The sequence below is a fragment of the Oculina patagonica genome, chromosome 3 (genome assembly GCF_052425735.1).
Source record: "Oculina patagonica isolate OP01 chromosome 3, crgOcupat, whole genome shotgun sequence".
NCBI lineage: Eukaryota > Metazoa > Cnidaria > Anthozoa > Scleractinia > Oculinidae > Oculina > Oculina patagonica.
The window spans coordinates 1,997,398-2,058,590 of NC_135760.1; the positions used below are offsets into that span (position 1 = coordinate 1,997,398).

Sequence of the window (61,193 nt, forward strand, 5' to 3'; positions counted from 1 at the left end):
CCATACTGTCACAGCTTATCCCGGTTTCGATAGCATTAAGCGGCTAAGAATTTTTCTACTCCCTCCTAGATGGAACGCTAGTCCATGGCAGTCCCCCCCCCCCCCCCCCCCCAGAATTATTTCGCCGGTAACCATTTATACACCTAGGTGGGTAGAGGCGCTATGAGAGAAAATGACTTGCTAAAGAACACAGTACAGCAACCCTGACCAGGGATCGAACCGCGGACAGTTCGATCTGTAGTCCGGCCGACTGTAAGATATAGCATTTTGAATTTCGGAGTTCACTCCACACAAGACCTAAGATGGCCGCCAGAAGGCTGTCACGTTTTCTTAAAAAAAATCCTCATCTTGCCATTTTTAATACTCTGAACACTTGAGCGTTGAGTTTTTGCGGGAAGAGTTTATTTGAATGTTTACTTTTTCGTGAGGGTGATCGGATTTGTAGCAGAATTTAATGCCAGATCACATGTCTGTGCTCTTCAAATTTGCGTGAAACAATTTGACGGATAACTAGAGTACAGAATAATGTACAGATCTGAGACTTGGACAAGTAACGGTAGTTTATATAGCAGTTTTCTACAACCTGTAATATTTTTTTTTACTTAATAGTTTTGGTTTTATTTTGGCGGCGCGACAGTGAAAACCACTTATAGGATGTAGTATTCTTATCCTGCCTGCCTTTTGATGAGAGGGATGAGAGGACTTAACCTAATAAAAGCACAGCTATGTCAAGGCATGGAGCCAAGACTACTCAACGACTGTCTGTTACTCTTACGGGATGTTTAACATGGTTTAGTCAGAAGCACATTTACATTCACGAATCATATCCGTCCCCTTGTCTATAGAAGTTGCTTTTTTTCTTTTGATTTTACATGAATCTCAAAGTGGCTACAGATGGCTTTCAGCATGACCACATTGAATTTTTGAAGCGTGTTGCTGTGGTAACGTTCACAGAGGTCATACGTGTCGTTGCAGATGGGATGCGAGACGTTGATTTCTCTATTAACCTCGTCTACCAGAACTTGTCTGTCGGAATTTTCCTGGAGGCATTGGACATCTTCCTCGTCATCAGGTGACATTCCGACCACACCCTGATACTCCTGATCCTTGCGACGTTTTGCTGCTAGTCGGGATAAAAAGCGCTGGATTTGGCTCTTCGTCAGCCACTCTGTTCTTGTAAACATACGTTCATTGTCTTCATTTTTGGCATTTCGCATGTCTACTGCAACTTGGGAAGGGCATAGGCGTATGGGCAATTTTTGCCAGGGGGGGGGGGGGGGGGGGGCGGTGAGACATTTGCCCAAAAAAATTCTCGCAAGTTGCATGCCCAAATTTTTACGAAACAGTCGAGAAGAAACGAGGTTCATACGAAGCACTAACATAGGCTTTCAAATGAAGTGAAAAATTCTTATATAAGAATCTATCATATGAGCTCATACAGCACGTTAAAAGAAATAGCTGTCTCTACCATTTCGACGGCCGAAGATATCAACCATACAATCCATGTCATTGTTGACTACAGAGTTGGAACATGCCCATTAAATGCTAATAAGTGCGATGGCAAGTAATAATTTAGGCCAAGTAAAAAAAAACCAAATGTTTCTCGTCCCGATTTCTATAAAAAAAAGAGAGCGGCCGGGCGCATTTTTTTAATTATTTATTATTTTGTTGCATTCCATACCTGTGTTGTTCGAATATGTGAATATTGATGTAGAAGTAGTAAACTTGATTTAAGTGTCAATCGCTCTAGCGCTTTAAACAACTATTGGTGACACTAATGTTTTTTCCTCCATCGTCAAATTCTCCAGGCCATAAGCGAACTTCCAAAATAAATCCTGCAACGTAATTGACCTGTCCAGTACGTACCTAGTGTAACAAGGATTTAAAGTTTTGGGCCTTTGTTTGTATTAAACGCAGACAAAAGCCATGTCTTACTCCGTACAAAGTGAAAGTAAACATTGTTGGTTTTTTTTCGTTCTAACTTTTCCAAAAATAAAAAAGAGAGGCGGCCCCAAAAAATGAAGCGGGCGGGGACGAGAAACACTTGTTTTGTTTTTGTTTTTTAATTGGCCATACTGACACGTTGTCGCCCCATCACATGCTGCGGAGGTAAGTTTTCAATCTGCGCAACGCACTGAATGATCGTTCTGCAGAACACGATGTAGCAGGTATCACTCACGGATATGAAGAACGTAAGGAAACTCTGAAAACTTATCAAATAGATCATTCTCTTGCATTTCTGAAACAGACATGTAGCCTAATCCGCGCACACGACGAAAACTCGCGCACATTTTCGGCTCGGCTTCCAGAATGTCTCCGTCGATTTTATAAAATTTAGTAACGCAGAGAAGCTTTCTATATCAGGTGTTTAACTGTGACAGATATTTGCAGTACAGTGCCCAACAGTGAAAAACTTACAAATATGTCTACCTTGATTTGATAAAAGGTGGCTATCGGGCTGTTAAGGAATGTATGGGGTTTCATTTTTTTGTTTTTTTGTTTTTTTGTTTGAGGATACGGAGAATTGTTCGGCTTTCTTCCAATGAAATGTCGCCCTGTCTAATGTAGTGAATGCAATCTTACTTTTTTTTCTCCCTCCCTGTCTCCCCCCCCCCCGCCCGGTCTCCCTCCCCCTAGAATTACTTGTGGTTAGTCTAGCCCAGTCTCTAACTCCAACCCCTCTCTTTCATTTGAATTCTAGTCGCGCGCGCTAACTAGTTGAACAGTTGTGATCTATAGCTTTCCATTCTGCTGTCTAAAGGAAGTTTGCCGGAGGACATCATTAAGTTCCGTGAAGGTGAAAGTCTTACGATTTGCCAGTTGTGCGTCGGCTGTTATCGTACCTCAAACCGAGCTTTAGGCGGTTAAACACAGATAACCGGTCGGCTCGTTTTGCCAGGTACAGATAATGTTGAGCTTGCTTTAGACAGCAAAGGTCTTTAGCCACATCAATTAGGACTCGGAACTAGACTATACGGGCTGATTTGAAGGCGGTCATAACGATATTTGGCTTGAACTTTACCGTGGCTAAAGACTTAGATTTTTACTGTTGAAGTTTGGGAAGCGGGCGTTACGCGCTCGACGACATTTAAATACATCCGGGACATTGTCGGTTATTTCTAAAAGAAAATGTCGGATTGGATAGCCAAGGAATCGCTTCAAGCGCTGATGTGAGTACATAGTTTTTTTTTCCCTCAATTTTAGGCGTTCTCCGCCTAGCTAACACTCATAGTTCATAGTTCTCTGTGATTCGCTAGTGGGAGGCGATGCGATCGTGTGCATTTCCGGCCGCGACAATGGAGTTGACAATTGAGATAACACATGCCCGCTTCCTCAGATATTTCGCCTGATTTGCTTAAAGTTGAATCGAATGTCGATGTAGAATGCTTTAGTTCAGTTTATTTGAGACGTGCATGCTTTAAGAACGCTACAGTTGAGCTCTCCGCCGAGTGTTTTCTTATGTCTATCTTGGTATTAATTTTGACTCACATTTCAAGTTGTAAACACTCTTAATTAAATTGATAGAATTCTTGATTTAAACAAAATGCCGTATACTGCAGTCTTTTTGGTTAAAAAACACATAAACTAGAGTACCTTACGTTAAACTTGAGCTAAAATTAGCCCTCATTCAGCGTTCGTTACAGAAATAGGGCTTCAGAACTACGGTGTCATGTCAAATTTCGGGAGACACCTTTTATCAAATCAAGTTAGATGTATATCAACAAATGATCCCCTTAAAATAGAAAATATCTATCTCTTCGAAAAAAAAAACTTCTTTAAAAACTGGCTTTGCCCAAATTTCTCTTGCTGCCCAAAAAATCTGAGTTGCCCAAAATTTGAGGGGGCTGCAGCCCCCCCCCCTGCCCCCCCCCCCCCGGCCTGTACGCCTATGGGGAAGGGTCCGCCTTTCGCCAAGTTCTTTCTCCTAGTGTAAACCGTGCCGTAAGGTATTCTTTAACCTTCTGCAAAATTCTAAAGTTGCTCCTCGGTTTGCTTAGGGCCCATCCTGTTTATATAGGATTGATTTATTTAAAACTCGAAATTGCGCATGCTTTCCAAATTTTGATTTAAAAAAATTATAGTGACATTGCCTTGTTGGCACAAGCGATCAGCGGTCTCCCCATTTATGCGGACCTCTGCGGAAGCAGCATCACACAGTATCGATATTGTCGAGATGTACGCTGTAAATGGTGATGTTTCTTCGGAATTCAGACCTCAAATCGCGGCTATTTTCTCTGAATATCAGTCTCGGAGTGTCTTTTGACTGATTCTTGAAGAAAAACGGCTCTGAAACGGTGTTCAATGGGCTATTTAGTGCGAAATGTAGCCTTGGATTCAGGCTTTCGCTCGCCAACAAGGGACTCGATAGATGCCGTGGTGCTCAAGTTTTGAAGGCAATACCTACCAATTTGCTGTTGTTATTATGGGATTTAGCAATCTGGGGATTGTTAACCGTCTAACGTTGGACATAAACCGAGATGAGAAGCAGGTAGGCTGCATGTGTGTCAAAATCTGCTCGAGAGAGTTCGATTTCAATATGGGCGAAAAAATCGAAAATGCTGGTACATGTGCTGATAAAAACGGTCACAACTTTTGAAATATTGAAAACGTACATGGGATTTTGCACATATTTGCAGATTAATGACTACTCTAGTCGGCTGTATAGGCTAGAAGTATTAGGTTGGTCCCAAAATTTAAAAAATAGCCTCTAAATCGAAGCCAATTTACAGTCTTCGCTCGAAGGCGATTAGTAGTGGTCATATTACGCTCCATTTTGCCTTTTCAGGAGAATTGAGACGCAAATTGTGACTTTCTTGGAAAACTAGAAAGGTTTATGAGCAAGTTGATATAAAATTTGCGGCTAAATGATGCGAAAGAAATATTTTACAATGTTACGAAAAGTGCCTATTTTTCAATTTTCGAGACGTTGTGACGAGGGCTGACAAGGGAAAATATTTTATGGCTCCTAACGCGGCCAGAATATCATTTCAAATCAAACCAAATCTGTTTTAGTTCTTACCTCGGTAAAGTCTTTCAGTTGACAGAGTTTCAGGCAAAATTATTTTTACGCGAAATTGTGTGGGTGTTTCTAAGAAAGACGCCCTCTTAAATCTTGCCTTTGCGCTTCTCCGTATCTTCAGGGCGTCTTCTATCATCCTTGGATTTCGAATGTACTGCTAGTCGCAATGCACCAAGATTTCAAATACAGTACGGTATATTCAGTCATCCAGATTTAGTGACATACAGGTTGTCGGAAAAAAGCACTAAGTGCCTATACGCGACAAGACCGAAATGTGGTCTGGATATTTTGCATATTGGCCTAGAGGAACTGTTACACGTTTTTCCTGTTACACGTGAAGAATTAGTTTTTCCTCTCAGGAGACCTTTTTCTGTTGCTTTACTATTTCTATCGCATGTCTTTGAGTTTTGAAAATTGTTCTGAAATTTAGCGTGGCTAAAAATACCTTGTTTCCACAAAACTGAAGAGAAAGAAAACGAAGAAATTCACGTTTGTCATGTCGTTATTTCTTAATTAGTATTCAGCACGTGCAGTAGCTCTCTATTTCTACCCATACCACCTTTCGGTCTTGTCGCGTGCACTTTTGTGCTATTCTCCGACTTTTCTCTTTCTACAGCTGAATTCGAAATCTATGTACATAGATATCAACAGAAACATATAATCAGTCGAGAAATGTTGGAGGAGAAGACAAACCTTTGTGTCTTCTCAATTTCTGCGACTAGAAGTTCGCGTTAATGTTGCCACTAATTAGTTATTGTCACGTCATGTGATAAAATTATACGTCACGCACAATTTTGTGTTCTAGCGAAACAACAGTATCTGATCACAAGGCTCCATTGTCGAAGGCGTTTTCAAATCCAAAGCCTCCGTTTTTCCCGTTTTAATCATGGATATACAAACCTTGCTAAACAATCTTCACGAAGAAGTTTCTTGTTCTGTGTGCATGACCACAGACGTGACCATGTTTGCACAGCTTTTGTCTTCACTGCTTGGAAGAGATTTTACAAACGAGTGGCCGTCATGATATCATAACATGCCCAGAATGTAGCATAGAGAGTAGAGTCCCTAGAAGTGGAAATCTAAGCCACTTGCCGACCAACTTTCGAATCAACAGTTTGCTAGATGTGTTGGCTATCAAAGAGTGCAGTACAACTGGTGTGAAATGTGGAAATTGCGACAAGAAAAGCGTTCAGAGTTTGTACTGCTTCCAGTGTAGTTCTTTCTGGTGCGACAACTGTATCACTGCGCACAACATCATCCGAACTAACAAACAACACCGTGTTTTGGCGCTTAAAAAATTTAAAGATCAAGACTTTAAGGAGGTGTTGAAGCGACCAGCATTTTGCGGAACGCCAGGCCACGAAAGAATAGAACTGGAATTCTTCTGTAAGACTTGTAAAGTTTCCATTTGCAACGCTTGTGCCTTGACAGATCACGAAGGTCACGCTAAGATGCTTATGGAAAAAGCTGCAAATGAACAAAAGTTACAAGTGCAATCTGCGATTGAATCACAAAAGAAAAAAGCGCAACAGAAAAGAAACAAAATCACTGAGCTTGACGAAAAATGCATTCACATTGAAGCTCGAGCCGCTTCCGTGAAACGAAACGTACGGGGGTTTGTTGACTTTCTGATGGCAGTTGTTGAAGCGAAGAAGAGGGAAATATTGAACGCAGTTGACATCCAAGTAAAAGAATCTGTAGAGCGTCTGCAAACTCAACAGTGTGAGGTGGATAGCCAAGTGAAACTGATGGAGACAAAGATTAAAAAACTGAAACAATTCTCAAACGAAGCACAAGCGCTGAGATCGTACACTTAGATGAGTTGTCATTAAATGCAATCTTTCAAGAAGAAGTCAGCGATGAAGAAGAACAAGTCGACAGTGACCTTGAAAGCCTTCGTCGATTCGTTTACGAAGAAAACGAAACATTAATAGAGAAAGTCGTCACTGAAGGAATCGGCTCATTCAAAACATTCCTCAGCAAAGCTTGTGCGCAAGAATCAAGTGCCGAAGGAAAAGGAATCAGTGAAGCGACTGTTGCAATTGGACTTGAAGCAGAGTTGGTTTTGATAACAAGAAATGCTGAAGGTGAACAATGTTATGAAGAGCGTGACTCAGTAACAGTGCAAATCAGAAATCAACAAGGCCATGACTGTGCGACTGAAACGCGAGTCCAAGATTACAAGGATGGCACATACAAGATCAGCTATTTTGCCAAAGAGACCGGAGAATGCGACATATCACTGAAGGTAAATAGTGAACATGCATGTGGCAGCCCTTTCGCCGTTCAGGTGAAACCCAGACAGTTCAGACCTGTGTTTTCTTTTGGACAGAAAGGCTCGGCTTTTGGAATGCTTGACGGGCTTTGGGGAGTGGCAGTCAATGAACGAAATGACATTGCTGTGACTGAGACTGAAAACCAAAGGGTTTCAGTATTCAGTAGTGATGGGACTCATTTACGATCGTTCGGTAGTGCGGGTGATAAACCGGGCGAATTTAACGATCCTGCTGGGATAGCTTTTAATAAGAATGGAAATATTATAGTAGCGGATAGTCGGAACCACCCATCCTCGGAGACCCAGGGGCAGTTAGTGGGGCGAGGGAAACGCGAAAATGCGGGAAAAAATAGCGCAAAACTGCGAGGGAATAAATCAGCATATAAAAGTTGTATTGACTGAAAGTGCCCCTGGGGAAAGAGTCTTACCAGACCAGTTCAAAAAGCTCTCTGAATACTGCCTCCTGATTGGGCAGAAAAATCTTTTGTATTTCCTTTGTATTATTCTGCCCAATCGGCGACCAGCCTGACTACAGTCCTTTTGGTGTGTTCTCACACGAAATATGTACCCAAAGCCAGTTCGCTCGCCATGCCTGTCTTGCTTGTTCGCCAAGAATTTGCTCGGGAAGGAAAAGTTTCGGCTAGTGCCTCCTCAACTTGGATGTAAAGTGTCGGTAAAATTTTGTCTTCGGGAAATATGACAGTCATTTGAGTGCTACAATTGGTGCTGCACGCATTACACGCGCGCGTAGCTAATCGGTCGATCGACGGAAAAATTTTACAAAATGTAAGGTCTTGAAAGTTTGTTTGGAAATAGTTTTTGACTTCCTAAAATCTTTAGCTTAATGTAACTTAAAACACATTGTTATTTTAATTTATTACTATGATATTCGAAGTTATCTTTCTTATTACTATATTTTCTTTAATGTATAGATAAGGTATTACCTTTTTGTAACTTAATTTTTTTTTCCTTCTTCTTCATTTTCTTCTTACCTCCCGCCTCGAATAACTAGGCTAATTGCGGGAGGTGAAAAATATTGCAAATAATATGATTGTTTAAATAAACTTTTTGTTGTTGTTGTAGTTTCGCTTCCAGCTGCGATCGATCTTCTATTATCTCACCTATAAAAAACTTAGGAGTCGCTGCTGCACGCTTTGCACGCGTAGCTAGACGGCCGCTTGACACATCTGCCGGGCTTGTTCGTAAAAAAAAAATTACTCTTGTTTGGAAAAGTTTCGCGTTAAGCTGTCATTGATCTTCCCAGAAAAAATCTGAAAACATCCATTACAGCAGTGCAACTAGCATATCGCACACAAACTTTTAAAACTCGCAAACAGCATGCAAGTGTTAAGATACCTGCGTTCGACCACAATCTGAAGAATCCGCCGTTTCTCGTTTCAAGACAGAGATTGTTTAAATTTAATTCTAGGGGTTCCAGGGCAAGATTATATTTGCCAGTGGTAAGAAAAAAACTCGTGGGCTGAACTGTTGTAAAATCAGTTTATCAGAATTGCTTTATTATTTTTTACGGAATTCACATTAAATTTTAATTAGCAGCCATTTGTAATACATAATGGGATATGTTTTGTCACACAAGGAAAATGACGGTGGTATTAGTTGTCAACAACTGCTGTTAGTAGACTTATTACCATTGGTAATTTAGATTACTTATCTCAAAAATGCTGACTCGAATGTTAACCTTGTATTTAAACTAGGTTACTGTAAGAAATTGTACAAAGATCATTTAAATTGTGAATTTGCTGTAAATAAGCAGTTTTGTATATTGCGTGACATTAATTATTTGTGACAATTTTTTTTGAGAAAAGCTGACACACGCTTGTAAGGTTGACAAGGTAGAAATAAACGGTACAAAAACTGTAGAACGTTTTTCTCTAACTTTTTGTAATATTTAATCTTGGTCATAAGGGGAGGAGTTTAAATGATAACTGGGCCATTCTAAAATAACATTTGATTCGATAGAATTAATAACCTATTGGGGTCCTGAGAGGAGCCGGGAGTGGGGGGGGGGGGGGGAGTTATAAATCCAATTACCCAGCCCAAATTTTACTCAAATCTTATTTCCCAACCTATTGTTTTTTTTTTAATTTTCCCAAATCCTAGTCCCAGTTCCATTGTTTCTCGTTTGCGATTATCAAATCCTCGCAGGCTACCCAAATCCCAGGTCCCGTTTTACATCTTAAGGCCCCTCTCTATTGATGATCGCCATCGTTAGATTTCACGGTTTTCCCGTGAAGTGTGGCCTAAAATCTCTTACAGGGAGGAAATATTCCTTCCGAAATTTCACCATGGGACAAATAAGACTGACAAATGATCTACGCCAGTTTTTTTTTTAAATTGAGATCAGATAGGATCTCCGACATTGTTATTTAAAATCCGTATTTCCTCGGGTCACTTTTACCATAGATCGCCTCATCCTGAACTCTTACTATCACCTGTACAGCGGCAAAGTCAGATTCTTCTGTGATGTTATGCTTGCGGGCTCTCAAACCGTCTTAAATCTGATCCTCTGGGGGAGGGTATAAGGAGGCTTTTCGATGCTGACCGTATTAGAAAAGAAAAAATCCAACCTTATCTTGATTTTACCATGTCGTGGTACTTCACAACTTATAATACCAATCATCTTTCGCATGTTTACGGGACAAAAGTTCTATTGTCCCGCGGGTGCTCCATGTTTCCTCGGGTCTGACTTGGCGTATATCCCCTTCCCGGGATCTCGATATACTGCCTGCACCACGGCAAAAAATTTACTGCCGGTCACGACGTGGCCCAGTTTTTCCAAGCCGTCAACTATTTTGTCTGAAATGCGATATTTCTTCTCCGTTTCATAGGTTACATCCTGATCGGGCACCAGTTGGGTATGCAGACGAGGCTCGTTTACTGCGTCAGACAAGGACTGACCAAACCACAGCTTGTTCATTAACACCTGCGCATGTAAACAAAACTGTTATCCGCTGAATATGATCTCTCACTCAGGCCCCCTTAACCAGCGGCACGAAAAAGAAATTTGGGTACACTTAATGACGCCATACATGGCGTATCTACCAAGTAGATTCGTGGTGCTAACCAAGTAGATGCTCTGCTGAAATGTTTTGAATCTCAATTTTTGGTATTCTTATAAAGTCTTTTTTTATCTGTTTTCTCATTGGCAAAGAGCCTACAGCTAATTCTGGGAATCAGCGCAACCTACAGATTACTCACTTATCTGCTAGCAGATTAGTGAATAATCTGTAGGTTGCGCGCGCAATGCATGATTACCAGAGCTGGTGAGTGACATCTTGCACACAGCGAAGGAAAAAACCATGCCTTATCGATTCGCTTTTTCAACCGAAAAAGAAACTAAAAATTTGCTGGATGTTCAAGACTCAGAAAACACAAAAAGATCGTCAAAAGTTGCGAACGAATTGTTCCACGAACACTGAGCAGAAAAAAACATTCAGGAGAGGGACGGCAAAAAGGATTAGCACAAGTGTTAAATAATTTTTCGTTAATTTCTTTAAATCAATGAATAATACAACAATTATTAGACTCGGTTTTTGTGATATCAGAAATAATCAAGGTCTCGGTAAATGTTTTGTCAATTTTTAAACTTGTAGAAGCACCAAAAACGCCATTTTTAAATTCAAAAATTTATAGAAAATTCATAAAGCAAGAAAAGAAATGCCCCACTGTAAGCACCCCCTTTTCCTCGTCCAGGCTGAAAAAAACCTTAGGACCATAATTTAGCCAAGCTCATTACCTAGTAGCCTGCGAATACAGCCGGCTCTCTTCACTCCCGGCCGGTTGGGCTAATAACCTAGGCAAAATAATCATATTTGTGCCAAAAGGAATTTGCATCAGGGCCATTCCGGGATCCATTTTATATCCACCTCCCCCCCCCCCCCCCTCAACCAGTTTTTCTGAATGGGTTTTGAAAGTCATTTTTGAGGGGGTAGCTCCGTCAGCATTCTTTGATCTTTCAAATATTCAGGGGATAGGGGAAAAGTTGGCTTTTTATGATGGAGTTAAGAAAAATCTGTTTTTTCTGAGTGGGGCATCATGTCGGCACTTTGGTCTTTTTTTCGTTGGGGGTAAATTTTGACTATACTCGTCAAGAGAAAGGAGAGGGGATGTGGATTTAAAGTGGAATAACCCTCAGTCATGGGCTCTACATTTAATGCCATTGTACATACCAGTGACACTGCCGTGGTTATTCTTTTCCCGCCAGAGGCGCCAATAACAAGCTGCACTTTGCCGTCATCGTTGATCAAAATGGCGGGAGAAATGGACGAGAAAGGTCGCTTTCCTGACTGGGGAAAATTAAAAGGAGATGGAGAAATCCCATCCACAATATTGTGCTCAGGAATGTCAAAATCTGCCATCTCATCGTTGTAGATGATTCCTGTTACAGTAGATCGATATTTGGCTCCAAATCTGCCAAGACACAGTGGTAAGAATGAAAAACAATGCTAATTATTTTTTAATTCAAATGTCAGTTAAATTTGCCGTGCTCCAAACCTATTTCATTTTGTGCAGAATCGTCAACAAAAATTTATGGAGTCTGCTATTTTTCGTCAGAGAAGTTGCTTAGCAACACGACGTACATGATGACGTCATACTGACGTTATAACCTTATCTTATTTCAGCAATGCTGAGCTTGCTGCAACCTTGTACCCAGAGTCTTCGCTCCCCTTGACCAGAGGTCGAAAGTTCTGATTGGAAGTCCGAGAATTAATATCGGACTTGCGGTTGAATTGCGCATGTCTAGCTTGCAAAAACATAACTTAACGAACTTCTTGATGTTTTACTTTCGGCCACTTTTATTATTTTTAAAACCAATCAAAATCGATCTTGCAACGGAATTTTGAGAGTCGCTAGATTCGTCTGGCAGAAAAAAAAATTAAGGTGCCCTCCTACAAAGACTTGCCCAAAATATCACTAGTTCCCTAGCTAAAATAACAAAGTTCCATTAACTGAGGGCCAAGCAGAATGTTACGGAACATTTTTCGTTAAAAAGGTAGATTTTGAAACAAAAAAAAAATCGTTATCGTTAAGTTAGTTATGAAGGTGTTTTGCGCCTGCTCTTAGACACAAAGCCTTCGAATAAGAAACAAAATCCAGGTTTTATGGCGTGAAAAGAAATAGTTTAGAGTTTTTTTTTTTTGCTAAGCTTACGTAAGTAAAACTGAGAAAAACAATTGGCAGAATGTCTCGACAGCTATCAAAAGGTCAAATATTTTATCCGTCAAACGACAATAAAGGGAATTTTACCAACAAGGAAGGCTTAAACCAACCTCATATTAATTGTGGTTGTCACGGAAACTGCGTCACCGTTTGGCGCCAAAACAGCCACGTGTGTAGTGCCGAAATCAGCGTCCGAGAATGTATCTGCGTAATGCGACACGTTACTGAAGGTGATGTTATCCAGTATTTTGTGACGTAACCAGTCACCTGTTTTTTGGTCTAACATTTTCATAGCAACCTAGGATGAAAAATCAGTGTGTTTATTTAAAAATATCCTTATTACAAATGCGTTCTCTGATTGGCTGAAAGACGGGTTCCTATTACTTTTCCACAGTGGCTGACTATTGGCAAAGTCGCCATCTGATTGGCTATATGGAAACCTACTATTGATCGACAGAAGGCCCCTGAAACGAGGGTGCGGTTTTTGCTTACGATCGGAAAATATTGAACAAACCATCAATATGGAGTCATTTTTAGTGCAGAATGCACTATTGTGATGGTTTGTTGGGGCTGTCGTCCGCTAACCCGCTAGTGCGCTAACGTGTAAACTTTAATAGTCAATTAATTAATTAATATCAATTAATTAATTATTCCTGTGGAGGGGGTTGGGGTGGGAGCACCTGACCATACCCCCCAAGTAAAACGTGAAGCACATCTACGTTACTTTTATATGAGGATCTCCAAGGTATATATTTGTTTCAGTAAAACCTTTGCTCTCCTTGTGGTACTACTCAACGTAATTTACACCAAACGCATGCGCAGATTAGTCTACGTTGTTTTCTGGAACTATCATGAACATCGCTTGTACTGCGTGTTTGCGGTGGGCTGCAGACTTCTTGGCGCCAAGTAAAAACCGCAAATTAATTAAATTAGATTTTAAGACTTTCACAGCGCTTTCGTAATTAGGTATGCAAAAACTTGCACCGGGATTTTCGGCGTGAACACCTGACAACCAGGAAACAAATATCCTAGCTGTACTGTGTTTTAAAAAACCTGTCGAAAAATATGTTTTTTGATTAGATTTGTTTCTTTAGTTTTTGAGAATCGTCTTTCGTGCAGTCTAAACCGTAACTTAATTAAATTAAACAAATGTCATCGATGCCGCCGTAAAACAAACAAAAAACAAAAGTTTCATGTTATCGCATTTTCAAGGAAGACAAAAGTATTTTGTTACAAACGAACAAAAGTGTCGTGTTACGGTTGCAAAGATTAGCGTAAGGAACACCTGGGAAAGTAGCCTGTGAACAGTTTTTTCCGAAAGTAAAATAAACCAAATAAACACGAACATATATAAAACATCATACTTTCAATTGTTCCATATTGCATTCTGCACTTACCAAATCATCGAGATTTTTTTAGTTGCTTCCATGTTTAAAAAATCAGCCACTAATTTATCCTGAAACAATTAAACTGCTCGCTCTCGGTTTTTAACGATGTGACTCGGAATTTTTTCCCTCGTCAATGTATACCCGATAAAACCTCAAGCTCGCAATCAAATAGTCAGGGTCGGCCAGGGTTCTCAGTTAGGTTTACGGTATACAGAAGTTTTACCCGAATATTGGGCCCTTTACTGGTATAAAGTATACTTTGTTTTTCCAAATGTTGGTATTTTTGCATGATTTTGAGGGGAAATCTTTGGTATACTGGTACATATATTTCAGGTTTCTGGCCAACTCTGAATAGTTAAGTAGGAACAAATCATATTGATATGTCAACCAAAAGGGAAAGCATTTAGGACAACAACCGTCACCCGTGTTTCTTTCACTAACCTTGTCTATAGTTGAATTAAATGCTGGATCTCCAAGTCGACTGCGCCATGCATAACTGTACTTGAAAGATTCAATGATACGGTGATACGTCAGCACTGAGGAATCCACGTCATCACGGTCAGATGACGTCATATTGTATCCTGAAAAATGAAATACTCGACATAAATAAACTTGAATATTTTGGAAAAAATCTAAGGCTATTCAAATTTCTGGCAGGCGAACCACGGAATTTGTTTCTGGTTCTAAACTTCTTCGTTCCAAAACAAAAAAAACACTTGGATATTATTGTTCTGGCTGCATTGAGTCAAACGGGATCTAGGTATTTTGGAGATAACAGCAACCTCCTGGCCAAACGGAGAGGCAAGTAGACGACCATTTTCAACTTGCATCCACTTGCGTTTCCGTTTGGCCAGGACTTGCATGCACTTGCGTTGACTTGCGATGAGCAAGCTTCAGTGCGTTCACTTTGGTAGAGATAAAATCTGCACGCAAGTTGACGCAAGTTTTTCACCGTTTGGCAAACCAACGCGAATCTGTACGCAAGTTCACGACTACTTGCATTGCCGTTTAGCCAGGGTCGCCCACTATCTCTTGGAACGAGTTACCGCATTCGTTCTTAAGACGATAAAAAGCAGGTCATAATAATACCCTTAGCCCTTGCAAAAAAATAGAGGGCGAATAAAACTACAGATTCCAGAGAGGTAGAGTCTTTCTTACCTTTAAGGATGTTCAAGATGAGGGCCAATACAGTGCCGCTTGTCGGGGGTGGGGTGAGGTACATTTTCATACCCGACAGTTCACCCTCATATGGCTCTCTGCTGATCGACTTGTAATTTCTCAGATCATCCAAAGTCACGATCCCATTGGCTTTCCTTATGTCGTCCGCGATAGCACTGGCCAGCTTTCCACTGTAAAACGATTCAGGATCTTTTTGCACTCGTTCCAGGGTCTTTGCATACTTTTCGTTCTTAATTTTGTCGCCCTTTTTACGAAGCTTGCCATTCTTATCAAGTAGCAGTTCGCTGAAATAATGAAAATAAAAAGCCGAAACAACTTATTTTTGACGAACAAATTAAGCTTTCTTGTACCTTACCTAAAGAGAGTGAGGTACGAGAAAGACCCTTAATTACTTAAGGTACTCCCCCGTGAAATTTTCTTTGAAGGTTACATGTAGACTTTGGCGTCATGGTGCTGTTCATAGCAGGCACTGAAAAGGCATTTAAATGTGGTTTTATTTTTGTGGTTTTATTGTTGCTGTGAAGCACTTTGGCTTTCAATTTGGCTTTCAAATCAGTCTCAAATTTGAGACTGATGAAGGGGTTTTCCCGAAACGTCTCTCTGTTTCTCAAAACTATTTGCCACTATTAAGCACTTTTTGAACACTAAAAAGACATTCCGGCTTGTTTCATTTGAAACTAAGTTTCCATCAGAAAATATTAAATTCGCGTCAGATGCCTTACATGCAGAGAAAAATTAAAATAAAGCATCAACAACCTTACATTTATGGTCAAGGAGTAAAATTTAGATTGGAAACAATCATTTTTTTCTGTGGCATGTTTGCTGAGTCATCGTAGCACTAAATCTATAAAGCGCCTCTCGAATCTCGTGAATATCGCGTTTCAATCCGAGCCTGTTCGTTGTTGCTTTCGTACGGTTTGCTTGTATCTCGTTTGTATTAACTTCAACAGTTTGTTGTCAGATTTAAAGGGCTACGTCAAAAAACTTAGCAATTTTTTTCAAGACTGTCATTCGTAATCAGTCTTAATCTTCGTCAGTCGAAACGATCCTTGTTTATTTTCGCGTTTTTTACTCCTTTGTTGCTTTTTTATGTTAGAAAACTATTATTTTGAGGTTTCCATCAAATTGAAAGTAATCAAATGACTTAAAATATCATGACATTGCTCCTTTAAGTTTGTACATACCGTAAAAACTAACCTCAATCCTGGATCGTTTCTGATGTACTTCTCCATATCTTTCGTTAGGACGTCAGCCACAGCCTGAGTTATTTCAAAGCCATTTCTGGCCAAATCGATGGCGGGTTGAACAAGCCGTTTCCATGGCAACCAACCGTGTCGTTTCCAAGCTTCGTACTGACCGCGCACCTCACCGGGGACCGCAATGGACAGACCACCTTAGAATATAGGAACATCTTGTTGTTATTTGCTGTAATCAGCTGGGGTATTAAGTAATTTAAATAATCATACATTCAATGTTTGGACATGGTAATATATGAAAATGCATGCGTTTAGTCGTACAACTAAATTGACATATGATACTTTTTAAACGTGTCCAAAGCAGTGTTATTCGGTCTTGTCGCGTGCCTTTTTGTGCTTTTTTCCGACAACCTTTCTCGAATAAGCTGTATATGCTGAGAGGCTGGTCGGGTGTGTTAGCTTTTGTGACAAAAAGAAGTTATCACACACAAAAAGAACTGCTCCTGTAGACGAGTCGTCACATAAGGGGTGGGGGGGGGGAGATGGTCCCCAGTCTCCCACAAGACATTGTGCACGCGATCAAAATGGCGCCCTACTCCAGTTTGCCAAGAAAATGGAGGATTTATATCCGAGACATTTCAATCTGTCAAGATTAGTGGTCAGACCAGTCGGCCATCCTGCGACCAGAGAGAATTTAATTACCCTTATGGTCCTTATGATATTCAATTCAATACCTATTTTGGCTTTGCTCTCGTTGCCTTTGAACATATCTCTGTGTGCTTGTGCTGGGGCGGTTTCTCTGAAGTCAATGACACTGGCTTCCTGAAGACTTCGATTGTACACCAGCATAACCCCACCACCTCCTATCCCAGACGAATGCATACTTATAACACCCAAGCAGAACATGGCGGCGATGGCAGCATCCACGGCCGACCCGTTGGCGTTAAGGGTGTCCTTGCCAATTTCGGAGCACTGTGGTGTATCCGTGGCAACGGCTTCTCTTTTGTAAGGTCCACCAGATGATTGATCAGAGTCTTTTGTCAGAAAATAATAGAGGAGTCCAGCGGTTACCCCCAAAACCACAAGCACCAGAACTACTACAGCAATAATGATAATCAGTCTGAAAAAAGAAACATTAGGCTGGTTTTACTATGGAGATTTTAAGCAGTGCCGAGCTATTGTACGTCCTCTTCCAGCAATATATTCTTTTCCATCCAAGGAATGCGATCTTAACGAACGGCAGCCAGTTCCGGGCATTAAGTTTGTTGGGGAACAGCGCGAAAATCGGCGAACGAAAAATAAGGGGGGAGGGGTGTGGACCTTTGCCATTTTTCTTTACGCTAATCCCGTTTTTTGCACTGCTTCCAAACAAACCAAACGCCTATAACAGGCTAAACGAACGGGAAGCGAGCGAGATGCCACACCCAAAATTCACTGATGCCCACTTTTGATCGATTTTTTAAGAATTAAAGTTTACTAGGAAAGAGAATTAACAGAGGTAGTAACAGGACAGAGAAAAGGTTAAATATGGTGGGCATACTCTCTGGAATAACGTTTAAACCATAATGTTGGTGATAAAACTACATTTACATTCAGGAGAAAAGGCCATCGCTGGGTTGAAGCTTGACGTCACAGCGGCCATGCTGGTGGACAAGAACAAAGCGTTTCCCTTTGTTGGGAACCGAACTCTTTTATCGTGCAAATTCCGCAAAAACAATTTTTTATTAAATAATAAAACTTCAAAGTAAAAGCTGTTAAAATTGATGCTAAACGTTTTCGATCTGTTCGATCATCATCACTGATGATGGTTGCAAGCCAAGAATAATAACCATCTAAAATTGTCAAAAATTTAAGGTTGCTCTGAACCCCTTTTTGCTTTTTAACTTTGCAAAATGTTGGACCTTTAGAATATGTTGACAACAACTTGATTATAATAAGAAGTGAGGTCGGCAAGTAAAAAGCTAAAATTAAAGGTGTTAAAACAAGTTGTATTGTTGCTATGGTAACTTATTATGTCATGAAGATGACCATAAATATTCACTAAGGATGAGGCATTCGTTTGATCTCGTTGTTATATCATCAACTGATAAAGGAAGGTAGCTCTATGCTGAAATGTGAAGTGGAGTGTTACCTCGGAGCAATAAAATTATTGTTGAAATGGACCGTGACCTACAGTAATATCAATATGCAAAACATGATTGATAGAGTTCATCGCGAAGCCACGACAAAATTTTTAACAAAGTCTGCAGAGTATATTAAAGTAAAGCTCTTTTTAAGAAAGAAATACTTGCAGCTATGTGGATTACATGCAATATTAACTCAATTTTAAAATAAAATGTCATCAGGTAAACGCCTTAACGGGCGCTTATTTTAATAAACTTGTGCATCTGACTGAAGATAGCAAAACACCGTGCAACCTCATTAAAACTGACTGCAGATTAAACAGGGACACAGAACGAAAATTGAAATTACCTTAAACTAACTCCAAATATACTGAGAATTATAGGGTATTGTCGCTTTTAAACACGGTTCGTTTCCCAGAAATCTGCCGAGTCAGATCTTTTACTGTAAACATAAGACTTGAACTAAACAAGTCGAACCAAACCAATCTACCGTAAAATGCTAATGGCCACCAGCTGACCCGATCATTTTGCAGCATAATTTTCGGTTTGAATATTGTTATGTTCTTCCATCAGTCTAATATCAACCCTGAATCTTAGCAAGCGAGATCTGATCATGTGTAACGCACTACAGTGTGTGGTCCTTGGTACGTGAGGTCCTTGGTCCGTGACTTTTTCGAATACGCTTTAATATTTCCTCGATATCTAAACTTCAGCAAAAAATGAATGTTCCCAATGATTATTTGACTATTCTTCTTTGGTATGTTCAGCTTTTGTACTGTCAGTTACGATGCGAAATTCACGCTTGTCAACAGACAGGTAAATTTGCCTTTCTTGAAATTTCAACTTTTCGCGGGTCCGTGAATTACATGGTCGCGTTTACTAAGCTAGTGCATAGATAAAACGCAAAGAGATAACGTGTTTTTTTGGAGAACAGGTTAATAGATCAATAGATTTCAGAATCTGCGAAGAAATTTGCTGCAGAGTTGCAAATTTTCGGTTTAGCGACTAATGAAAGTTATAAACAATTTTCGCATATGGGTCCTTGGTCCGTGACCTTTGACTGTGAATTAAAAAAAAAATGTTCTAAAACAACGATCATTCAGAAAAATATTAAGTACTGGGTGCACACATTGGTGCTACGGCATTTATCCTCGCTTCAAATGTTTCAAAATTAAATTGGAGAGTTATAAAGAGAAGAAATTAAGCCGCGGGTTTCGTTGGAGACTTCGCTCTAAAAGAAATCTGAAGAATATACTGGTTGGTACTGGTTGTTTTATACTCGCACCTAACAACGACTTCCAGCAAGACTGAAGCTTAAAAATGTCAAAAATAGAAAAGAATAACTTAAATATTGCTAAAACATTGCAACTTTCTTGAAAATTATTGCGATTTACAGTAATTTTCACTTTGTTTACGTGACTCGCGGATAAAGGCTGGTTCTCATATGATCGCCCCGATCGTCTCTGTCGCCTCTGTCGCTTCAAAAAGTTTGCTTGCGATCGGGGCGATCATATGAGAACATTACATAGACGTCAGCGGCGATCGGGGCGATCGCGATCGCTTCGATCGCCCGTGTTCTATCCGGGCGATCGGTCGCAGACCGCGGCGATTATATGAGAACTACTGCCGCAGAGGGAGACGATCGAAGCGATCCAAACTGTCCCATGGTGCATCAGTATTACCCAGAACTACTTTTCCGTTTGGCCTCCCTTTTGCTTTTTCGCCGTAAAAAGGCAATAATGAGAAGATAGGAGGCCACGTATTTTGCCTTTACATCGAAGGCTACCATAAGCGATATCGGAGTTTTGAAAAAACACACGTGCGTCGATCGGAATAAAATCGAATATTCATATGCGGAAACAAAGAAAAAATCATGAATTGTTATCTTGGTTGATTAACCCTATTTTGCATATACCAGACGATCGGGGCGATCATATGAGAACCCCCTGATCGCTTCAAATCGCTTTGATCGCCTACGATCGCCTCAGAATTTGCAAACGACTGAAGCAACAGAGACGATCGGGGCGATCATATGAGAACCAGCCTTAAAGGACCAAATGTGCGGACCAAGGACCTGCGAGCACGGTCACTGTTTTTTGAATTACACGAAAAATATTTTACTTCAGGCATTGCCACTTTGCAATTATAAAGAGAGACATAAAATCTATCTTCAAGAAATATTTCAGCTCATCGGGCTTAGATTCAGGTAAGATATTCAAGTTTATAACTTTTACTCGCGGACCAAGGGCCACATACTGTACTATAAACGATGACAATCTTTGATCGGTTTATAATTCCTGATTATCAGCTCCATATTATTTGAGGTATTGTAAAAGGTGAGCATATTTAAATGAGTGAGAGGGAGAAAACAACATAGCACTTACCGTTTTTTTCTTGTGACGGCTGCCATATTTCCGCACCAGTTGAAACTGTTAAGAAATTGAGCTCGACTTTGAGCGACGCTAAGCTAGCCCGTTTCCCGGAAACTTGGTTAAAATAGAGACCCGAGCCCCCTCCCCTAGGGTTATTTGCTATGTCGGTTGCTCTTGCTTTTGGTTCTCTTCAGTTAATAAACCGGTCAATCTGTGATGTACAAGCTATAAGTGATTGTTATGGCGATCGCCATGTTCTTAGCCTGTTTACCGGTGAAATTATCTAGAGAAATTTGTTACTCTTTGAATTTTAATTCCTAGTTTAAAACACTCCTTGCTGGTCTACACATGTTTTGCTACATGTTTCCATGTTTGATCTCTCTTTGGTTTGTGATATGTACTGAAGAGCAAGGATCTGCAATCGAAAGAAGTGGTTGACCTCTGTACTACGAAGAGAGAAAGAGATAAGAAAAGACGCAGACAGATACAAAGAGGCTATTGAATGACTTTGAGTTTCGCAATATTTGTAGCTACATAGGTCACGCTATTGTGATCACGATTCTCAGAAATCTTGGCGGTCAGTCTGTAAACAATTCTTAGAAGTGAAACAATAGATCACACCTATCGTGATTGGTTAATGCAATCAGTCTTATAAATAAAATAACTGATCACAAGACTCCATTGTCGAAGGCGTTATCAAATCCACTGAAACCCTCTGTTTTTCGCTTTAAATCATGGATATCAAAACCTTGCTAAACAATCTTCACGAAGAAGTTTCCTGTTCTGTGTGCATGACCACGTTTACGGAACCGAAACAACTGCCATGTTTGCACAGCTTTTGCCTTCACTGCTTGGAAGGTATTCTACGAACGAGTGGCCGCCGTGATATCATTAATTGCCCAGAATGCAGAAGAGAAAGTAGAGTCCCTGCAAGTGGAAACCTAAACGACTTGCCGACCAACTTTCGAATCAACAGTCTGCTGGATGTGTTGGCTATCAAAGAGTGCAGTACAACTGGTGTGAAATGTGGAAATTGCGACAAGAAAAGCGCACAGAGTTTGTATTGCTTCCAGTGTTCTTCTTTCTGGTGTGATTTTTGCATTACTGGGCACAACATAATCCGCTCAAACAGTGAGCATAGGGTGTTGGCGCTAAAAGACTTTGAAGATGAAGACATCGAGAACGTTTTAAAGCGACCAGCATTTTGCCCAGCCCCAGGCCACGAAAAGAAAGAGCTTGAATTCTTCTGTAAGATCTGTGAAGTTGCCATTTGCAACGCTTGTGCCCTGACAGATCACGAAGGTCACGCTAAGATGCTTCTGGAAAAAGCTGCAAACGAACGAAAGTTAGAAATTAAATCTGCAATCGAATCGAAAAAGCAAAAAGCACAACAAAAGAGAAACAAAATCACTGAACTTGGCGAAAACTGCGCTCACATTGAAGCTCAAGCCGCTGCTGTGAAACGAAACGTACACAGGGTTGCTGAAAGTTTGACTGCAGCTATCGAAGCGAAGAAGAAGGAAATATTGAACGAAGTTGACAACCAAGTAAAAGAATCTGTCGAACGTCTGCGAACTCAACAATGCGAGGTGGTCAACCAAGTCAAACGGATCGAGACAGGGATTGAAAAAACTGAAACAATTCTCAAACGCAGCACAAGCGCTGAGATTGTACGCTTAGATAACAAGTCGTCATTAAACGCAATCTTTCAAGAAGAAGTCAGCGATGAAGAAAAACAAGTCGACCGTGACTTTGAAGGCCTTCGTCAATTCATCTTTGTAGAAAATGAAACATTATTGGACAAAATAAACGCTGAAGGAATCGGCTCATTCAAAACCTTAGTCAACAAGACTTGTGCGCATCAATCAAGTGCTGAAGGAGAAGGAGTCAGTGAAGGAACTGTTGGACTTGAAGCTCACTTCGTTTTGACAACAAGAAATGCTGAAGGAGAACAATGTTACGAAGAGCGTGACTCGGTAACAGTGCAAATCAGAAATCAACAAGGCCATGACTGTGCGACGAAAGCGCGAGTCCAAGATAACAGGAATAGCACATATAAGATCAGCTATTTTGCCAAAGAAACCGGAAAATGCGACGTATCAGTAAAGGTAAATAGTGAGCATGTATGTGGCAGCCCTTTCGCCGTTCAGGTGAAACCCAGACAGTTCCGACCTGTGCTTTCTTTCGGACAAAAAGGCTCGGCTGGTGGAATGCTTGACAGGCCTTGGGGGGTGGCAGTAAATGAACGTAATGACATCGCTGTGACTGAGACTGGTAACCACAGGGTTTCAGTATTCAGTAGTGATGGAACCCACTTAAGATCGTTCGGTAGAAAGGGTGATAAGCAGGGAGAGTTTAACTGGCCTGCTGGGATAGCTTTTGATAAGAACGGGAATATAATAGTGGTGGACAATGAAAACCACCGAGTTCAAGTTTTTAGTGAGCAGGGTGAGTACCTGAACCAGTTTGGTGGCAAAGGAAGTCTTGATCACCAGCTTCGGTATCCTTATGGTTTATCTTTAGACAGTGACGGGAATATTATTGTTGCTGATTCAAATAACGCACTAATCAAGATCTTTTCTCCTAGAGGAAAGTTTTTACGTAAAATTGGCGGAGATGGCTCTTTCAGCAGTCCCATTCACTGTGTTGAATATGAAAAATATCTTATAGTGTCAGATAGGAATGAGCATTGTATAAAGGTATTTGATACAAATGGACATTTTCTTTACAAAATTGGAAAAAAAGGGGAGGGGGACGGCGAGTTCAATAAACCTCGTTGCTTGTCAGTTAACAAGGCAGGACACCTGATGGTCTGTGATCAATTGAATCACAGGGTTCAGGTATTCGAACTGAGTGGAAAGTTTGTAACTAAGTTTGGAACAAAAGGGAGCGGGATAGGAGAGTTTGATCAACCACGCTCTACAGCAGTTCTTAGTGATGGTAGGATAGTTGTGACTGACATATATAACAATCGGATTCAGATTTTTTGGTAGATATGATATTTACTGTCCTATAACATAACATGAATCAATTTCCTGATTTATTTGCCATCAGTTAACTTTAGAATATAATTTTTTATTATTAGTCAACTTGTAAGCATTTTTATCTATGTCATTTTAATATATAGTGACAATTACATGTAAAATAGCTAACAAATCAAATGCGTAGGTATCGTACCATCGTTACCATCATCTGTGTTCGCATATATATGGCATATATTTTGAAAGTTTCATGGGGGTTAAGACATGCAAACCAAGATTTTTTTTAATTTAAATGCCAGGGGTTCAAAACCATTATATTACATTACCTGCAGTACATGTAGGATTGATTACTTGTAAGTAAAATTGAAATTTAGGCATTGTATCGTTAAATGTGTTGTAAACAAATAGTGGGATATGTTGTGACCGTGATATAAGTTGTCAACATCGACTGTTATTAGACTAATTAGTATGGGTAACTTAGATTATTTATTTCAGAAATGCTGACTCCACTCTGTCACTTGCAGCTGAACTAAGTTTAGTGTAACTACATTTAACACAAATATCATTTAAGTTTGGGAATTGATGTACTCAATAAAAAGTTGTTGTATGTTGCGTGACATTATAATTTGTGTGACAATTTTCTAGTCAAAGCTTACACACGCTTGTTATTGAAAAGAAAAAGAAATGTGAATAAACTTTAACTATTTTTTTCTCAAACTTGTGATATTTAATCTTGATCATATCGGGAGGAGTATAAATGATGATTGATTTAATTGACTGTCTAACTGAACGATTCTGAAACAACATACTAATTTTATCGATTTTCCGAAATTTTACAAAAAATAGTGACATCGTGTTAACCAGTTTTTAATGAACATATAGCTAAGATGGAAATAAATGTTCAGTAAAGAACAAACTCACTTGAAATCAATTTTCAAAGAATTTTTCAAGACGACTATGTTTAAAGGAGTTCACTCCAGAATGGCCATTTATTTTCTTTACGGCAATAAAAAGTTTATACAAAGATATGTTATTTACTTAAATTTTAGCCTCCAACGTGTGCTATAACCCTAAGAAATCTTTCCCAAAACTCGACAACTGGACGCCGCCATCTTGGAGCTGGTAATGTATGCGTGACGTCAAAGAGCTCAGACTGAAGTTTGCAGGAAAATTTAAATACTCGAAACTCTTTGTTTCTTCGTAGTGGCTTTTGTTTGTCAAAATGCCTGTTTGTGCATCTCCATTTTTCTCAAACAGACCTTCAAGAAAATACAAAAAACAAGGAGTTTCGACTATTAAAATTTTCCCGCCAAACTTCAGGCTGAGCTCTTTGACGTCACACATACATTACCAGCTCCAAAATGGCGGCGTTCTGTTGTCGAGTTTTGGGCAAGATTTTGTAGGGTTATAACGCACGTTAGAGGCTGAAATTTTGGTATGAGCAGGGTGAGTACCTGAACCAGTTTGGTGAACAAGGAAGTCTTGATCACCAGCTTCAGTGTCCTTATGGTTTATTTGTTGACGAAAACGGGAATATTTTTGTTGCTGACGCAGGCGACAAACTGATTAAGATCTTTTCCCCTAGTGGCCGGTTTTTAAGTAAAATTGGCGGAGATGACTCTTTCACCTTTCCCTATCACTGTGTTGAATATGAAAAATATCTTATTGTGTCAGACAGGGGAGACAATTGTACAAAGGTGTTTGATACAAATGGGCATTTTCTATACAAATTTGGAAAGAAGAGGGAGGGGGACGGGGAGTTCAGTGAACCTCGATGCTTGTCAGTTAACAAGGCAGGACACCTGATGGTCTGTGATTCATGGAATCACAGGGTTCAGGTGTTCGAACCGAGTGGAAAGTTTATTACAAAATTTGGAACAAAAGGGAGCGGGATGGGAGATTTTAATGATCCACGCTCTAATGCAGTTCTTAGTGATGGTAGGATAGTTGTGACCGACTATTGGAACAATCGAATTCAGATTTTCAAGTAAATATAATACCCACTCCTTAGTTGTGTAATGTAAATCAATTGACTTTGGGCTATCTTTTTACTCTAAGTCGTTTATTCGAGACAGTGTTAGGGCCTGTTTATATGGAGGAGAGTTGTCCCTGGTAGGAGGGCTACCCTCTCCCCCGAGCCATTTTTTGCCGAGCGTTTAGATGAGAAAGTTGTCCCTGTTGACCGAGCCAAAACTTGGCCCTCTCGGTTCAAAAGACTGGCGAGAGTTGTTTTGAAACATCTATTATGGCTGCTTTTTCTAAAATCAGTACCATTTTTTGGACTAATTTACCGCCGACTTCGATTTCAATTTATCTGCTCTTTTGTTTTTGCTGATTTAAGTGTTTGCGCATGCTCCGTATTTGTCAACTTGTCCCTGGTAGGCGAGGCAAAAAAAAGATGCGATTTGGAGCAAAAAATAGTGCGATTCGTGAATAAATCGCACTCCTGAGAGCCAATCAGAATGCAAGGATCACCAGTGATTTCAAAATGGATGTAATAAAGCTGGAAAATAAATGCGTGAGTATTTTTTATTTGTTATCATTGTTTTCGCATGTAATAATTTTTTAGCGTTCAGATGTTTCACGGTAAGATTATATTTACCAGTGAAAGATTAATTACTTGTTAGAAAATAACTCATGGTCTGAACTGTTGTAAAATCTGTTTATCAGAATTGCTTTATTATTTTTTTACGGAATTCATATTGAAGTTTAATTAGCTTGCATTTGTAATACATAGTGGGAAATGTTTTGTCCCATAAGGAAAATGACGGTGGTATTAGTTGTCAACAACGTTAATTATAAGACTTATTACCATTCAAATGGTAATTTAGATTACAGTAAATAAATGAAATGATTAATTTTTCCAGCAAAGTAGAGGGCAAACCGGCCATGCCCAATCAAGTGCACCCTATTAATTTTACCTTCAAAAAATACTCCAGAAGGCTGGGACTGGGTGGGCAAAGCTTTCTGTATTCGAGCTGGAGAAAAAGAGGCCTGTAACCTGGCCTGCTGTGATTTAAATAATCAAATTTTCAAGGTCCCGTATGAAACCGGGGCCCGGTTATTCAAATATTAACTAGCGCTGCAATTAGCATAAAATTATTTATTCACCGGGGAATAAAATTCCTTTAAATTGTCAATTTAATGAAAATAAGCAGTTTTGTATGTTGCGCGACATTAATTATTTGTGACAATTTTTTGAGAAAAGCTGACACACGCTTGTAAGGTTGACAAGGTAGAAATAAACTGTACAAAAACTGTAGAACGGTTTTCTCTAACCTTTTGTAATATTAAATCTTGGTCATGAGGGGAGGAGTTTAAATGATAACTGGGCCATTCTAAAATAACATTTGATTCGATAGAATTAATTAATTAATAACCTATTGGGGTCCTGAGAGAAGCGGAGAGGGGGAGGGGGGGGGAGTTATAAATCCAATTACCCAGCCCAAATTTTACTCAAATCCTATTTCCCAACCTATTGGTTTTTTTAATTTTCCCAAATCCTAGTGAAAGTTCCACTGTTTCTCGTTTACAATTCTCAAATCCTCTCAGGCTACCCAAATCCCAGGTCCCGTTTTACATCTTCAGGCCCCTCTCTATTGATGATCATTTCACGGTTTTCCCGTGAAATGTAGCCTAAAATCTCTTGCAGGGAAGAAATATTCCTTCCGAAACTTCACCATGGGACAAATAAGACTGACAAATGTTCTACGCCAGTTTTTTTAAATTGAGATCAGATAGGATCTCCGACATTGTTATTTAGAATCTGTATTTCCTCGGGTCACTTTTCCCATAGATCGCCTCATCCTGATCTGTTACTATCGCCTGTAAAGCGGCAAAGTCAGATTCTTCTGTGATGTTATGCTTGCGGGCTCTCAAACCGTCTTAAATATGATCCTCTGGGGGAGGGTATAAGAAGACTTTTCGATGATGACCGTATTAGAAAAGAGAAACTCCAACCTTATCTTGATTTTACCATGTCGTGGTACTTCACAACTTATAATACCAATCGTCTTTCGCATGTTTTCGGGACAAAAGTTCTATTGTCCCGCGGGCGCTCCATGCTTCCTCGGGTCTGACTTGGCGTATATTCCCTTCCCGGGATCTCGATATACTGCCTGCACCACGGCAAAAAATTTACTGCCGGTCACGACGTGGCCCAGTTTTTCCAAACCTTCAACTATTTTGTCTGAAATGCGATATTTCTTCTGCGTTTCATAGGTTACATCCTGATCGGGCACCAGTTGGGTATGCAGACGAGGCTCGTTTACTGCGTCAGACAAGGACTGACCAAACCACAGCTTGTTCATTAACACCTGCGCATGTAAACAAAACTGTTATCCGCTGAATTTGATTTCGTACTCAGTGTCTTTGGTCCCCTTGAGCAGCGGACGAAAAACGAATTTAGGTACACTTAATGACGCCATACAAAGCGTATCTTCACGTGGTGCTGACTAAGAAGATGCTCACCCGCCGCTGAAATATTTTAAGCTCAATTTTTGGTATTCTTTTGAAGTCTTTTATCTCTTGTCTGTTTTCGCATTGGCTTAGAGCCTACAGCTAATTCTGGGAATCAGCGCAACTTACAGATTACTCACTTATCTGCTGGCAGATTAGTGAATAATCTGTAGGCTGGGCGCGCAATGCATGATTTTCAGAGCAATTTTAAGTTTACGTGCGGTGAGTGCACACAGCGAAGTAAAAAACATAGCTTGTCGATTCGCTTCTTCAACAAAAAGATCGTCAAAAGTTGCGAACGAATTGTTCCACGAACACTGAGCGGAAAAAACATTCAGGAGAGGGACGGCAAAAAGGATTAGCACAAGTGTTAAATAATTTGTCGTTAATTTCTTTAAATCAATAAATAATACAACAATTATTAGACTCGGTATTTGTGATATCCGGAATAATCAAGGTCTCGGTAAATGTCTTGTCAATTTTTAAACTTGTAGAGGCACTAAAAACGCCATTTTTAAATTCAAAAATTTATAGAAAATTCATAAAGCAAGAAAAGAAATGCCCCCTTTGTAATATAAGCACTCCCTTTTCCTCGTCCAGGCTGAAAAACCTTAGGACCATAATTAAACCCAGGGCTCATTACCTAGTAGCCTGCGAATACAGCCGCCTCTCTTCGCTCCCGGCCGGTTGGGCTAATAACCTAGGCAAAATAATCATATTTGTGCCAAAAGGAATTTGCATCAGAGCCATTCCATTTTATAACCACCTCCCCCCCCCCAACCAGTTTTTCTGAATGGGTTTTGAAAGTCATTTCTGAGGGGGTAGCTCCGTCAGCATTCTTTGATCTTTCAAATATTCAGGGGATAGGGAAAAAGTTGGCTTTTTATGATGGGGTTAAGAAAAATCTGTTTTTTCTGAGTGGGGCATCATGTCAGCACTTTGGTCTTTTTTCGTTGCGGGTAAATTTTGACTATACTCGTCAAGAGAAAGGAGAGGGGGTGTGGATTTAAAGTGGAATAACCCTCAGTCATAGGCTCTACATTTAATGCCATTGTACATACCAGTGACACTGCCGTGGTTATTCTTTTCCCGCCAGAGGCGCCAATAACAAGCTGCACTTTGCCGTCATCGTTGATCAAAATGGCGGGAGAAATGGACGAGAAAGGTCGCTTTCCTGATTGGGGAAAATTAAAAGGAGATGGAGAAATCCCATCCACAATATTGTGCTCAGGAATGTCAAAATCTGCCATCTCATCGTTGTAGATGATTCCTGTTACAGTAGATCGATATTTGGCTCCAAATCTGCCAAGACACAGTGGTAAGAATGAAAAAAAATGCTAATTATTTTTTAATTCAAATGTCAGTTAAATTTGCCGTGCTCCAAACCTATTTCATTTTGTGCAGAATCGTCAACAAAAATTTATGGAGTCTGCTATTTTTCGTCAGAGAAGTTGCTTAGCAACACGACGTACATGATGACGTCATACTGACGTTATAACCTTATCTTATTTCAGCAATGCTGAGCTTGCTGCAACCTTGTACCCAGAGTCTTCGCTCCCCTTGACCAGAGGTCGAAAGTTCTGATTGGAAGTCCGAGAATTAATATCGGACTTGCGGTTGAATTGCGCATGTCTAGCTTGCAAAAACATAACTTAACGAACTTCTTGATGTTTTACTTTCGGCCATTTTTATTATTTTTAAAACCAATCAAAATCGATCTTGCAACGGAATTTTGAGAGTCGCTAGATTCGTCTGGCAGAAAAAAAAAATTAAGGTGCCCTCCTACAAAGACTTGCCCAAAATATCACTAGTTCCCTAGCTAAAATAACAAAGTTCCATTAACTGAGGGCCAAGCAGAATGTTACGGAACATTTTTCGTTAAAAAGGTAGATTTTGAAACAAAAAAAAATCGTTATCGTTAAGTTAGTTATGAAGGTGTTTTGCGCATGCTCTTAGACACAAAGCCTTCGATTAAGAAACAAAATCCAGGTTTTATGGCGTGAAAAGAAATAGTTTAGAGTTTTTTTTTTTTTGCTAAGCTTACGTAAGTAAAACTGAGAAAAACAATTGGCAGAATGTCTCGACAGCTATCAAAAGGTCAAATATTTTATCCGTCAAACGACAATAAAGGGAATTTTACCAACAAGGAAGGCTTAAACCAACCTCATATTAATTGTGGTTGTCACGGAAACTGCGTCACCGTTTGGCGCCAAAACAGCCACGTGTGTAGTGCCGAAATCAGCGTCCGAGAATGTATCTGCGTAATGCGACACGTTACTGAAGGTGATGTTATCCAGTATTTTGTGACGTAACCAGTCACCTGTTTTTTGGTCTAACATCTTCATAGCAACCTAGGATGAAAAATCAGTGCGTTTATTTAAAAATATCCTTATTACAAATGCGTTCTCTGATTGGCTGAAAGACGGGTTCCTATTACTTTTCCACAGTGGCTGACTATTGGCAAAGTCGCCATCTGATTGGCTATATGGAAACCTACTATTGATCGACAGAAGGCCCCTGAAACGAGGGTGCGGTTTTTGCTTACGATCGGAAAATATTGAACAAACCATCAATACGGAGTCATTTTTTTAGTTGCTTCCATGTTTAAAAAATCAGCCACTAATTTATCCTGAAACAATTAAACTGCTCGCTCTCGGTTTTTAACGATGTGACTCGGAATTTTTTCCCTCGTCAATGTATACCGATAAAACCTCAAGCTCGCAATCAAATAGCCAGGGTCGGCCAGGGTTCTCAGTTAGGTTTACGGTATACAGAAGTTTTACCAGAATATTGGGCCCTTTACTGGGATAAAGTATACTTTGTTTTTCCAAATGTTGGTATTTTTGCATGATTTTGAGGGGAAATCTTTGGTATACTGGTACATATATTTCAGGTTTCTGGCCAACTCTGAATAGTTAAGTAGGAACAAATCATATTGATATGTCAACCAAAAGGGAAAGCATTTAGGACAACAACCGTCACCCGTGTTTCTTTCACTAACCTTGTCTATAGTTGAATTAAATGCTGGATCTCCAAGTCGACTGCGCCATGCATAACTGTACTTGAAAGATTCAATGATACGGTGATACGTCAGCACTGAGGAATCCACGTCATCACGGTCAGATGACGTCATATTGTATCCTGAAAAATGATATACTCGACATAAATGAACTTGAATATTTTGGAAAAAATCTAAGGCTATTGAAATTTCTGACAGGCGAACCACAGAATCTGTTTCTTGTTCTAAACTTCTTCGTTCCAAAACAAAAAAGAAACAATTGGATATTATTGTTCTGGCTGCATTGAGTCAAACGGGATCTAGGTATTTTAGAGATAACAGCAACCTCCTGGCCAAACGGAGAGGCAAGTAGACGACCATGTACTTGCGTTGACTTGCGTTCACGTTGTAGAGATCAAATTTGCACGCAAGCTGACACAAGTTTTTTACCGTTTGGTAAACCAACGCAAATCTGTACGCAAGTTCACGACTACTTGAGACCACTTGCATTGCCGTTCAGCCAGGGTCGCCCACTACCTCTTGGAACGAGTTACTGCATTCGTTCTTAAGACAATAAATAGCAGGTCATTATAATACCCTTAGCCCTCGGAAAAAATATAAAGGGCGAATTGAACTAGAGGTTCCAGAGAGGTAGAGTCTTTCTTACCTTTAAGGATGTTCAAGATGAGGGCCAATACAGAGCCGCTTGTCGGGGGTGGGGTGAGGTACATTTTCATACCCGACAGTTCACCTTCATATGGCTTTCTGCTGATCGACTTGTAATTTCTCAGATCATCCAAAGTTACGATCCCCTTGACTCTTCTTATGTCGTTCGCGATATCACTGGCCAGCTCCCCACTGTAAAACGATTGAGGATCTTTTTGCACTCGTTCCAGGGTCTTTGCATATTTTTCGTTCTTAATTTTGTCGCCCTTTTTACGAAGCTTGCCATTCTTATCAAGTAGCAGTTCGCTGAAATAATGAAAATAAAAAGCCGAAACAACTTATTTTTGACGAACAAATTAAGCTTTCTTGTACCTTACCTAAAGAGAGTGAGGTACGAGAAAGACCCTTAATTACTTAAGGTACTCCCCCGTGAAATTTTCTTTGAAGGTTACATGTAGACTTTGGCGTCATGGTGCTGTTCATAGCAGGCACTGAAAAGGCATTTAAATGTGGTTTTATTTTTGTGGTTTAATTGTTGCTGTGAAGCACTTTGGCTTTCAATTTGGCTTTCAAATTAGTCTCAAATTTGAGACTGATGAAGGGGTTTTCCCGAAACGTCTCTCTGTTTCTCAAAAACTATTTGCCACTATTAAGCACTTTTTGAACACTGAACTAAGACATTCCGGCTTGTTTCATTTGAAACTAAGTTTCCATCAGAAAATATTAAAATCGCATCAGATGCCTTATATGCAGCGAAAAATTAAAATAAATCATCAACAACCTTACATTTATGGTCAAGGAGTAAAATTAGATTGGAAGTAATTTTGATGGATCGTGGAGTTTCATTCTTTTCTGTGGCACGTTTGCTGAGTCATGGTAGCACTAAATCTATAAAGCGCCTCTCGAATCTCGTGAATATCGTGTTTCAATCCGAGCCTGTTTGTTCTTGCTTTCGTATGGCTTGCTTGTATCTCGTTTGTATTAACTTCAACAGTTTGTTGTCAGATTTTAAGGGCTAAGTCATGTACAACGTATCTTGAAAAAAACTTAGCATTTTTTTTCAAGACCGTCATTCGTAATCAGTCTTAATCTTCGTCAGTCGACACGATCCTTGTTTATTTTCGCGTTTTTTTAACTCCTTTGTTGCTACAGTCGAAGCTCTCGTAAGCGGACACCCTCGGGACGCGAAAACAGTGTCTGTAACTGGAGCTGGCCGCTTACGAGAATGGTTCTCGTTAGCGGCCACTAGAGGTGTAAGGGATAAATGGCCGCCTAAGGGAGCTTGCCCAGCTAATAATAACCGGACGGACGTGGATGACGAAAAAACAAGCACTGAAATATGGTACTGTAATTACTGTAAAATCATTGTGACGAACGGTGTTGTGAAGTTCATTGATAAAAATAAGATAAAGAGGTTGTAAATAGGATTTGGGGGGGGGGGGGGGGTTTGTCCGCTTACGGGAGCTTAAAAACAAAGAAAAAGGCCAAATCGTAATCTCTGAAAGTGTCCGCGGCCGCTTACGGGAATGTCCGCTTACGAGAATGTAAAAATACAGTGTTTGTATGGGAGTTAAAACGGGGTTTGCAACAAGGCGGTCGTAAGTAGAGCTGTCCGCTTACGAGAGTGTCCGTTCAGAGAGCTTCGACTGTATTTTTATGTTAGCAAACTATTATTTTGAGGTTTCCATCAAATTGAAAGTAATCAAATGACTTAAAATATCATGACATTGCTCCTTTAAGTTTGTACATACCGTAAAAACTAACCTCAATCCTGGATCATTTCTGATGTACTTCTCCATTTCTTTCGTCAGGACGTCAGCCACAGCCTGAGTTATTTCAAATCCGTTTCTGGCCAAATCGATGGCAGGTTGAACAAGCCGTTTCCATGGCAACCAACCGTGTCGTTTCCAAGCTTCGTACTGACCGCGCACCTCACCGGGGACCGCAATGGACAGACCACCTTAGAATATAGGAACATCTTGTTGTTATTTGCTGTAATCAGCTGGGGTACTAAGTAATTTAAATAATCATATATTCAATGTTTGGACATGGTAATATATGAAAATGCATGCGTTTAGTCGTACAACTAAATTGACATATGATACTTTTTAAAAGCGTCCAAAGCAGTGTTATTCGGTCTTGTCGCGTGCCTTTTTGTGCTTTTTTCCGACAACCTTTCTCGAATAAGCTGTATATGCTGAGAAGCTGGTCGGGCGTGTTAGCTTTTGTGACAAAAAGAAGTTATCACACACAAAAAGAACTGCTCCTGTAGACGAGTCGTCACATAAGGGGTGGGGGGGGGGGGGGGAGATGGTCCCCAGTCTCCCACAAGACATTGTGCACGCGATCAAAATGGCGCCCTACTCCAGTTTGCCAAGAAAATGGAGGATTTATATCCGAGACATTTCAATCTGTCAAGATTAGTGGTCAGACCAGTCGGCCATCCTGCGACCAGAGAGAATTTAATTACCCTTATGGTCCTTATGATATTCAATTCAATACCTATTTTGGCTTTGCTCTCGTTGCCTTTGAACATATCTCTGTGTGCTTGTGCTGGGGCGGTTTCTCTGAAGTCAATGACACTGGCTTCCTGAAGACTTCGATTGTACACCAGCATAACCCCACCACCTCCTATCCCAGACGAATGCATACTTATAACACCCAAGCAGAACATGGCGGCGATGGCAGCATCCACGGCCGAGCCGTTGGCGTTAAGGGTGTCCTTGCCAATTTCTGAGCACTGTGGTGTATCCGTGGCAACGGCCTCTCTTTTGTAAGGTCCACCAGATGATTGATCAGAGTCTTTTGTCAGAAAATAATAGAGGAGTCCAGCGGTTACCCCCAAAACCACAAGCACCAGAACTACTACAGCAATAATGATAATCAGTCTGAAAAAAGAAACATTAGGGTGGTTTTACTATAGAGATTTTAAGCAGTGCTCAGCTATTGTACGTCCTCTTCCAGCAATATATTCTTTTTCATCCTGCAGGGAATGCGATCTTAACGAACGGCAGCCAGTTCCAGGCATTAAGTTTGTTGGGGAACAGCGCGAAAATCGGCGAACGAAAAATAAGGAGGAAGGGGTGTGGACCTTTGCCATTTTTCTTTACGCTAATCCCGTTTTTTGCACTGCTTCCAAACTAACCTGTAACAGGCTAAACAAACGGGAGGCGAGCGAGATGCCACACCCAAAATTCACTGATGCCCACTTTTGATCGATTTTTTAAAAATTAAAGTTTACTAGGAAAGAAAATTAACAGAGGTAGTAAGAGGACAGAGAAAAGGTTAAATCTGGTGGGAATACTCTCTGGAATAACGTTTAAACCATAATGTTGGTGATAAAACTACATTTACATTCAGGAGAAAAGGCCATCGCTGGGTTGAAGCTTGACGTCACGGCAGCCATGCTGCTGGACAAGAACAAAGCGTTTCCCTTTGTTGGAAACTGAACTCTTTTATCGTGCAAATTCCGCAAAAACATTTTTTTATTAAATAATAAAACTTAAGGTAAAAGCTGTTAAAATTGATGCTAAACGTTTTCGATCTGTTCGATCATCATCACTCTGATGATGATCGAACAGATCGAAAACGTTTAGCATCAATTTTAACAGCTTTTACCTTAATTATTATTTTTTAACTTTTTATCGGCGAAATATATATATTTTTTTATTGTTTTGTACAATAACACGGCCGGCCGCCTTGTCACATGGTTGCAAGCCAAGAATAATAACCATCTAAAATTGTCAAAAATTTAAGGTTGCTCTGAACCCCTTTTGCATATTGCTATTTAACTTTGCAAAACGTTGGACCTTTAGAATATGTTGACCACAACTTGATTATAATAAGAAGTGAGGTCGGCAAGTAAAAAGCTAAAATTAAAGGTGTTAAAACAAGTTATATTGTTGCTATGGTAACTTATTATGTCATGAAGATGACCATAAAATATTCACTAAGGATGAGGCATTCGTTTGATCTCGTTGTTATATCATCAACTGATAAAGGAAGGTAGCTCTATGCTGAAATGTGAAGTGGAGTGTTACCTTGGGTCAATGAAAATATTGTTGAAATGGACCGTGACCTACAGTAATATCAATATGCAAAACATGATTGATAGAGTTCATCGTGAAGCCACGACAAAATTGTAAACAAAGTCTGCAGAGCATATTAAAGTACAGCTCTTTTTAAGAAAGAAATACTTGCAGCTATGTGGATTACATGCAAAAATTAACTCAATTTTAAAATAAAATGTCAAACGCCTAAACGGGCGCTTATTTTATTAAACTTGTGCATCTGACTGAAGATAGCAAAACACCGGGCAACCTCATTAAAACTGACTGCAGATTCAACAGGGACACAGAACGAAAATTGAAATTACTTTAAACTAACTCCAAATATACTGAGAATTATAGGGTATTGTCGCTTTTAAACACGGTACGTTTCTCAGAAATCAGCAGAGTCCATTTGTCTCTTCTTCTACTGTAAACATATAAAGATTTGAACTATAAACGAGTCGAACCAAACTAATCTACCGTGAAATGATAATGGCCACCAGCAGATCCGAACATATTGCAGCATAATTTTCGATTTGAATATTCTAGCTTATGTTATTCCATTAGTCTGAGATCAACCCTGAATCTTAGCTAGCTTTGCATTTGATCACAAGAATCATGGTCTATAGCGTGAGATCTGATCATGTGTAACGCTCTACTATAAACGATGACAATCTTTGATCGATTTATAATTCCTGATTATCAGCTCCATATCATTTGAGGTATTGTAAAATTTGAGCATATTAAAATGAGTGAGAGGGAGAGAACAACATAGCACTTACCGTTTCTTGCTTGTGACGGCTGCCATCTTTCAGCACCAGTTGAAACTGTGAAACTGTTAAGAAATTGAGCTCGACTTTGAGCGACGCTAAGCTAGCCCGTTTCTCGGAAACTTGGTTAAAATACACACCCAAGCCCCCTCCCCTAGGGTTATTTGCTATGTCGGTTGCTCTTGCTTTGGTGCTCTTTAGTTTAAACCGGCCAATCTGGGATGTACTAGCTAGAAGTAATTGTTATGGCGCTCGCCATGTTCTTGGCCTTTCTTACCGGTGAAATTATCTAGAGAAATTTGTAATTCTTTGAACTTTAATTCTTGTTTTAAAACACTCCTTGCTGGTCTTGCTACATGTCTGATCTCTCTTTGAAAAGCAAGGACCGGAAAGAAGTGGTTGACCTTTGTACGACGAAGAATGAAAGTGATTAATAAAAGACGCAGACAGACTGTCAGAGAGGCTATTGAATGTCTTTAAGGTCGCGCAGGACCCTTGCTCATTAATAAATTCATTAGCCAAATTTCTTGACGGAGTGCTATCTTGTAAAGCTTCAATTCGCTACATTTTGAACATCGATTTCTCTAAAAATTTTCAAGGATATTAAGGGATGATGAAATTACATCAGGATTGTCCTTTTACTGAGAGATGACCGTTTACTGTAATGTTACAGGTTCTTAAAAGTTTAACTGCAGATAATGCGATTTTGTGTCCAAGTTTTCGGCTACTACAGCGCACCGAGTTAAATGATTATATAACCTAGTAATGAATCATAACCTCTTTTGTGTTATGACAAGAACGAAATTTTCGATTTCAAAAACTGCTAGAAGTTATCTGCTTCTAAGAGAGTAAAAATGTGAAATCTGAACTTTGAAACGTGCTATCTTCATTCTGAGAACGAAATTTCAAAATTCGCTCTTGTCATAACACAATAGGGTGCGCCAAGTTCATGTTCCTCGCGAATCAACTCCTGAAATTCTATATCGGCGAAGAAAACTTAGACACAAAATTGCAGGATTTTCCGCTTCCGAAGACCTTCCGAGTCAATGTTGACAACCGACGTGTGCTACATTCGCAGCAGTGAATCTAATTATGATAATTCGCTTTGAGTCAGCGCACGGTACGCAAAGCTGAGAACAATACCGTGTAATTACTTGTACAAAGAACTTTAAGAAAAACATTGTCATGAATATTTCGTTTGTTGTCGGCTTCAGTCGTCGCAGTTCGTGCCTACTCTTTAAATAAATACATACATAATGATCTCAAGGATCCTGCGCGACCTTAAGTTTCGCAATCTTTGTAGCTACATAGGTCACGCTATTATGATCAAGATTCTTAGAAATCTTGGCGGTCAGTCTGTAAACAATTCTTAGAAGTCAGACAACAGATCAAAACCTATCGTGATTGGTTAATGCTATCAGTTTGATAAATACAGTATCTGATCACAAGACTTCATTCTCGAAGGCGTTTTCAAATCCAAACCCTCTGTTTTTCGCTTTTAATCATGGATATAAAAACCTTGCTAGACAACCTTCATGAAGAAGTATCCTGTTCTGTGTGCATGACCACGTTTACGGAACCGAAACAACTGCCATGTTTGCACAGCTTTTGCCTTCACTGCTTGGAAGGTATTCTACGAACGAGTGGCCGCCGTGATATCATCAATTGCCCAGAATGCAGGAGAGAAATTAGAGTCCCTGCAAGTGGAAACCTGAACGACTTGCCGACCAACTTTCGAATCAACAGTTTACTGGATGTGTTGGCTATCAAAGAGTGCAGTACAACTGGTGTGAAATGTGGAAACTGCGACAAGAAAAGCGCACAGAGTTTGTACTGCTTCCAGTGTAGTTCTTTCTGGTGTGATTTTTGCATCACTGGGCACAACATAATCCGGACTAATACCGGGCACAGGGTGTTGGCACTAAAAGACTTCGAAGATGAAGACATCGAGAACGTTTTAAAGCGACCAGCATTTTGTCCAGCCCCAGGCCATGAAAAGAAAGAGCTTGAATTCTTCTGTAAGATCTGTGAAGTTGCCATTTGCAACGCTTGTGCCTTGACAGATCACGAAGGTCACGCTAAGATGCTTCTGGAAAAAGCTGCAAACGAACGAAAGTTAAAAACGAAATCTATGATTGAGACTCAGAAGAAAAAAGCACAAGAGAAGAGAAACAAAATCACTAAACTTGACGAAAACTGCTCTCACATTGAAGCTGAAGCCGCTGCTGTGAAACGAAACGTACACAGGGTTGCTGAAAGTTTGACTGCAGCTATCGAAGCGAAGAAGAAGGAAATATTGAACGAAGTTGACAACCAAGTAAAAGAATCTGTAGAGCGTCTGCGAACTCAACAGTGCGAGGTGGACAACCAAGTCAAACTGATCGAGACAGGGATTGAAAAAACTGAAACTCTTCTCAAACGCAGCACAAGCGCTGAGATTGTTCGCTTGGATAACAAGTCGTCATTAAACGCAATCTTTCAAGAAGAGGTCAGCGATGAAGAAAAACAAGTCGACCGTGACTTTGAAGGCCTTCGTCGATTCACCTTCGTAGAAAATGAAACATTATTGGACAAAATAAACGCTGAAGGAATCGGCTCATTCAAAACCTTTGTCCACAAGACTAGTGCACATCAATCAAGTGCTGAAGGAAAAGGAATCAGTGAGGCGACTGTTGGACTTGAAACACACTTCATTTTGAACACAAGAAATGCTCAAGGAGAACAATGTTACGAAGAGCGTGACTCGGTAACAGTGCAAATCAGAAATCAACAAGGCCATGACTATTCGACGACAGCGCGAGTCCAAGATAACAGGGATGGTACCTACAAGTTCAGCTATTTTGCCAAAGAGACCGGAAAATGCGACGTGTCAGTGAAGGTAAATAGTGAGCATGTATGTGGCAGCCCTTTCGCCGTTCAGGTGAAACCGAGACAGTTCAGACCTGTGCTTTCTTTCGGACAAAGACGATCGGGTGTTGGAATGCTAAACGGCCCTTGGGGAGTAGCAGTGAGCGAACGTAATGACATTGCTGTGACCGAGACTGGTAACCACAGGGTTTCAGTATTCAGTAGTGATGGAACCCACTTAAGATCGTTCGGTAAAGAGGGTAATAAGCAGGGAGAATTTAACTATCCTGCCGGAATAGCTTTTGATAACAATGGGAATATTATAGTAGTAGACCGTGATAACCACCGAGTCCAAGTTTTTAGTGAGCAGGGTGAGTACCTGAACCAGTTTGGTGAACAAGGAAGTCTTGATCGCCAGCTTAAGGATCCTTTTGGTGTATCTGTTGACAGTGATGGGAATATTATTGTTGCTGATTCAAATAATAAACTAATCAAGATCTTTTCCCCTAGTGGCCAGTTTTTACGTAAAATTGGCGGAGAGGGCTCTTTCGCCTTTCCCATTCACTGTGTCGAATATGAGAAATATCTTATAGTGTCAGACAGGGATGAGGATTGTATCAAGGTGTTTGATACAAATGGGCATTTTCTGTACAAATTGGGAAAGGGGGGGAGGGGGATGGGGAGTTAAATTCACCTGATTGCTTGTCAGTTAACAAAGCAGGACACCTGATGGTCTGTGATACAAGCAATCACAGGGTTCAGGTATTCGAACTGAGTGGAAAGTTTGTAACAAAGTTTGGAACAAAGGGGAGGGGGATAGGAGAGTTTAAGTACCCACGCTCTACAGCAGTTCTTAGTGATGGTAGGATAGTTGTGACTGACTTGTTTAACAATCGGATTCAGATTTTTTGGTAGATATGATATTTACTGTCCTATAACATAACATGAATCAATTTCCTGATTTATTTGCCATCAGTTAACTTTAGAATATAATTTTTTATTATTAGTCAACTTGTAAGCATTTTTATCTATGTCATTTTAATATATAGTGACAATCACATGTAAAATAGCTAACAAATCAAATGCGTAGGTATCGTACCATCGTTACCATCATCTGTGTTCGCATATATATGGCATATATTTTGAAAGTTTCATGGGGGTTAAGACATGCAAACCAAGATTTTTTTAATTTAAATGCCAGGGGTTCAAAACCATTATATTACATTACCTGCAGTACATGTAGGATTGATTACTTGTAAGTAAAATTGAAATTTAGGCTTTGTATCGTTAAATGTGTTGTAAACAAATAGTGGGATATGTTTTGTCACACAAGGAAATTGTGTGACCGTGATATAAGTTGTCAACATCGACTGTTATTAGACTAATTAGTATGGGTAACTTAGATCATTTATTTTAAGAAATGCTGACTCCACTCTGTCACTTGCAGCTGAACTAAGTTTAGTGTAACTACATTTAACACAAATATCATTTAAGTTTGGGAATTGATGTACTCAATAAAAAGTTGTTGTATGTTGCGTGACATTAATAATTTGTGTGACAATTTTCTAGTCAAAGCTTACACACGCTTGTTATTGAAAAGAAAAAGAAATGTGAATAAACTTTAACTATTTTTTTCTCAAACTTGTGATATTTAATCTTGATCATATCGGGAGGAGTATAAATGATGATTGATTTAATTGACTGTCTAACTGAACGATTCTGAAACAACATACTAATTTTATCGATTTTCCGAAATTTTACAAAAAATAGTGACATCGTGTTAACCAGTTTTTAATGAACATATAGCTAAGATGGAAATAAATGTTCAGTAAAGAACAAACTCACTTGAAATCAATTTTCAAAGAATTTTTCAAGACGACTATGTTTAAAGGAGAAGTTCACTCCAGAATGGCCATTTATTTTCTTTACGGCAATAAAATGTTTATACAAAGATATATTATTTACTAAAATTTTAGCCTCCAACGTGTGCTATAACCCTAAGAAATCTTTCCCAAAACTCGACAACTGGACGCCGCCATCTTGGAGCTGGTAATGTATGCGTGACGTCAAAGAGCTCAGACTGAAGTTTGGCAGGAAAATTTAAATACTCGAAACTCTTTGTTTCTTCGTAGTGGCTTTTGTTGTCAAAATGCCTGTTTGTGCATCTCCATTTTTCTCAAACAGAGCTTCAAGAAAATACAAAAAAACAAGGAGTTTCGACTATTAAAATTTTCCCGCCAAACTTCAGGCTGAGCTCTTTTACGTCACACATACATTACCAGCTCCAAAATGGCAGCGTTCAGTTGTCGCGTTTTGGGCAAGATTTTGTAGGGTTATAACGCACGTTGGAGGCTGAAATTTTGGTATGAGCAGGGTGAGTACCTGAACCAGTTTGGTGAACAAGGAAGTCTTGATCACCAGCTTCAGTGTCCTTATGGTTTATTTGTTGACGAAAACGGGAATATTTTTGTTGCTGACGCAGGCGACCAACTGATTAAGATCTTTTCCCCTAGTGGCCGGTTTTTAAGTAAAATTGGCGGAGATGGCTCTTTCACCTTTCCCTATCACTGTGTTGAATATGAAAAATATCTTATTGTGTCAGACAGGGGAGACAATTGTATCAAGGTGTTTGATACAAATGGGCATTTTCTATACAAATTTGGAAAAAATTTAAGGTTGCTCTGAACCCCTTTTGCATATTTTGCTATTTAACTTTGCAAAACGTTGGACCTTTAGAATATGTTGACCACAACTTGATTATAATAAGAAGTGAGGTCGGCAAGTAAAAAGCTAAAATTAAAGGTGTTAAAACAAGTTATATTGTTGCTATGGTAACTTATTATGCCACGAAGATGACCATAAAATATTCACTAAGGACTGAGCATTCGTTTGAACTCGTTGTTATATCATCAACTGATAAAGAAATATAGCACTGTGCTGAAATGTGAAGTGGAGTGTTACCTCGGGTAAATGAAATATTGTTGAAATAGACCGTGACCTACAGTAATATTAATATGCAAAACATGATCGATAGAATTCATTGTGAAGCAACACAAAATTGTAAACAAAGACTGCAGAGCATATTAAAGTACAGCTCTTTTTAAGAAAGAAATACTTGCAGCTATGTGGATTACATGCAATATTGACTCAATTTTAAAATAAAGTGTCATCAGGTAAACGCCTAAACGGGCGCTTATTTAAATAAACTTGTGCATCTGGCTGAAGATAGCAAAACACCGTGCAACCTCATTAAAACTGACTGCAGATTAAACAGGGACACAGAACGAAAATTTAAATTACTTTAAACTAACTTCAAATATACTGAGAATTATAGGGTATTGTCGCTTTTAAACACGGTTCGTTTCCCAGAAATCTACCGAGTCCGTTCTTTTACTGTAAACATAAGACTTGAACTAAACAAGTCGAACCAAACTAATCTACCGTAAAATGATAATGGCCACCAGCGCGAACATTTTGCAGCATAATTTTCGGTTTGAATATTCTTATGTTCTTCCATCAGCTAGCTTTGCATTTGATCACAAGAATCATGGTCTATAGCTTGAGTTCTGATCATGTGTAACGCACTACTAAACGATGACAATCTTTGATCGGTATATAATTCCTGATTATCTGCTCCACATCATTTGAGGTATTGTAAAAGTTGAGCATATTTACATGTAACACTTACCGTTTCCTGCTTGTGACGGCGGCCATATTTCTGCACCAGTTGAAACTGTTAATAAAATTAAATTGAGCTTCGAACGACGCATTGCCCGTTTCCTGGAAACTTGGTTAAAATACTGGCCCGATCCCCCTCCCCCTAGGGTTATTTGCTATGTCGGTTGCTCTTGCTTTGGTGTTCTTCAGTAAACCGGTCAATCTGGGATGTACTAGCTATATGTAATTGTTATGGCGATCGCCATGTCCTTAGCCTGTTTACCGGTGAAATTATCTGGAGAAATTTGTCATTCTTTGAATTTTAATTCCTGTTTTTAAACACTCCTTGCTGGTCTTCACATGTTTTGCTACATGTCAAATCTCTCTTTGGTAGGATCTTAAAGAAGTGGTTGACCTCTGAAACACCCCTCTGTAACAGACCTGGTGAAACCCGACCTGGTGGGTTATTTTGCCCTCCCTGGTGGAAATTTGACCTCCCTGGTCCCTGGTGAATATCTGAAAAATCCCTGGTCAATTTTATTTCTCCCTGGTGAAGAATTTTGTTTACCTGGTGAGGAAAAATCAACCAAAATCTTTCTGCTGGCTTTAATAAACAGAAGAAAACGACGCGCGGCAAAAAGATAATTTAATAATTGACTATAACTTGATGTAAATATAGCAAAAGGTAATTGTTAACTTTTTTGGTTTTTGTCGCTTGTTCCGTTGTCAAGCACATCACTGAAGAGACAAAACAGATCTGTTTCCTTTTCTGTATGTAATACGAGCTTGTGAATGATTCAGAGCGATTTGAACAGCGCGCGCGGCCCAAAACAAATGTGTGGAAGTATTTTTGACCCGGCTTTCTACAGCGTTTTATCGAATAACTACGCAGAGGATAATCAGCTTGACCGAAATAATTCTTGGTGAGTATTAAACGGCCTTTTTCCGTCGATTTAGTAGCCTTGAGCAGTTTGAGAGGCGTTTGATGTAAAAAATATCGTGTTAAACTTTGCAGCCCGCCGGCACAATGTGATGTAGAAAATACGCAAGTTATTCAAGTACATTCAAGATCATTCAAGTGGCGTATGACGGTAAATTTTAATTAAGCTGCCTCAAATTGTAAGTACTGTCTTAATATTACTTTGTGTAACTTTCGCCTGCATGAAACTATTGATGCCGATGACTGCAGTCATTAAAACCCCGGGGTAGTCAATCGATAATATCGATAATCGATAACATTCGATAACAATCGATAAAAATCGATAAAAGATTTCGTTGTGGGTAATCGATAATTATCGATTTTTCAATGAGGGCTATCGATTTTATCGAAACTAAATTATCGTACCATTTTTAGAATGAAAAACACCAAAAGATATTAAAAAGCTCGCAGAAACACTTTTACAACTTCCCTGTTCGTTTATCGGTAAAAACTACTTCATACATCTTTTCTACAAACTTTTAGTAATACTTAGCGTGTGTTGAATTTGAAATTCACTTTAGATAGTAAAAAAATAAAGGTTACGCGACAGGCCTACACGACGGTCCTGCGTTCGTGACATTTGCTCATTTGCCGTTGTATGTTTTAATTCGGTCTTTCGACCTTATTTGCTTCTGACTTCTTTCTGAGGGTTCCATTTTTTTATGGAAGCATTATGTATTTGTGGTCTAGGAAGTGTCTAGATAGAGGTCATTTTTCTTCGCTGCGAGTCAGTAGAGTTCAAACGCTCTCTCAGCGGAAACAGGATGATTTTTATCGATTCCGATAGCGATCGACGAATCCGATAAAATCGATAAAATTAACACTTTGTCGGCTTGTGAGTATCGATTTTTATCGATTGACCGATACAATCGATATCGTTTAAAATCAATTTATCGATAGATATCGATTTATCGATTGATTTTCCGATATCAATTTTTATCGATTGACTACCCCGGGTTAAAACGTATTTGTAATTGCTCGCTTAATCCGAAAAAAAGAGACAATTTATTCGACCTGTAAAAGATATAAGCAAACGGTTTTCTATTTTGACGTCTTTATGCTATAACCTACTGAAAATGGATCAACGAATAAGGGCCGGCATTTTTGTAAATGACCGTTTAAATTTAGGCGCGCCCGTGCAAGACAACCTCTGGATCTGTCTCTTGGTGCTAGCTAGGCTCTTTTGATAATAAATATTTATGTCATTTACCTTCTGGAAAAGTAATTAAGAGTGTGCCCGTGAGAGAACAGGGCAGAACCAGGTAACAGGTGATACAGCTCATATCACCGATTTCGCCCAAACTTAGCATAAATGTTGGGTATGGTGAGCTATTTACTGTGACAAAACATCAGCTTAAAATATTTCATTCCCTTCAAGTTATGGCACCTTTTGCAAAAATGGCCATTTTTCACTAATTTATGCATATTTAATTAGCTGACTTTGATTGACCAGTTCCACAAGAAAAAAAGACTTCTGAAAATAAAATTCACTGCACTATATTCTGTGGTTATTAGGCTTTAAGTACAATAATTCACTTCAACCGTCTGATTTGATTTCTTCTCCTCAAACGGTCTTTTGGAAGGTACACATTTCGTACTGTTGGAAATAGCCTTTAACTAGTGCCCAATATCTCCCATGAGCAACAACTTATATACATTATTCTTCCATGGGTAATGAAATCCATCTCTAAACTTCACAAAAATGCCACAAAATGTCTGGGGACTTCAATATTTTATTAGTATTGAGGAACTAAACACACGTGACTTAACGATTTCTTGCTATTTCATCAAAATTCACCGAAACACAGAAGCCATTTATTTGCCTCAATTTGGCATAAAATCGGTACGAAATAGCTAATCAAGCATAAATCTATAGATAACAATCAAAATATTGGCGAAGAAAAGGCAGTTAGGACATTTTTCGGAGCGTTTTAAGAGCCGATATAATTCAGCAATGTTGTGATAGCAAATGTAAAAATAGCAGCGAAAGATTTTCTTCAAAAGCTCGCTCAATTCAACATTTAGGCACATCAAAGTTAAGAAACAAGAAAGTAATACTACATACATGCCACTTATCGACACACAGATGCTTTCTTTTGAAGAATTTGTTCTTCCTCGCTGCACTTCGATCCTTCGATCGATCTCAATTGACATGTACTGTTGCTTTGAGGCGCGATGAACTTAGCCAATACATCGTGGTTCCTTCTTCGTGAAAGGTGTAAACAGGTTGTCAATAAAGTCATTCAAAGAGCTGTTCAAAGTTCACGGAAGGACACTTTTCTCAGCCAGTTTGCATGAAAAAAATTTAACTGGAAAATAAACAGCCGCCATGTTGAATTTCTACCTTTGAGCCTGCGGTTTCAGTCAGCGGTACGGTCGTTCACTGGGCATCACGCGTCCATCACGCGTGACCACACGCGCGATCATTTGCTTTTCCTCTGCGAGTGTTCGTTGGATGCGTTTGTGATGAAAATGAGAATATTTTCAAATTGTCGTAGGGAAAACTATTTCCTCCGCTACAGCTTGACGTGTTTACCGCAATGTGATGCTGAACAAACTCTAGGGTGCTTACCATTTGTTGGAGAGAACCGGTTGGAATTGAAAGGTTTCTTTCCAAAATTAGCAAACTAACCGAAATAGATGTCGCTTACCATTTGTAGCTCAGTTTCCTGTTATTTCTTTCCGAAGGATGGGAGACTAGAACTGGGAAACCTTACAAATGGTAAGAAAATTTCTGACGTTCCGTCAATTTCCGAAGAGATTTTCCAGAAAAAATTCTGTTCCATTTGACTTTCACCGAAACAGAGTTCTTGATTTTTATGTTCAACGGTCGGCATGCACGGCAACCAAATCAAAATAATTGTTAATGTTTCAAAATGACGCTAAATGGCGGTAATAAACTGCTCCGACGTCTCGGCAATACTGCCTTTTTTGGGGTGGCACCCTGAAGAAGGCAGTATTGCCGAAACGTCGGAGCAGTTTTATACCGCCATTTAGCGTCATTTTGGAACATAAACAATTATTTTTAGCATAAAAGACGCTACACAGTTAAACAAATCAAAATGTCAACGTCTCCCAGTTACTTTCCAGACATTTGTATTTTTTATTGCTTGCTCAAATTCCCCCCCCCTGGCGGAAATAGTGATTAATACCGCGCATAACGATTACATTTTTTGACCAAATTCCCCTACCCCCGGGGCATAAATGGGAAAAAATGAATAACTCAGCAAAATTGGAGAATAACGTTTACCACGGGATAAATCACTATCCGGTGGATAGCGAGGTAGGTTTTGTAATCGTAGCAGGTGGTCTTTCTTGCGCAAGTGCTTTAGTTGGGGGAGCGTCTGTGCTGAACTGAACAAAGTATTCACGTACGAAATGCCTTTAGCGACGCAGTCTATATGGCGCAGCAAATATATACATATATCTATAAAGGTGTGAATGTAGAGAGAGAAAACAACAAAAAATAAAACGGGTTTCCCTCGCGTTGACCTCAAAGAAGACAGAAGACTACCTGTGCTGGTTGAAACATTAGCTAATAAGTTTTGCCGTCTTGCGTAGTCCTAGTCTTGCAATAAATTTGTTTAGTGTTAATGCGGGGTTTAAGCTCTTTAAAAAAGTCTGCATTCGCGTCTTTGTAACTCACATAGCCACTTAAATCGAGTCGGTGATAAAGAAAATTATCATTTGAAGCCGCAATTCGTCACTTGCAATGTGGGCATTCAGGAGGAAAAATTTGTCCCCATAAATGCCCTTTTCTAAAACAAAACTGCAGTAATGACGTTTATCGGCAAATGGACAGATGGAGAAATTTGTGGGATCCCGAAAAAGAGAGTGGGGACAAATTCAGTCTCCTAGCTGCCAAAGTGTAATATAATATAGACGATTTGAACAGAGGGAATAGATGTACACAGGCCAGGCTGACAACCTGACCGCCATTTCTTCGAATGTCCATATTCACCCCCTCCCCCACCTCCCAAAAAGACAGAAACAACAAAAAAAAGACAATAAACATACTAGTTTTAACCTGATATAAGATGGAAAAAACTTGCTCTGATCATTTAATGGTTTCCGACATTTCAGAGCTCAATTTCAGAGCATCAAAACCGATTGCATGGCATACATTACACTGCATCCAGTGTATTTCTCATCAACTATTTATCAAAAAAATTCAATGGAGAAGTTGAAAAAAATTCTCACTTTTACAAGAAACGCACACTACTTATAAGGCTAAGATCAAGCCCCGGTTGTTCAGAGGGTAGATAACGCCATCCGCTACTTATTCCAACGAAAACAAACATTTACGGAGGAAAAGCAAATGAACACGCGTGTGTATAGCTGTGTTAAGCTATGTATAGGTGTGTATAGCTGTGTAGGGCTAGGCTATGTATCCCCTCTATGAATATCCCTATATAGGATTTAGTCAAACAACTATATGATGACTACACTACGTACTTGCCCCAGTGAACGGCCGTACCGCTGACTGAAACGGCAGGCTCAAAGGTAGAAATACAACATGGCGGCTGTTTATTTTCCAGTTAAATTTATTTCATTCAAACTGGCTGAGAGAAGTGTCCTTCCGTGAACTTTGAACAGCTCTTTGAATGACTTTATTGACAACCTGTTTACACCTTTCACGAAGAATGAACCACGATGTATTGGCTAAGTTCATCGCGCCTCAAAGCAACAGTACATGTCAATTGAGATCGATCGAAGGATCGAAGTGCAGCGAGGAAGAACAAATCCTTCAAAAGAAAGCATCTGTGTGTCGATAAGTGGCATGTATGTAGTATTACTTTCTTGTTTCTCAACTTTGATGTGCCTTAATGTTGAATTGAGCGAGCTTTTGAAGAAAATCTTTCGCTGCTATTTTTACATTTGCTATCACAACATTGCCGAATTATATCGGCTCTGAAAACGCTCCGAAAAATGTCCTAACTGCCTTTTCTTCGCCAATATTTTGATTGTTACCTATAGATTTATGCTTGATTAGCTATTTCGTACCGATTTTATGCCAAATTGAGGAAAATAAATGGCTTCTGTGTTTCGGTGAATTTTGATGAAATAGCAAGAAATCGTTAAGTCACGTGTGTTTAGTTCCTCAATACTAATATAATATTGAAGTCCCCAGACATTTTGTGGCATTTTTGTGAAGTTTAGAGATGGATTTCATTACCCATGTAAGAATAATGTATATAAGTTGTTGCTCATGGGAGATATTGGGCACTAGTTAAAGGCTATTTCCAACAGTACGAAATGTGTACCTTCCAAAAGACCGTTTGAGGAGAAGAAATCAAATCAGACGGTTGAAGTGAATTATTGTACTTAAAGCCTAATAACCACAGAATATAATGCAGTGAATTTTATTTTCAGAAGTCTTTTTTTCTTGTGGAACTGGTCAATCAAAGTCAGCTAATTAAATATGCATAAATTAGTGAAAAATGGCCATTTTTGCAAAAGGTGCCATAACTTGAAGGGAATAAAATATTTTAAGCTGATGTTTTGTCACAGTAAATAGCTCACCACACCCAGCATTTATGCTTAGTTTGGGCGAAATCGGTGATATGAGCTGTATGACCTGTTGCCTGGTCCTCTTATGGACACACTCTTAAACTTGTAGTCAGATTAGCAGGGCTTGAGAGACGTTCAAACTAGGGACTCGGGAGTCGAGAAAATGATCCCGCGAAACGTTCTCCCAATTTGTTTTTGAAACATATCGAATATCTGTCTGAATATCCTTCAACACGCGGTTTAGGAATTTAAGTCGTAAATGTATGTTTTGGTGGTGTAATCCGTCAAGCGCAAGGTTGGTTGTCTGGTGAAGCGCGTTCCCCTTCCAAAAATAAGGAGCTTTGATTTTAACTGAAAAGGACTAGAAATAATCGTGTTTTTTAAGTTTACTTTAAGCTGCCTAGTTGCCTATGAAACTCCCTTCAAAACGCACAAAATGTGATTTCGGCCTGTCTAATTTTCAAAATTTCCCGGGGAGGCATGCCCCCTGGACCCCCAGTAGTAGCTTACATCTTCGGCATTCACACGGTTGCATCTTTCAGATCTTTGGCGCTCTGAAGAACCGTCGTTTAAAATCCTGCCTACAGGCCTGCTAAGAACTGTAAAAGTAACATGCATCTAAAGGAATCATTTTAAGGCGACAACGTCAGTCCATCGCCTTATATCATAAGGCGGTCGGCGGAATTTGTTCTTCTATTCGTCATCGCTTCTGCATGCATTGCGTGCCGTGTATGATCTCTGATGGACAAAAACGGGCGAGAATTTCAGAGGATTTCAGGAATATAACACGACTGCTTCAAGTCCAAGTGCAAACTGACAGTGTCAATAGTATGATTATACTCATTGGCTCATTGTGACGATGATTTGCTAAATTTGACCCATTGCGGATCTAGTGGCTGTAATGCACTGTTCGATACAAAGAACGCTCGGGGATCGCAAAACGGCCCGTTTGCCGTATAACGCGAAAGCCTAAAAGGACTTTGTTATAAGAGAAATTAAGTCCGATGCCTTTATTCGATTCTGTTTTTCCTTTGCCACTTTTCTCCGTCTAAGAGCACGATACAAAGAGTATATTACTTCAGTTGTTTACGTACAATGCGAAAAAAACGACGGTGTCATCTACAGCCGTTAGGCGACATCGGTGCGGAAAATTGTGCACGATTACCCCGCTAAGTTTATTGCATACAAAAAGTAAGTAATCAACCTGGTGGATTTTTTACTTCCCTGGTCGATTTTGGTTGAAAACCTGGTAGAAAATCAGGTGTCACCAGGTCTGTTACAGAGGGGTGTTCTGAACGACGAAGAGAGAAAGAGATGAATAAAAGACGCAGACGGATACAAAGAGGCTATTGAATGACTGAGTTTCGCAATATTTGTAGCGACATTGGTCACGCTATTATGATCACAATTCTCAGAAATCTTGGCGGTAAGTCTGTAAACAATTCTTAGAAGCCAAACAATAGATCACAACTAGTCTATCGTGATTGGTTAATGCATCAGTCTGATAAATACATGTATCTGATCACAAGACTTCATTGTCGTAGGCATTTTCAAATCCAAACCCTGTGTTTTCCGCTTTTAATCATGGATATTAAAACCTTGCTAAACAATCTTCATGAAGAAGTATCCTGTTCTGTGTGCATGACCACGTTCACTGATCCGAAACAGCTTCCATGTTTGCACAGCTTTTGTCTTCACTGCTTGGAAGGGATTTTACAAACGAGTGGCCGCCGTGATATCATAACATGCCCAGAATGCAGAAGAGAGATTAGACTCCCCGCAAGTGGAAACCTGAATGACTTGCCGACCAACTTTCGAATCAACAGTTTGCTGGATGTGTTGGCTATCAAAGAGTGCAGTACAACTGGTGTGAAATGTGGAAACTGCGACAAGAAAAGCGTACAGAGTTTGTACTGCTTCCAGTGTTCTTCTTTCTGGTGTGATTTTTGTATCACTGGGCACAACATAATCCGGACTAATACAGGGCACGGGGTGTTGGCGCTGAAAGACTTTGAAGATCAAGACATCGAGGACGTTTTAAAGCGACCAGCATTTTGCCAACAGAAGCACCACAAAAAAGAAGAGCTAAAGTTCTTCTGCAAGGACTGTGAAGTCGCCGTTTGCAATTCCTGTGTTGCAACTATTCATGAAGGTCACGCCAAGATACACTTGGAAGAAGCTGCAAATGAACGAAAGTTACAAGTGCAATCTGCGATTGAATCGCAAAGGCAAAGAGCGCAACTGAAGAGAAACAAAATCACTGAACTTGACGAAAACTGCAATCACATTGAAGCTCAAGCCGCTGCCGTGAAACGAAACGTACACAGGGTTGCCGAAAGTTTGACTACAGCTATTGAAGCGAAGAAGAAGGAAATATTGAACGAAGTTGACAACCAAGTAAAAGAATCTGTCGAGCGTCTGCGAACTCAACAGTGCGAGGTGGTCAACCAAGTCAAACTGATCGAGACAGGGATTGAAAAAACTGAAACAATTCTCAAACGCAGCACAAGCGCTGAGATTGTACGCTTAGATAGCAAGTCGTCATTAAACGTAATCTTTCAAGAAGAGGTCAGCGATGAAGAACAACAAGTCGACCGTGACTTTGAAGGCCTTCGTCGATTCATATTCGCAGAAAACGAAACATTATTGGACAAAATAAACGCTGAAGGAATCGGTTCATTCAAAACCTTTGTCAGCAAGACTTGTGCGCAGCAATCAAGTGCTGAAGGAAAAGGAATCAGTGAAGCAACTGCTGGACTTGAAACACACTTCATTTTGACAACAAGAAATGCTCAAGGAGAACAATGTTACGAAGAGCGTGACTCAGTAACAGTGCAAATCACAAATCAACAAGGCCGTGAGTGTGCGACGAAAGCGCGAGTCCAAGATAACAGGGATGGCACCTACAAGTTCAGCTATTTTGCCAAAGAAACCGAAAAATGCGACGTTTCAGTCAAGGTAAATAGTGAACATGCATGTGGCAGCCCTTTCGCCGTTCAGGTGAAACCCAGACAGTTCAGACCTGTGCTTTCTTTCGGGCAAAGAGGATCGGCTGTTGGAATGCTAAACGGCCTTTGCAATTGGGGAGTGGCAGTGAGCGAACAAAATGAGATTACTGTGACTGAGACTGATAACCACAGGGTTTCAGTATTCAGTAGTGATGGGACCCACTTAAGATCGTTCGGTAGAAAGGGTAATAAGCAGGGAGAATTTAACTATCCTGCTGGGATAGCTTTTGATAACAATGGGAATATTATAGTAGTAGACAGTGATAACCACCGAGTCCAAGTTTTTAGTGAGCAGGGTGAGTACCTGAACCAGTTTGGTGAACAAGGAAGTCTTGATCACCAGCTTGAGGATCCTTTTGGTGTATCTGTTGATAGTGATGGGAATATTATTGTTGCTGATTCAGGTAACAAACTAATCAAGATTTTTTCTCCTAGTGGCCAGTTTTTACGTAAATTTGGCAGAGAGGGCTCTTTTAACAAACCCATTCACTGTGTTGAATATGAAAAATATCTTATAGTGTCAGACAGGGATGACCATTGTATCAAGGTGTTTGATACAAATGGGCATTTTCTGTACAAATTTGGAAAGGAGGGGGAGAGGGATGGGGAATTCAATAAACCTCGTTGCTTGTCAGTTAACAAGGCAGGACACCTGATGGTCTGTGATTCATGGAATCACAGGGTTCAGGTGTTCGAACTGAGTGGAAAGTTTGTAACAAAGTTTGGATCAAAAGGGAGCGGGATAGGAGAGTTTAATAATCCACGCTTTACAGCAGTTCTTAGTGATGGTAGGATAGTTGTTACTAACGTCTGGAACAATCGGATCCAGATATTCGAGTAGATATGTTATTTACCCTCCTTTGACGTAGTATAAATAAATTAATTCCCTGATTTATCAACATATATTATGCAATCAGTTAAAATAAGAACAAAATGTTGAAGTATTTGGCCATTATGGTGAGGCCATATTATTTTATAGTAAGTTACAGGATAATAGGCATTCCTTTTATTATCTGTTTTTGCATGTGGCACATATTTTGTAAGTGCCATGGGGTTAAAACTGAAAACTGAGATTGTTTAAATTTAAATTTAAATGTCAGACGGCTCCAAGCCATTATATTACCTCACTAGCAGTAGACTGATTACTTGTAATGAATATTGAAGTTTACTAAGGCATGGCAGACATTGTACTGTTGAATTTGTTGTAAATAAATAGTAGGATATTTTTTGCCACTTAAATAAATTGTGTGACGGTGGTATTAGTTGTCAACAACTACTATTATTAGACTTATTTCTACTGATAATTTAGATTATTTGTCTCAGAAATGTAAATGCTGAATTGACTCTGTAACTTGTAACTGAAGTAAGTTTAGTGACTGTAAACATCTTTCACGAGAATCGTTTTAGTTTTGAAACTGATGTAAATAAGCAGATATTGTATGTTGCGTGACATTTTTAATAATCTGTGTGACAATTTTCTTGACAAAGCTGACACTTGCTTGTAAGGTTAAAAAGAAAACAAAATGTAAATAAACTGTAGCACTTTTTTCCCAAAATTGTTGTGATATTTAATCTTGATCATAACGGGAGGAGTTTAAATGATGACTTTTCTATTTGACTCTCTAACTGGGCGATTAAAACAACATAGAACGAATTTTAATAATCCATTGATGATCGCCAGCGTTAGATTTCAAAAACAAATAAGCAAACAAGCAAACAAACAAATATTCTTTTCCCCAAATGACCTGGAATTTCTTTTTGGTTACTATTTGTACTGACCAAAGTATGAAGCTAACAAAATATGTAATAGTTCTGCATGCGTATCAGTGTTTTTGAGCTGTGCTAGCTGCAAACAGATGATTCGAAACGTAACTCGGATGGGTCTCGGATCCTTGTATATTGTGCGTTCCACCTTTTCTCTTCTCTGTTGTACTCCTACGTGGCTTCGATTAGTTTCATTTCCTTTCCTTCCTTTATTGTGAAGTCTTTGCCTCCTTACGAGCATTTTTTGCACCTGCATCCTCCGCAGAGGGGCGTAAATTCAATCCCAAGGTTCGTGGTTGGATTTTTTAGCAAGAGAAGATGTCCTGAACTTTGTTCGTTTTGTGGGTGGTAATCGACTTACTCGTAACCGATTAACACGACCGTTCCTGGTGGTTGCAATATGTCTTCTGTTGATATATTCTTGAATAACTTGATTACTCCATCTTATTTACTTGGAAACTTGTTGGTTTAACCACTGTACTGTTATCTGCGCTGATCTGTTTGCCCACTCCTTCTTTAGCTCGGAAGACAGTTTGCTTCCAATTTTTCCGCTGAATTGATTGTTGTGATTTTTTTTTTCTAGTTCAAGTCTCTTCAGGTCTTTGTATCCATTCTCTACTGTGAGTACTGTGCTAACAAATTCCTCCAATCTCTTGTTCTCGCCTTTCATGATGGGTCTTGGAATTGTATTAACGAGCCTCTCCCAGGGGTTTTAGATAACAAGGGAACACTAGGAAATATTTTTGGGGGAACAAGGGAACATGGACCTCCCCCCACCCCTCTGGAAGTGACTTATTAATAATGGCGTTGGCTACTTAACCCTTTCAGTGCTAAATTTCTCAAAAAACAGGGGTTTTTTTTACCATTAAACTGATTTTTTGGTGCTACGATCCTGAATTTCCCTTAACTTTGATTAAAAAGCACTTTTCCATAATGCAGCAAGATTTTGATGAGATTCTATGGAAAAATGTACAGAATTGTACTTTGGCGCATGGGCATAAGCCAAAATTTGGACTCTTTTTTTTGCGAAATTGTTTCCATTTTTTTTCTTGCTCCTTTCTTTTCGTTTTTCTCGGCGTTGTTATTTCCACTCCTTTCTACTGTATCCGTCCTTCCTTTATACAAAAAAAGTTTTGATAAAAACATTGGTAAACCTTGAACCTTTTGAAAAGAGGACCTCGATCTATTACAGGTGTTTTGGCCTGTTTAAGCACCGATTTTGCACCAAAAAGTGATTGACTTTTTCTCGATTAGCTCTGTTAGTATACGACCCATACGCAAAATAAATAGTTCTGTAAAACGGTCAAACCTACATTGTAGCTCTATCAGATGCTTATCACCAAAATCTGCTGGCTTTCAAATTGATGACGTCACAAGTGGTTTATTGACTGCTCCTCCAAATGTCGACAAAAGTCGACTTTAGCACTGAAAGAGTTAAGCTGGGTCTCCGTATTTCTCGTCTAGTCATTTTCACGGCTCTTGAATATCATCCTCTACGCCTTTGACTGTATCCATTGTTTCCTTTCCGAGGCAGGAGCGCAGAATGTACCACGCGCTGTCTCTATTCACTGTAGCCATGGTTTGTTTTACTTAAGCTGAGAATATTTTCTAACTTATTCCGCCAGAAACGCATCACAACCGTGCAATTGTCTAAGCGAAGGGTACAATTGTGTTAGCATTGTTTTCGCGTATTGTCGCAGCCGGCCTTAAAAGTTTCTATCTTTCCCATTGTCTCCTTGTAACGTATTTGAATTCTTCGAATCCATTTGATTTCATTTTCTGTGGAAGCTTCATTTAGAATCTCAAGCATTTTGTCGTGCGCGCTCTTGCAGTCTGATAGCGCGAGCTCTTTATCCTTTTCAGCTTTGCGCAAAGCTATCACTGTGTTTCCGTTCTCTGCGTTCAATTCAACAGGTCGTAACATGTTTGAAAAGAGCTTCAAAGATTGCTTTCGAGGGCTTCTTTTTCATGATTGTCTGTTGGATGATCCTTTAAAACTCCTTTCCCCTTAGTTTAATTAGTGCGGTTCAATTCTTCTTGTTCCCTTTGTTCAAGTAATATATCAAACACGAGCGACAGTGTTTCATCCGTATATCCAAACACCGAGAAGAGAGTTGAAAATACGACGCGCAGCGAGGTGTTTGGATAGCCGATTGAACAAAAACTAAAGGGTAGCCGTTTCGTTTACCATAATTTCTTCCTCGGTAAGATACATTAAGTAAGTAACGTGCTTAGCTTCTACCGTAGACCAAGCAGCGGTAAGCTCGTCTAACTTGCCTTTAAGAATTTCGGTACCTTTTTTCCCAGCTATTTCCTTGAAGAATTCAATCTTTTCCCTCGTAAATCTTGCCTTTGCGCTTCTCCGTATCTTCAGGGCGTCTTCTCCCACCCTCGGATTTTGAATGTACTGCTAGTCGCAAGTCACCAAGATTTCAAATACTGTACGGTTTATTTAGACATTAAGATTCGGTTGTAGAGTCATAAACAGCTGTTTCATGCAAGCACTAGTTAGTGCACGCGACGAGACCGAAACGTGGTCTGGATATTTACTGGAATTTTGCATATTGTCCAAGAGGAAATGTTCAAGTTTGTATTTTTGCACGTGGTTTTCCTCTAAGGAGGCCTTTTTCTGTAACTTTACTTTTACTGTCTCATGTCTTTCAATTTAGTTTTGAAAATTCTTCAAAATTCAGCCTGGCTAAAAATACCTTGTTTCCACATGTCTGAAGAGAAAGAAAACGAAGAAATACACGTCTGTCATGTCGTTATATCTCATTAGAATTCAGCGCGTGCAGTAGCTCTCCACTTCTACCCATAGCACCTTTCGGTCTTGTCGTGTGCACTTTAGTGCATTTTTCCGACTTTTTACTTTTTACAGCTGTATTCGAAATCTATATACATAGATATCAACAGAAACATTTAATCAGTCGAGAAATGTTGGAGGACAAGATAAAACTTTGTGTCTCCTCAAATTCTGCGACTAGAAGTTCGCGTTAATGTTGCCACTAATTAGTTATTGTCACGTCATGTGATAAAATTATACGTCACGCATAATTTTGTGTGTTAGCGAAACAACAGTATCTGATAACAAGGCTCCATTGTTGAAAACGTTTTCAAATCCAAAGCCTCTGTTTTCCACTTTTAATAATGGATATACAAACCTTGCTAAACAATCTTCATGAACAAGTTTCTTGTTCTGTGTGCATGACCACCTTCACGGAACCAAAAACGCTGCCATGTTTACACAGCTTTTGTCTTCACTGCTTAGAAAGGATTTTACAAACGAGTGGCCGTCATGATATCATAACATGCCCAGAATGTGGCATAGAGAGTAGAGTCCCTACAAGTGGAAATCTAAGCCACTTGCCGACCAACTTTCGCATCAACAGTTTGCTGGATGTGTTGGCTATCAAAGAGTGCAGTACAACTGGTGTGAAATGTGGAAACTGCGACAAGAAAAGCGTACAGAGTTTGTACTGCTTCCAGTGTAGTTCTTTCTGGTGCGACAACTGTATCACCGCGCACAACATCATCCGAACTAACAAACAACACCGTGTGTTGGCGCTTAAAAAATTTAAAGATCAAGACTTTGAGGAAGTGTTGAAGCGACCAGCATTTTGCGGAACGCCAGGTCACGAAAGAAAAGAACTGGAATTCTTCTGTAAGACTTGTAAAGTTTCCATTTGCAACGCTTGTGCCTTGACAGATCACGAAGGTCACGCTAAGATGCTTCTGGGAAAAGCTGGAAATGAACGAAAGATACAAGTGCAATCTGTGATTGAAACGCACAGGACAAAAGCACAACAGAAGAGAAACAAAATCACCGAACTTGGCAAAAACTGCATTCACATTGAAGCTCGAGCCGCGTCCGTGAAACAAAACGTACAGGAGTTTGTTGACTTTCTGATGGCAGTTATCGAAGCGAAGAAGAGGGAAATATTGAATGAAGTTGACATCCAAGTAAAAGAATCTGTAGAGCGTCTGCGAACTCAACAGTGTGAGGTGGATAGCCAAGTGAAACTGATCGAGACAAGGATTGAAAAAACTGAAACAATTCTCAAACGAAGCACAAGCGCTGAGATTGTACACATAGATGAATCATCATTAAATGCAATCTTTCAAGAAAAAGCCAGTTATGAAGGAGAACAAGTCGACAGTGACCTTGAAAGCCTTCGTCGATTCGTTTACGTAGAAAACGAAACATTAATAGAGAAAGTCGTCGCTGAAGGAATCGGCTCATTCAAAACATTCCTCAGCAAAGCTTGTGCGCAAGAATCAAGAGCCGAAGGAAAAGGAATCAGTGAAGCGACTGTTGGACTTGAAGCAGAGTTGGTTTTGACAACAAGAAATGATGAAGGTGAACAATGTTACGAAGAGAGTGACTCGGTAACAGTGCAAATCAGAAATCAACATGGCTATGACTGTGCGACTGAAACGCGAGTCCAAGATTACAAGGATGGCACATACAAGATCAGCTATTTTGCCAAAGAGACCGGAGAATGCGACATATCGCTGAAGTTAAATAGTGAACATGCATGTGGCAGCCCTTTCGCCGTTCAGGTGAAACCCAGACAGTTCAGACCTGTGTTTTCTTTTGGACAACAAGGCTCGGCTGTTGGAATGCTTGACGGGCTTTGGGGAGTGGCAGTCAATGAACGAAATGACATTGCTGTGACTGAGACTGAAAACCAACGGGTTTCAGTATTCAGTAGTGATGGGACTCATTTACGATCGTTCGGTAGTGAGGGTGATAAACCGGGCGAATTTAACGATCCTGCTGGGATAGCTTTTAATAAGAATGGAAATATTATAGTAGCGGATAGTCGGAACCACCGTGTCCAAGTTTTTAGTGAGCAGGGTGAGTACCTGAACCAGTTTGGTGAACAAGGAAGTCTTGATCACCAGCTTCAGTGTCCTTATGGTTTATTTGTTGACGAAAATGGGAATGTAATTGTTGCTGATGCAGGCGACAAACTGATTAAGATATTTTCCCCTAGTGGCCGGTTTTTAAGTAAAATTGGCGGAGATGACTCTTTCACCTTTCCCTATCACTGTGTGGAATATGAAAAATATTTAATAGTGTCAGACAGGGGGGACGATTGTATCAAGGTGTTTGATACAAATGGGCAGTTTCTGTACAAATTTGGAAAGAAAAGGGAGGGGGACTGAGAGTTCAGTGAACCTCGATGCTTGTCAGTTAACAAGGCAGGACACCTGATGGTCAGTGATTCGTGGAATCATAGAATTCAGGTGTATGAACTGAGTGGAAAGTTTGTAACAAAGTTTGGAACAAAAGGGAGGGGGATAGGAGAGTTAAATGATCCACGCTCCACAGCAGTTCTTAGTGATGGTAGAATAGTTGTGACGGACTACTGGAACAATCGAATTCAGATTTTCAAGTAAATATAATATCCACTCCCTAGTTGTGTAATTTAAATCAATTCCCCGCAGCAGTTACATTAAGAAATTGATTTTGAGCTTTCTTTTTACTTTAAGTCGTTTATTCGAGGCAATGTTAGTCAATAGTACGCACAAAATTACAAAAAACCTTGTAACAATAAAGCTGACAAATAAATGCGTGAGGATTTTTTTTTATTATTATTATCATTGTTTTGGCATGTAACATATTTTTAAGTGTCCAGGGGTAAAAACAGAGATTTTTAAAATTTAATTCTAGGGGTTCCACGGCAAGATTATATTTACCGGTTATAGGCTGAACTGTTGTAAATACCATTTTATCATCATCATCATCATCATCATCATCATCATCATCTGCTTCCTTATGTCTCCTCTGGGAGAATAGGGCCTTTGATCCGTTCCCTCCACTCTACTCTGTCTTCCGCAACATTAACCGCCTCTGCCCAGGTGGCAAACCCCATCTTCCGCCTCTCCCCCTCTACCGTTCTTTTTTTTTTGTTTTTTGTTTTTGTTAATTTATTTATTTATTTCAAACATACAGACACTAGTTACAAATTACAAGTTACAAATTCACGCAAGCGCTACACCAGCAAAAGTTTACAAATTGTAGAATACATTACATTACGTTTCACAATATTACTTTTGATATACTACATTAACGTTCAACCTGTTTAAAATTGCACATGTACAGCGACAACATTTTTTTTTTTGATTAAAGTAAAACAGCCCAAGTGCGAAAATATTTTGGAAGTGCTTTTTTTTCAGTCGCGATTTCTTTAAGAATTTCAAGTTTTCCATAAAGTAACAATAGAAAGCATTGGAAATCTAGGACCGCGCACGCTTGTGCAAAAAATACAGTATTTAGCTATAAGTAGACAATAATTGAGAGCTTGCCAATGCTTTGTTCTATCATGCCAGCCGTAAAGTACATGGGTTGCGGATAATTTTATTGTTTCATTCGTCTTTTGGTGCCACCAGTTTTGGAACAGTGTCCAGTGTCCGTTCTCCTCCACGTTTCCTTCGGACGTCCCCTTCTTCTCCTTCCTTCGGGTGCCCATGTTAGCGCAATGCGCGGATGTTGCTGATGGCCCATGCGCAATACATGGCCTATCCATCTCCACCTTCGCCTCCTTATCTGCTCACTGATGGTGCAAGTCCTTGCCTGTATATTACTTTATTACTTTTTACGGAATTCACATTGAAGTAAAATTAGCAGGCATTTGTAATACATAATGGGATGTGTTTTGTCACACAACAAAAATGACGGTGATTTAAGTTATCAACAACTACTATTATTAATGGTAATTTAAATTATTTATATTAGAAATACTTGTATCTGAACTAAGTTACTGT

At 39.7% G+C, this 61,193-nt stretch overlaps 6 protein-coding genes across 6 annotated transcripts; 4 read left to right on the forward strand and 2 right to left on the reverse strand.

Moving 5' to 3' along the window:
• Nucleotides 1–5,292: 5,292 nt before the first annotated feature.
• Nucleotides 5,293–8,422, forward strand: LOC144645934 (E3 ubiquitin-protein ligase TRIM71-like). Its single transcript, XM_078505450.1, has 4 exons — nt 5,293–5,297; nt 5,994–6,742; nt 6,838–7,497; nt 8,379–8,422. Exons 1-4 carry the CDS (start codon nt 5,293–5,295, stop codon nt 8,420–8,422), a joined length of 1,458 nt encoding a protein of 485 aa, XP_078361576.1.
• Nucleotides 8,423–8,941: 519 nt separating this feature from the next.
• Nucleotides 8,942–21,222, reverse strand: LOC144646091 (glutathione hydrolase 1 proenzyme-like). The gene is made up of 8 exons (XM_078505613.1): nt 20,747–21,222; nt 16,974–17,359; nt 16,241–16,436; nt 15,023–15,327; nt 14,306–14,445; nt 12,587–12,774; nt 11,486–11,726; nt 8,942–10,239 (listed from the first exon to the last, which is right to left on the reverse strand). The coding sequence occupies exons 1-8, from the start codon at nt 20,770–20,772 to the stop codon at nt 9,964–9,966; spliced, it is 1,758 nt and encodes a 585-aa protein (XP_078361739.1). The 5' UTR covers nt 20,773–21,222; the 3' UTR covers nt 8,942–9,963.
• Nucleotides 21,223–21,331: 109 nt separating this feature from the next.
• Nucleotides 21,332–23,736, forward strand: LOC144646071 (E3 ubiquitin-protein ligase TRIM71-like). The gene has a single exon (XM_078505597.1). The coding sequence runs from the start codon at nt 21,469–21,471 to the stop codon at nt 23,725–23,727; it is 2,259 nt and encodes a 752-aa protein (XP_078361723.1). The 5' UTR covers nt 21,332–21,468; the 3' UTR covers nt 23,728–23,736.
• Nucleotides 23,737–27,485: 3,749 nt separating this feature from the next.
• LOC144646092 (glutathione hydrolase 1 proenzyme-like) lies at nt 27,486–36,773 on the reverse strand. The gene is made up of 8 exons (XM_078505614.1): nt 36,669–36,773; nt 34,340–34,725; nt 33,602–33,797; nt 31,839–32,143; nt 31,175–31,314; nt 30,337–30,524; nt 29,235–29,475; nt 27,486–28,031 (listed from the first exon to the last, which is right to left on the reverse strand). The coding sequence occupies exons 1-8, from the start codon at nt 36,692–36,694 to the stop codon at nt 27,756–27,758; spliced, it is 1,758 nt and encodes a 585-aa protein (XP_078361740.1). The 5' UTR covers nt 36,695–36,773; the 3' UTR covers nt 27,486–27,755.
• A 1,288-nt stretch (nt 36,774–38,061) lies between these two features.
• LOC144645935 (uncharacterized) lies at nt 38,062–54,208 on the forward strand. The gene is given in 3 exon segments (XM_078505451.1): nt 38,062–40,165; nt 40,168–40,415; nt 51,151–54,208. Coding segments are annotated over 3 exon segments (4,602 nt in total). The 5' UTR covers nt 38,062–38,160; the 3' UTR covers nt 53,500–54,208.
• A 3,286-nt stretch (nt 54,209–57,494) lies between these two features.
• On the forward strand, nt 57,495–60,075 carry LOC144646081 (E3 ubiquitin-protein ligase TRIM71-like). Its single transcript, XM_078505604.1, has one exon. It carries the CDS (start codon nt 57,570–57,572, stop codon nt 59,589–59,591), a length of 2,022 nt encoding a protein of 673 aa, XP_078361730.1. The 5' UTR covers nt 57,495–57,569; the 3' UTR covers nt 59,592–60,075.
• Nucleotides 60,076–61,193: the final 1,118 nt, after the last annotated feature.

Coding starts and splice junctions, on each gene's coding strand:
- LOC144645934 (XM_078505450.1), top strand. Junction 6,743..6,837: donor GCGTCTGCAAACTCAACAGT/GTGAGGTGGATA, acceptor TCGTACACTTAG/ATGAGTTGTCATTAAATGCA. Junction 7,498..8,378: donor ACGATCGTTCGGTAGTGCGG/GTGATAAACCGG, acceptor TTGTTGTTGTAG/TTTCGCTTCCAGCTGCGATC.
- LOC144646091 (XM_078505613.1), bottom strand. CDS start 20,772: ATGGCAGCCGTCACAAGAAAAAAACG. Junction 16,437..16,973: donor CGAGAGCAAAGCCAAAATAG/GTATTGAATTGA, acceptor CTATATTCTAAG/GTGGTCTGTCCATTGCGGTC. Junction 15,328..16,240: donor AGAAACGATCCAGGATTGAG/GTTAGTTTTTAC, acceptor TCATTATTTCAG/CGAACTGCTACTTGATAAGA.
- LOC144646071 (XM_078505597.1), top strand. CDS start 21,469: ATGGATATCAAAACCTTGCTAAACAATCTTCACGAAGAAGTTTCCTGT.
- LOC144646092 (XM_078505614.1), bottom strand. CDS start 36,694: ATGGCAGCCGTCACAAGCAAGAAACG. Junction 33,798..34,339: donor CGAGAGCAAAGCCAAAATAG/GTATTGAATTGA, acceptor CTATATTCTAAG/GTGGTCTGTCCATTGCGGTC. Junction 32,144..33,601: donor AGAAATGATCCAGGATTGAG/GTTAGTTTTTAC, acceptor TCATTATTTCAG/CGAACTGCTACTTGATAAGA.
- LOC144646081 (XM_078505604.1), top strand. CDS start 57,570: ATGGATATACAAACCTTGCTAAACAATCTTCATGAACAAGTTTCTTGT.